The sequence below is a fragment of the Mustela lutreola genome, chromosome 1 (genome assembly GCF_030435805.1).
Source record: "Mustela lutreola isolate mMusLut2 chromosome 1, mMusLut2.pri, whole genome shotgun sequence".
Taxonomy (NCBI): domain Eukaryota; kingdom Metazoa; phylum Chordata; class Mammalia; order Carnivora; family Mustelidae; genus Mustela; species Mustela lutreola.
Window position 1 is genome coordinate 228,954,430 of NC_081290.1, and position 69,878 is coordinate 229,024,307.

The window sequence follows — 69,878 nt, forward strand, 5'->3', positions numbered from 1 at the left end:
AATGCTGAGTGAGTGAGCGAGTGTGGGGGGAGGGGCAGAAGGGGAGGGAGGGAGACAAGCAGACCCTTTAGGCTGAGCTCAGAACCCCACTCAGCACTCCAGATCAGAACCCTGAGACCACAACCTGAGCCAAAACCAAGAGTCAAACACGCAAAGAACTGAGACACCCAGGTGCCCTCTACTTTACTACTTCTTATGGCAGTAAAGGAGTTGCTCAAATTAGAAACCTGGGTGTCACTGTGCCCCCCCCACATCCCTACATCTAGCCGGATCGTGCCCTGTCCTACCTTTTAGTGGGATCAGCGGGCTCTTGGCATCCTCACAGCTCCCCTCTGCATCAGGCTCCATCACGCTTCCTGGCACTGCTGTATGAACCTCCTTCTTGGCTGTCTTAGTTCGGGTTCCCCCAAAAGCAGGCCCTGAGACAAGGTGGGTGCACATAGGTTATTTGGGGGAGGGGTCTCCATTCTGCCTCCAGAGGGGTCATCCAGAAACACGTGCCCCAGGCCGAACTATACGAGTGAGGGGTGGTGAGATAGATTGGCTGCCCCCGTGGGGCTCACTGAGGGGCTGACCTTTGTTCAGTCCCAGCTGAGCTAAGCTGAGCCATTCTGGACGGGACAGGTCACAGGTGTGGGTGAGCAAGCCTCAGGACTAAAAATTTATTTGGTTCAGAGGAAACTGGAAAGGTCGAGTCTTCTGCATCGGGTGAGATGAAGAGGTGACCCAGGAGGCCCAGGAGAGCCAGCTGGGAGTACACACGGGCCACAGACAAGTCACGTGCAGATAACGGAATGTTTGCCCTGGGCCGTTGGACCATGGCACGAAAGGTATGAAGATGTATTTAAAGCAGCACTAATGACAATTAATATCCTTATATACATATATATTTCTCTGTAGATCTTAACCAGGAAACAAAAAAGTGTGCCACCCTTGGAGTATTGCCACTATTGGAAAATAAATGAATAAATGAGTAAATGAGACACTCATGTGTGTCATGGGATCAGCTGAGAAAGCAGCTGTCTGGAAGCCGGCGACCTTCCCCAGCAGCCCCGTGACTGGCCTCACTGACGGGAATCTCAAAGCAGCCGGGACTTGGTTCCCCATCTGACTGTTCTGTGGCCTGCCGCCAGAGCAGACCCTTCTGGGTTCCTCTTAAATCAACAGCTTTCTTTATGTGCTAATTAAGTAATTAGTTCAGCAGCCTTTCCTGCCCTGGATCTTGAGCCACAGAGGTGGTTCAGATCTGATTTCTGCTCTCAGAGGGCTCTCCGTGAGGAGCGGCTGAGACAGGAGACAGAGTTTAGTCCCGTGATGGAGGGAAGCACAGAGACCCCCAGGTGGCTGGATGAGTCAAGGGAGACTTACCACAGGTGAGGCATGAGATGGCTCTCGGCAAATGGGCAGAAGTTTCCTGGGTAGGAACAATGTGGGGACAGTGTAAGAGAGCATTCCTTCAACTCCATGTACAGAACACCTGTTCCACGTATCAGACCCCCGTGCTAGGTATTAAATGTATGACAATGATGAACATAGGAACCCTGGTGTTAAGGAAGCTGAGACCTGGAGAGGCAAAGGGACATGCCCAGAGTCACACAGCATATGAGGGGCAGAGCAAGGACTGGGAACTCTCCAAGCCCCATCCTCTTCCCACCCTCACTGGGCATGACTCTGGTGGACAGCCCTTCCTGGACAGCGGGTGGGAACATGGCTCCTCATTCTCAGTGTACCCAGGCATACTTTCTCCAGGCCAGCCCTCTCTTCCCACCGCCTCAGCACTGATGGATGTTGGATATGCCTTTGATTTCTGTGCCTCTCTCCACCGCTTGGGTTGGAGACTGTGAAAATATATGTCCCAGGTAAGGCCAAGGCAGGTTTCCAGACCAGGGTGGTCCTGGGGGAGGATCTTGTGGAGACAGCTGGAGGAGCCAAGCCCAAGCCAGCATTAGCATATCAGATGTGGTGGAGACAGAGTTGGAGCGGAAAGCAGCTCTGTGTCCCCTGCAAAGTACAGATGGGGAGAGCGGGAGAAGGCCAGAAGCAGGGGAAAAGAAGTTCACGTGGATGGCAGTTTTGTGACCTAGCCCCCGAAGTCAATGGCATCACTTTGGCTCTCCCTGTTTAGGCAGTTACAAGTGCCTGCCAGGTCCGAGGGGAGAGGGTATACACGCTACTCTTGATGGGGACTGGCAAGGTTCTAAAAGAGCATGCGGCATGGGAGAGACTATTGCAGGCTTCTGGGGAAAATAAAATCGGCCACACCCACTTTGAGGCTTGTGTTTTGACTTTATAGTATCTTTTGATGAACAGAAGTTCTAAAGTCTGCAACAGTTAGCCTTGCTGCACTTTTCCCTTTATGTTTGCATTTTTTAAAAAAATTTTTGTTCCATAAAGGAAGTTAATAAAGGAACTTACCTCTGTTTTCTCCGAAAATCCACAGCAAAAAAGTTGGTTCTCGTATTTGAACTCTTAACCCATCTGGAACTGATCGCTGCGTACGGTGTAAGGTGCAGATCGCATTTCATTTTTTGCAGAAGGATCGCCAGAAGTGTCAGTGCTATTCAGTGAACAGTCCTTTGTTCATCTGCCATGCAGCTGTCAGATATCAAGTTTCCCCAGAGCGGGGGCCTACTTCTGGTGTCCCTATTCTGTCCCATCGCTTTAGTTGTTTATCACCAGGGCCAACGCCAACTTTCTTAATTTTTTCTATGGGTTTTTGATAAGTCTCAGTAGCTGGTAGGGCAGGACTTTCACCTTTTTTTTTCTTTTTGGGGAGTATCTTGGCCTTTTTGCTTGTCAGTTAAAATTGGGGCACCTGGGTGGCTCAGTTGTTAAGTGTCTGCCTTTGGCTCAGGCCATGATTCCAGAGTCCTGGGATCGAGCCCCACATTGGGCTTCCTGCTCATTGGGAAATCTGCTTCTCCCTCTCCCACTCCCCCTGCTTGTGTTCCCTCTCTCGCTGTCTCTCTCTCTCTCTGTAAATTAATACATAAAATCTTTTTTTTTTTAAATGTTAAAATCAACTTGCAAAATTCCCCAAAGGATTGCTGAAATTTTTAGTGGGATGATATGGAGTCTACAAATTGATTTGGAGATAGTTGACACTGATAATTGATCATTTTTTTATCCATGAATCTTACATATGTCCCCATTTTTTAAAGGTCTTCTTTAATGTTTTCAGTAGAGTTTAAAAACTTCCTCCATAAAAGGGCTTGTATGTCTTTGTTAAATTGATTTTAAGGTACATTTTAATTTTTTTTGCTATTAAAGACACACTTTTAAAAAAAATGACATTTTTGAACTTTAGGTTGCCAGGATAAAAAAATGCTGCCTTTTTAAATGTATTTAATCTTATCTTCACCCATCTTGCTAAACTCTGTGATTTTAATTATTTGAGGGTTGTTTGTAGATTATACATAGATAATATCTGCAAACAATGAAAGTCTTATTTTTCCCTTTGCATCTTTGTACTCCTCATTTCTTTTCTTTATTTTATTGTGATGACTAGGGACTCCAGAACCCAATTCCACAGAAGCTGTGACAGCAGGGACCCTTATCTTGTTCCTGATTTTAAAGAGGATTAAAAACAACAACAACAACAACTCACTATTGAATATGGTTTGCCAGTGGAGGTTTTGTAGGTATTTGTGAGACTTAGGAAGTTTTTCCGCCCTCCAAGTCTAAGAGCTGTTGTGTTTGTGTAGTCATGAGTGAACATTGAATAGTACTGAATCCTTTGTTTTTCATCTGCAGGATGAAAATACAGCTTTTCTCCTTTAATCTGCTATTGCTGAGTTTTAGGTAAGATAAGATTTGTCACTGAATGACAGAAAAGCCAAAATAATAGCAGCTTTAACATGAGAGGAGTTGATGTCTCCCAACATACAAGTCTGGAGTGGTTGTTTGGGTGTAGCTGGGCAACTGTACTCCAGGAAGGCCTCAATGCCCCACGCTCTCCCATTTTGCCCCCTGTCACCTGTCAACGAGGCTGACCCCTGTGACCCAAGATGGCGCCCCTGCTGCACAGGCTCCTGCTCAGCAGCCAGGGACGAGCCAACTGACTCCCAGGAAAGGCTTCTGGAGTATGGTGCCCTAGACTTTGCTTGTGTCTTGTTTGGGATTTTTTTAAAAGATTTATTTATTTATTTGAGAGAAAGAGAGAGAATGCAGGGCAAGGGCAGAGGGAGAGGAAGAATCTTAAGCAGGTTCCACACCCAGTGTGGAACCTGATGTGGGGCTCAATCTTAATGACCCTGAGATCATGACCTAAGCCTAAATCAGGAGTCTGACACTTAACTGACTCAGTTGCTGAGGCGCCCCCTATTGGGGATTTTTTACAAACGCGTTCATAGGTCTCATAGGCCTACAATTTTCCTTTACCACACTGACTTGGATTTGGGTACAGAAATGTTGTATGGGGGTGCCTGGGTGGCTCAGTGGGTTAAGTCTCTGCCTTCAGCTCAGGTCATGATCTCAGGGTCCTGGGATTGAGCCCGGCATCGGGCTCTCTGCTCAGCAGGGAACCTGTTCCCCCTGCCCCCCACCTCCCGCCTCTCTGCCTTCTTGTGATCTCTCTCTCTGTCAAATAAATAAAATCTTAAAAAAAAAAAAAAAAAAAAAAAAAAACAAGTGTTGTATGAATTCGGGCTATTAATTCCTTGAAGGTTTGGCATTGCCCATATGAAAAATTCTTTATCTTGAGTCTTATTAAAATTTTTTATTAAAAAATTTAAAAAGATTTATTTGAGAGAGAAAGAGAGAGAATGAGCAGGGAAGCGGGGGAGAGAGAATTCCAAGCAGATTCCCTGATAAATGCAGAGCCTGAAGCAGGGCTGGATCTCAGGACCCTTAACTGAGCCACCCAGGGGCCCCTTTATTAAAAATCTTTAAAACAGGTTTTGCATTTACACATCACGTATTTTTTTACATAATATATTTTTTTCCCCGAGTGAATATTGTAGTCCATGTAAAGCATTTTTTTCCTGAGTGAATATTTTAGTGTTTCCTACAAACAAGGTCATCTTCTTACATAACCACACCAGAACCATCAAAGTCAGGAAATGAACGTGTGTACATTACCATAATCTACCCCTTCGGCCCCATTCGAGTTTCTCCAGTTGTCCCAGTCCTGTCCTTTATAGCTGAAGGATCCTGTTATGTTTGTCTTTTAGTCTCCTTCAGACTGAAATAGTTTCCCAGTCCTTCCTTGACTTTCATGATCTTGATACTTTGGAAGATTATAAGCCAGTGATTCTTGCCTTGCGCTGGTAGAATGCCCTTCAATTTTGGTTTGTCTGATCTTCTCTCATGATTAGATTCAGGTTTCGAGTCTTTAGCAGGAATATCACAGAAGCGACGCTGTGTTCTCTGTGCACGCTATCAGGCGGCCCATGATTTCAATTTGTCTCATTACTGGTGCTGTCTGATCACCTTGATTATGTTCACCAAGCTTCTGCGCAGGAACGTTACTCAGGAAATTATTCCTTTTCCATCTGCAGTAATAGAGTATTTTTGTGGGGAGGTATTTTGAAATGATATAAATATCCGGTTCCCCATCAATTTCTCCCTTCCTCCTCCTTCTTTCCCTTCCTCCCTGTTTGGACTCATGATTTCTCCTTTTCTTCCATACACCATAATCTGTTACTATCCTTATTTATTTTGATGCTCAGAGTGTTCCAGGTCAGACACAGTGACTTCTGTGTCTCTTGGATATATCTCCATTTTTAAGTACTTCCTCACTTTCCAGAACAACAGGCTCATCTTATTCTTTCTGGGCCTCAGAAATAAGTTATTTCTACAATGAGCCCTGGATTCTTTTAGAAGCCAAGATCGAGGTATTTGAGGTGCTCATTGTTATTGGGGTGTTATATCTTCCAGGTCTTCTCAGTGGAGAGAGCTAAAAGATATCTATCTGCAAAATTATTGAAATCACCCCACTCCCTCCAATGCCACTCCAACACCAAACAGCTCATTCTATATTTCTTTCCATATTTGTGACTTTCTTGTCCAACGATGAGCAACTTGGCTCCCATTATCCTGAATATATTTACGTATTTGATACATATATCTCCAATATCCTGTCATGGCTCCTGTCCCCTCCTGTGTGTGGATGCCTTTTTCACCCTTTCTGTGCTCTCTTACCCCATGCTGGGCCAGTCCCCCACATGGTCAACATTTGTTGAATTAATCCCCTTAAAGCTCAGTCTTTCTTGAGTAACCTCACCAAGAAATTCAAGCTTTGTTCTACAAAAATCTCTTTTGTCAGTAAAAAGAGACCACTGGTTTTCATAACTGGGGAGATCATTTTTGTTTGTTTTTGTTTTTTCCTTTTTCTTTTCATTCCAGTCGAGTCAATATGCAGTTGTATTAGTTTCAGGTATACAATACAGTGATTCAACAATTCTATACATTATTCATTGCTCATCATGGTAAGTGTACTTTTGATCAACAGGGAGGAGAATTTTTAAAATAATACAAAATAAGGAAAATGCACAGTTAAAAATCTCATTAGAACTCTTATATCCTCAGGGTGGGGGGCGTGGGGGGCACAGTCTGTTAAGCATTCAACTCTTGCTTTCGGCTCGGGTCATGATCTCAGGGTTATGGAATTGAGCCCCACATTGGGCTCTAAGCTCAGCATGGAGTCTACTTCGGATTCTCTCTCTAAAAATAAATAAATAAAATCTTAAAAATAATAGATATTGTATCCTCAGAATACATTGCTGGACTCCTGGTTTGAGACCCTCTTCCTCACATGGGTACAATACTTCCACATCGCTGTTTGCTGAGGGGGGTTACCCATTCCTGATAACCATGAATCACTGGGAATCACACTCCCTGTTATAGTTCTGATGCTCCTGCTCTGCATGGTCCCACCTCGAAAAACGTGGTAACTTCTGGCATCTGTTGCTTGGGATTATACCATCTCCTACTTGCCGTCAGCTGACATTACTTAGACCTGCCAGGGGCCCACCGACACGTGCTCCCTTCCAATAAGTGTGTGAAAGTGGGTATCCTCATACTGGTGTTTCTTCAACACAAACCACACCCCCAGTTTCTCTGCATGTACCTGGGACCCAGATCAGGCAGGAGGTCCTTGGCTCTGTGGGACCACTGCCAGAATGTCAACTGAGAGAGAGGTGGGTGTTCACTGTTGTGGGCACCCTGGGGGACCCTAACCCTGCCTCCCCATCTTTTCTTGTACTCTCGCCTTCAGGGCTTTCTTTCAGGCTCTCATCTTTCCTTCAGGTTTTCTCTTTTCACTGTCTTTGTCTCCTGTGTGCTAAGCTTGATTCTGCCACTGGTTTGTTGGGCCTCAGTTTTCTCATCCAGAAAATGGGGGGAGGGTTGAATGTAGACCGCTCCTGGCTCTGCCCTCTCCTCCCTCCCTTCTCTGCCACCTCTCTTCTTGCTTCCTGTCTACTTATCATATACTCGTTCCTCTCTGCCTCTGATTCTCTGGAAGTCTCTCTCTTTCCTGTTTCTGTGACTTCATTCTCTTCTGTAACTCTAAAATAGACTTTCTATCTTAATTTTTCTTTCTTGAATCCATTCTTTCTCCCTCTCCCGTTCTGTGTTTCTATTGTTTCTGACTCTCTAGTCTCTGTGTCTCTCCGCCCTGCTGTCTGGCATTCTACCACGTCCCTGTCCACGACAACTTTGTTCTGAATTCTGTTTCTCCTTCTGATCACTGCCCTCCCTGTGCCCCCCAGCTCCTTGCCCCACATTGCTTTCTCAGCCTATTCCTGAACCAATGTTTCTGGGTCCCCACCTCTTCCTGGTCCCTGCCCAGAGTCCTCTTTCCCATGCATGCCCTGGTCCAGGGCTAGGAGCTGGGGGCCGCTGCCATGTGGCCCCTGCCAGAGCCAGGCTTCTCCCTGGAATGGAAGCAACAGCTGTAAGGCAGTCTCTGGTAGGCATGTTGGACCCTGTTGGCTGCTTCTGTCTCAGAGAAGCCTCAGGAAGTCACATGCAGCACTCAGAGAGGATGTCCAATCCTATCACAGCCCAAACCCAGAGAGCTGACCTTGGCTGCACAGCAATCCCAAACTGTGTGTGTGTGTGTGTGTGTGTGTCTGCATGCACACACACACACAGGGCTGGGCCTTAGCTCTGGCAGTCATTTCTCATCAGGAACTGCCACTGGCACTCAGGTTCACAGAAACAGTTTTCTTCTCTTTGAAGTCTATTCTGGCCTTAACTGTAAGCTTCCAGCCTTTGGAATGTTCGCCCCATAGACATGGATCAAAACTGAGTCAGGAGAGAGAACTGACCCATCCAAGGATAAGGATTGGGCTTCATTCCCATCAAACCCACACGTTTTGCACCTTGCAGTCTGGACCCAGGCTTTCCAGAACCCAGGACTCACAGACATCTAATGGACGTTTCCCGACTAGCATCAGGCATGCCTGTCACCCTCTGGAAGCCTCACAGCAGCCTTGGGAGGCCCGTGCAAATGTCTTCCATTTCACAGGTGAAGACGCTTAGGCTCCCCCGGTCACAGGCCCATCGGACAGAATTCTCAGCCCCACAAAGTCTGACCTGGCTCTGTCCTACTCTACCCCTCTGCCAACTGGGAAAGGCCAAGGAGGTGAATGTGGCAGTGGGGTGAGAAGCCAAGAGATCATGCCCCCAGCCCTGGGCAGTCCTACAGACACTGTGCCAGGCCTGCCCAGTCTGGGTACTGCAAACTCCCCACCCCATGCCTTCCAGGACACCAGCAGGGGCCCATGGGACAAGGGGGACTCACCTGCCCATCACGCTCTTGCTCTCAGTCTTCTCCCTTCTCTCATCTACTCCTCACCATATGCTGTTCTTGCCCTCCGTTGCTTCTGTCCAGCTCAGTGTGCTGGAGATTGGGGCAAAGGAGCCGTGGACAGGCTCCTTGACCTGCACACTCATGAGGTGGGTGGGGCGGGCGAGATTCACCAGACCGCAGGATTCCTTCCACAGCCTCCTTTCCACCTCCTTCTGGGCTCTGCCCTCCACGGGTGCGACCTTCTGCATCCCTTGTGAGGTGAGATTTTCACAGGGGACTCTCTTGATACCAAAGACAGAGCTGGCCCAGAGTAGGACATCGGAAAATGTTGGCGTCCCAGACAAATGAAGATGTGAAGCCCGACAGGCTGGATTCATGAATGGGATGCACCCAGAGGAACTTTATCAAGAATGAACACAAAGGGGGCGCCTGGGTGGCTGGGTGGGTTGGGGCCTCTGCCTTCGGCTCAGGTCGTGGTCCCGGGGTCCTGGGATTGAGCCCCACATCGGGCTCTCTGCTTAGCAGGGAGCCTGCTTCCTCCTCTCTCTCTCTCTGCCTGCCTCTCTGCCTACTTGTGATCTGACAAATAAATAAATAAATAAATAAAAATCTTAAAAAAAAAAAAAAAAGAATGAACACAAAGATCCTGCTTGAGCTGGGGACAGGGAGTCCTGGGGCCAGGGAACAGACAAATGTTCCAGGTGGTGGAGGCTGTGGGCTCAGCCCTGCTGAGCAGAAGTGGGGGCTGCTGAAACCTGTGCTGCTCTGGTGGGGGTGGGGGGAGGCAGCAGGTTTAGACCAGGCTGGCCTAGATCCCACCCAACTCTACATTGTCCGCAGCACCTGGCATGTTGTGGAGGAAAAAGGGCAAAACAAAGCATCATGGCTCCACTTTTGGGTCCTCTCCCAAAAGGGGGGAACGATCCTGTACAAGCCACTTTCAGAAATAGGAGCATGGCAATATGGATGATATTCTTGCTCAGGGTCAGGGCCAAGGTCCCGGCCGGGGGACCAGCTAAGCTCTGGGAGCCCGCTGGCTGTCTTGTTCTGGCCTGGACACTTTCTCAGCCTGGCAAGGCTGCTTGCTCCTCCAGGGAAACATGGCCGCAGGTTTCTGTTTATGCTTTTGAAGCCATCTAGAACAGGGCCTGGCCTTCTGCAGGGGGCCGCTTGTCGTCAGTCTCACTCTGAGGCAGCTCAAGCCAGGACTGGTCCCTGCGGTAAATCCCTGGCAGGGCTCAGGAGTGACAGCAACACGGAAAAATAAATGCCAACGGAAAAACTCCTGAAACACCCGCTAAGATGGCAAATTCACACCCGCTGCCAGAGGACGTGTGAGTCAAGTTCCACGTTAAAATCGTAATTTCCTACACTAGCGAGATGCATCTGGAGCTCCTAGGCCGTGTGTGCCTGGCAGGGGGCGGGGGTGGGTGTTGTTTGGTATCCAGTGCGGAGGGGGCGGGTAGGGGGTAGGGGGGGGTTGGGGACAGGATGGGAACTTTCTTAACTCATGGTCTCCAAGAAACTTCTCCAGCCTCTGAGCAGCTTTCCTCCCCCAAAACTGCCTCACTCACCTAGAGCTCACTTCATTCCCCAGAACCCCTTTTACCCCAATAAAACTCTATTCTCGTAGACGTCGTTTTATAATCCTCGTGCTTGCTGGGTGGCCTCGGGTAGGTCGACACACCTCTCGCAGCGGAGAATGCGCACTCCCTGTATCTCATCTAATCCTCCTGATACTGAAAGGACACTTATTTTCTCCTTTTACAAAAGGGAACGGCGCTGGGTGTGAAGTACTCCCCAAAGTCCCCATTAGTGGAGGTGGACCCCCAGGGCTGTCTCTAGCCCTTTACCCCGTGGACTCTGGTGTGGTCCCCTACGTGTTCATTCCTTTTGCCTCCCAGAGCCCAGCACGCTACGGAGCAGGCCTCCTGAGGATTACAACGCCCTCCTGCCCCCGCCAAGCAAAGCTCCTCTAGGCCAGTAATTGGAGTCTTGCTGCCCTCTGCTGGAGAAAGACTAAAATACTAGGCCGAGTCCACACTGCCAACATTAATGTCTTCTTTAGAAGGACACTTATTTCTTCATCCATCCGTGTGTCCAGACTTCCATTCCCCCACCCACGTGCTCACCCATCCATCCATCCATCCCAGATTTGCAAACGCCCTGTAGCATCACTCTCACTCTCTGGGGGCCCCCTGAAACCCCCAGGTCCTGCTCTACACCAGGGCTGCAGTGAGGAAGAGAAAGAAACCAGGAAGCCCCACGGGTGTACCCCTTTCTTGTTTGCAGAACACCTTCACACCCATTGTATCTTTTGTCCCCACCCCAACCCCGAGGAGGCTTAGAATCCCATTCCCATTCAACTGATGAGGAAACCGAGCCTCAGAGAGGCAGGGCAGCATGGTGCTGGAGAAAACAGTTTTTAGGGACAGAGACTGTTTCAAGACAGTGCTCGGTCACTTACTAATTCTGCCATCTCAGGCAAGCTTTTTTTTTTTTTTTTTTTTTTTTTTTTAAAGATATTTATTTATAAGAGAAAGTGAGTGAGCAGTGACTGATGGAGAGGGGGAGAGAGAGAAAATCTCTCTTTCTCTCTCTCTCTTTTTAAAGATTTTATTTATCTGTCTGACAGGCAGAGATCACAAGTAGGCAGAGAGGCAGCCAGAGAGAGAGAGGGGGAAGCAGGCTCCCCACTGAGCAGAGAGCCCGATGCGGGACTCAATCCCAGGACCCTGGGATCATGACCTGAGCCAAAGGCAGAGGCTTTAACCCACTGAGCCACCCAGGCACCCCGGGAGAGAGAGACTCTCAAGCAACCTTCCTGCAGAGCACAGAGCCTGACTCGGAGCTCAATCTCACAACCCTGAGATCATGACCTGAGCTGGAACCAGGAGTTGGATGCTCAACCGACTGCCCCACCCAGGTGCCCCTGACCACCTCAGGCAAGGTTCTTAAGCTGTACGAACCTCAGTCCCTCATCTGTAAAATTATCTCATGCAACTTCTATTTTTTTAGGCATATGCTATGTGCCAGGCATTGCTTTGGGGGAGATAGCCCTGAGCCCTTGTTCCTCTGAACCTCACTACACGAGGCTATAAAAAGGCTTCTAGGAGACGAGAACACATCACATGTCATCTAAGTGCCATTCATGTCACGTCATTGTCATTACCTCTATGAGGAAAGGATTTGGGGATGATTTGCTGGGAAGAGAAAAGGTGAGGGAATAGTTGACATGATTCACAAAAAAAAAAAAAAAAAAAAAAAAAAGACGGCACTCATGGGAATTGAGGGCACCCATGAAGTCTGGAGCTGGACTGCTAAATTGAAATCCCAGAATTGCCCTTAAAAGCTGTGTGACCTGCTGTGAGTAATAACTTCTCTGGGCTTTGGTTTTCTCATCACCGAATGCGGGTAATAATTCAACATACACTTATGATCTAGCTAGTAAGGGATGGACAGGGTCTTGGGGACCCAGAAATGAACAAGACAGAGGAGGTCTGTCCTCTCTCATAGGAGTATGACAATTAAATGAATATTGCATATGCCAAGCACGTAGAATAGCCTGAAATGTAACGGGCACTGTGTGTTTGCTATCGTGATTATCCTGACTGGTGACTGTTTGGTGATGCTTCTTGACTACCTGGGGTTGACGAAAGTGATGGGGGGCAGGCTTGTTCTATTGGCAAAGTGTAGAACAGCACCTGAGTATTGAGGCCAGAGGGAGGCAGGACAGAAGCCCTAACAGCCCAGCAGCCCACAGCGGGGCAGCTGGCCAAGGGGGAGTGAGGGGTTCACAGTGGAGGTGTGCAAGCATGGGTAGAGATACTGCCTGAGAGGTGGCACAGGGGACATGTAAAACTCCTTCCTCAGCTACAGGTTTCCATTTCTCCACACGCCAGATGGCGTGGACTCTTAATACCTGTGTGGAGAGCCCCCCAAGATGGAGCAGAACAGCCACCTCCTAGTCTCAACCTTGATGCCAGGTAACCACCCTCTGCTTGTGACTCCGTCTCTGTCAGGACTTGGGACACCAGTGGACACCTGACTGGCCCTCCCAGAACCCTCCTCCTGCTCCCAGACAGGCCTCCACCCTGGGACTTGCTTCGGGCAAGCCGCCCAGCTGATGCTGTGTGACACAGAGACAAACTTCCCGTGCCAGCCTCTGCTTTAGTTTGCAGATCCATGGGCGTAAGAAATGGCTGTTTAATTTTGAGGCTGTTTCCTGGTATTAGACCACACTCTGCTGGTCTCCCCCAGAATTCAGAGACAATATGCTCATAGAACATATGGATGTGTCTTGCACAAGCCAAGTGACTTTGCACAGGTTACATATCTTCCCTGAGTGTCAGTTTCCTCATCTGTAAAATGGGGACAACAATAGAAACATCTTGAAAGTGCAAATGTATTTTCTTTAGGAAGGGCTTGAAAATGCAGTCTATGTGCCTCCCCCTCTACCTGCCTTTGTCTTCGGGATAAAATCTAAACTCCTGAGCCTGTACTTGAGGCCTTTTTTCATTTGGTTCCTCCAGGCTTGTTCCTTGCCTTGTCCCCAGCCACAGGAAGCCTACTGTTCTCCTTGCTCCCTTACTTCCAGACACGTGTCGCTGCTGGTCCCAACGCCTCACCTGCTTTCCTCTCCTTCCACGTGGAGAACTGCTTGCTACAGACACCTGGGGTCTGGTCGGGGGACACCCCCTCCCGGGGACTTCCCTGCCTCTGCCCAGGTAGGTTGCCCCCCTCCCCTGGGCTCTGTGTGCACCTTGCACTTCCTTCTGTCAGGGCCGTGTTTGCCACAGGACTTGCTCTCGGGAGGCAGACGCCAGGCTATGGCCCCATCAGGCAAGGAGGCCGTGTCTGATTGCAGCACCCGGTGTTTGGGGCAAATGGTTAAAAACTCAGTTGGTCAGATGAGCCCAGGTGAGATCAGGGCCGAAAGGCTGTGGATCTTGGGTGAGCAGAAGAGTCTCAGCCAGAGCCATCAGCTCTCGGCAGTCTCTGGATACTTAGTGCAGGAAGATGGACAGACTCCAGAATAGGGAGTCTTCCAAATGGTTGGAGACTAGGGTCCAGGTTTGAGTCCAGGCCTGCCCGTGAGTTGTGTGTCTTGCCTCCGACCCTCTTTCTAGATACACAGCCAACATCTGGATGTACCTGGCACTCTCTGGTCTCTGCATGTTGCTGGTGTTACCCCTTTCTTCCTAGGCGCCTTTGTGCAAGGTCTGGAAAGACCTCCCCTTCTACAATGCCTGGATGGCCGGCCAGCTCCTGACTACCTCAGGGGGAAAAGTGGCTATACCGGGGCCTCTTATTTGCCTACCCAGATCAACACTCTACCCTTCTCCATCCCTTCGAGTTGCCGGGGGCTGGCCTGTACGGACGACATCACAGGGCCTCTCACTCCGTGGATTCCTCCCTGCAGGGAGGCTGCAATCTAGCTGTGCCCTTCAGCCTTTCCCGGCAGCCCGCTGTCTTCTGGGCTCCAGAAAACTCTTTCCTCTCATTTCTTTGGGCCTGAGAAAGCAGCCGTTCTGCTACCACTAGCCTCAAGTTTTTGCAATATTTTTTATGGTACCCTCATCTCCTCCTTGATAAGAGACCCTTATGAAGGAGCCCTCCTAGAATTATCCGAATTTGAGTGTGCCTTTGGTTTCCTGCTGGGACCCTGACTGAGTACCGGGAGCTGCTTTAGGAGACAGACCCTTCCAACAGGACTTTGGAATTGGGTCGGTCTTGTTTTCAAGCAATGCGGGGATAATTTCCTCTCCGAGGCAAAGAGGGTGCAACTCACGGCGTCTGGTGGGATCGCCACGACTTCGGTGATCATTAGTGGTTGCATGGGAGGTCGTGCAACTGGAATGCCAGTCAGCTGGAACGGTGTATCAGGGGGCTGGGGCACGTGGCCCTGTGGCAACAATACTCATTATAAAGAGTGGAGGCACCTGGCTTCTTCCTATAGCCCAAGAGAAAATGAAGAAATCAATGGGAAATTATGTCATCATTGAGAAGATGCATGAACTGTAGAAGGTTCCCCCCAAAGCTTGAAGGGTTCCCTTATGTCCTGGGCCTGAGGGCAAAGGGGTATCAGGACCAAACCCAGGTTCTAATGGCAAAGTCTGCAGAGTCATGGCATCCCCAGCCCAGGTGCCTTACATTAAATGAGGGGTAGTAACAAGGAAGGAGGGGGCGTTGGGGAGACATAGTTTGGGGCTGAGAGCTGCCGCCTGCAAATTTCCCTGAACTTCCTTGGCCAGCAGAGGCAGCCCCTCCCTACCTGTCAGAATGTACCTCCTTTCTCTGCATAAAAGCTTTTCAGTGGTCTCACCAGCAGCAGTCCTTCCAGAAGCGGATCCTTACACTCGTCAGAACATACTCTCATCATTCTTCGCGGCCTCCAAGCCCACTACTGGAGCACGGAGGAGAAATATACAACCTCCACCACAACAAGATTGTCTACATGGTAAAATTCTTAGAAGACTTTGTCGGTCTATATTGGAAGGAGCCTGTGGGAGTAGATTTCAAGGATGTCAGAAAAAAGGGAAGAATTGTAAGACTTGATGGGACCAGATTCACTGGCAAATGCCCTAGCCTGGGATTTGGGGTTTAAATTTTTCGTTTGACCACTTAAGAGTGGTTTTATTTATTTATGAAATTATTTATTTATTTATTTATTTATTTATTTATTTATCAGAGAGCAAGAGAGCGCATGAGCGCCCAACAGGAGAGGGGGCAGAAGCAGAGGGAGAAGCAGGCTGTCTGCTGAGCAGGAAGCCAGATGCTGGGCTCCATCCCAGGATCATTACACTGGCCCCAGCCAGGAGTGGATGGCAGCTGTGTTACAACCCCCAGTGAAAGCTGGTTCTGAAACACAAAGGATGAAGGGAAATAGTCCCAGGGAGCAGAACTTCAGGGGGTTCCCAATCATTGTCCACTTTGTGCAGAAGGAGAGATGTCCTGAGGGCCTTATTCGCTTTGACTCATGGGTGGTTGAAAATGGGTCATTGGGATGACCAAGGCCTTAGTATAAATGATAGGAAAATGGGAGCCGATGAGCTCTGTGCGTGGATCTCTCAGAACAGTCACAAGGTGTGCAGATCTCTATCGCACGTGAAGGCCCCACCAGAGAGCGTCTGCCGCAGAGGAAGCCTTCAACACTTCTGAGGACGAGATGAGCTGGGCTGTCCGTCATCTTCTTCTGTTATTCCTGGCTTTACCACAGTGTCTTCCACAGCAGTGATCCGACTAGGGATGCATCTGACCGCGAAGGAGCGGCAGCGTTGGGCTCCCTGGTTTAGCTTCATCTTGCATCATCCCAAAGCATCTGGCCTGATGGAACCGTGGACCGATCTGCTGGAGCTCAGTTATAGAATGAGCTGGAGACTCTAGTTCGTACTCACAAGATGCAATTTATGCTTGATACTAGTGCCCAAGTGTGCAGACAGAATGCACAGGCTGGAAACCAAAAAATGAAGAGCAGTGGCATCTCTCACTCCTAACCCACAAACTCACTGGAAGAATGTTTGCTACCACCTGTGCCTGATCTTGGACTTGGCAGTTTGGAGCACCTAATTTCTAGGAGAGGAATAGTTTCACCAGAGGACACAGTAATTCATCTTAGGAACTGGAAGCTGAAACTGTCCCTTGACCATTTTGGGATCCTCATGACTTTGAATCAACAGGCAAAGAAGGGAAGCATGATTATATAAGCCAAAGGATGGGTCCTAATTGCTATGGGAGGTGTCATTGTTGCCTCACAATGGGGCAGGGAGGACTGTCACCCAGGACATTAACTGGGGAGCCTGCTGTTAACCTTCCTTTGTCACTGGGTCCTGGTTAATAGTTAATGGGGACCCCAGGAAAGAGCAGGCCACTGAGGACTCAGTTTGTTCAGGAATGAGGGTTTGGATCGCTATACCAGGTAGAGACTGTGCCATATACTTTCCCTTTGCCTGCCAGAAGAGCTATCCCTCTCCCTCACTCTGACATGGGAGGCTGGCTTGTGTGGGAAACAACATCAAATCTCCATGTCTGGGGACTTCTGCTTGAGTTTAACCAAGGCGAGACCTGGGAGATCAAAAGAAGCAAAGTCAAGAGATTTGTTTCCACTGCTGTTGCCTGCAGGGTTGTCTCCAGCTGGCCGTATCCCTCAACCAGAGGTCATTGCCTCCATCAAGGCGCCTTCTCTCATGACTTCATCCTCGCAGGGTCTAGTAACTGTGCCCCCTGCCTTTTTGGGGCCAGGAATGGTAGCAGCTCCGCTACTGCTAACCACAGGTGATAGCACAAGCTTCTTATTATTTTGTTAACAATTCCTTGGTAATTAATCCGCCTTGAATTATCCTTTCATGTGCCTCTGCTTCTAGCTGGGACCCTGACCTGTATAAACTTTTCCTTCTTTAAACATCCCCTTTTCCTATATGACTCAAGGGCATGGAGCACGTTCTTTTCCAAACCATGTAATCTGTATCTGCAACTAGTAAGTGCTTGATAATGGTGAGGGTGGTGATTATTGTCATTATTATTTCCCATCACTTATGGAATGCTTTAACACAGCCACCCTGTGAGATAAATACAGTAGTATCACTGTGTTTGTAGATAAGGAAACTAAAGTTCAGAGAGGCTAAGTGACTAGCTTAGGGTCACGCAGAGAATGGATGATGGGTTCAGGATTTTAACCGAGGTCTGTAGACCTCAGAGTTCCCTCCTGGTTACTGTGCCAGGATGGGTTTACCCACTCTGAGATAGTAACTGATTATTCCTTCCATCCAAAAACTGTCCCCAGTGATTGTTCATGGCCCAAGTGTCTCAGAGTCAACCCTCATCCTCTTGGAGCAAATCCTCTTGTTGCCTTATTGTCTTGTGTCAGCCCAGCAGATAGCCAGGTTTGGAAATCCTAGTAAGTTTATATCTACCATCAGTCCTTTAGTGCAAGAATTACCTTTAAGTGACCGTCTTATGAGGCACTTTTAGAAGAGAGAACAGGATCCTGCCTGGAGGTGAGAGGGAGATGATAGAAGTTAGGGGAGGAGAATGAAGGGAAGGAAAGAAGATGGTTCTGGCTCTCCCTTTAGCAAAGTCATAAAGCAGGTGGTGATGATTTTCACAGGGAAGCTTGAGTTCAGGTTCTAGTCTTGACTCAGATTGCTGTGGAATGAACTCCTCCAGGCTGTCAGTTTCTTCCACTATTATATGCCTGTGGTGGACAGATTCTAAGGTGGTCTTCACAACTCCTGCCTCTTTGTGGTATTTGTGGTATTTGTGGCCTTGTAGCCTTCCCTTTGAGTGTGGGTGGAACCTGTGACTTGCTTGGAACCAATAGAACCGGGTAAAGGATGTGGTAGGATTCTACGCTGATGATTTTGTTGCATTGGATTACGTTATGTTTTCTAAGACTATCTTGCTAGCAGATTCTCTCTGTTTCTGGCTTTGAAGAAGCAAGTTCCCATGAATCCTCTAGACGACAACGCTAGGGAGTCTAGAAGCGGATCCTTTCCTAGCTGAGCCTCTGGATGAGAACTCAGCCATGACCAGTGTCCTGATTGTGGCCTTAAGACCCTAAGCTGAAGTCTGGCTAAGCTGCACCCATACCTATGATCCACAGAAACTGACAAAACACATGTGTTGTTTTAAGTCACTAAGTTTGTGGTTATTTGTCAGACAACATGAGAAATTAGTACAAGGCATGATTTTTAAAAATGCTGGTTAAATTAAAAAAAAAAATAGGGGTGCCTGGGTGGTTCTGTCAGTTAGGTGTCTGACTTTTGGTTCCAGCTCAGGTCATGATCTCAGGGTTGTAGGATCAAACCCCGAGTTGGGCTCTCTACTCAAAGGGGAGTCTGCTTGGGATTCTCTCTCTCACTCTTCCTCTGCACCTCCCTCCTTCCCACACTAGCTCTTGTGCATGCTTTTTCTCTTAAATAAAATAAATAAATCTTTAAAAAATATACTGAATGCTGAAGAGGATTTGGTGAAATTTGTATACCTACATTGTTATTTGGTATGAACACTATTTTCTCTGATTATGCAACTTCTCAAATACAAGCAAAGTAGGAAAAATAGTTATAATTAACTCAAGTACAACCACAACCTATTCAAAAATTAAGATATTTTCATACTTCATTTATCTCTCTCCCTTTTGTATGATAATCCAAATCCAATCCCAGAAATGACATCATGTCATTTCCCTCTATATAATTAGAATATGCAGAGTTGAAAACAAATGGCAAATTTCTTTACATAACCACCTTGCCATTATTACACCTAAAAAATCTTGAGAATAACCATGTATCAGCTATTGCTCAGTCCATATTCAAAAATGTCCCCAATTATCTAAAGAATATCTTGACATTAATCCATTACAATGTGAAGCAGTATGTAATGAGTACCTTAAAAATGTTCCTATTCTTTGATCTAATATGACTATTCCTGAAGGTTTATCATAAAGAAAAATGCAAAAGATGATAAAGGCATGATACCTATTAAAGAATTATTCATAATGGTGAGAAATTGCAAACAACTCAGATATAGTATAGTATAGTATAGTATAGTATATGAGTCATGGTACATTCTGGAAAACACAGTTCTCATCAGTACATCAATAGTAGGAAATTAGAGTAAGAGAATGATTACAAAGATGCTGGGATATGAAGCAGTTTAGATATTGGCAACAGCAGGAAATCTCTACCACTCCTACTGGGGGAAGGAAAAGGGGGGAAGGAGGTGGTGGAACCTGAGCCCAGAAATTGGAGTCACATCAGGAGCAGTGTTTGAAGAGGCCAGGACCAGAGAGACATAGCCATTGCTGGGATACTTTCCACATGTAGGGGTGGGAGTGGGTGATCTCCGGTTTCTCTCTTTCTCCTTGCCTCCAGTTCCCTGTGAGTATCTCCTATTGGCTAGATCCAGCCAGAAACCAGAGACAAGGGATGCTGGGAATTAAGTTTTCAGGGTCAGACCTCTGTGGGACAGAAATCCCTGTCTAATCTCCATATTGGGAGCCCAGTCAGGTTTGGGAAAGTCAATGAATGGATCTGAGAGCAAACAGGCATAAGTCTGGCACAGCAACGAGGGCCCTAAAATCCTTCCAGAAAAAGATTAGGGCTAAAAATATCCAACAAAAAGTTAATTACTAACTTTTGACACACCCACCCAGTATGTTCCTTGACCATTGAGCTTACAAATATGAAGATTGTGTAGCAATATAGAAAATCCTTATACTGAATTATAATACAACCTTATTACCCTTCTTTACTTTTTCTTTTTTTATACCACCTATGACTTTGTAAAATAAAAAATAAACCTAACTATTTATCATGTGTATTGTTCGTTGATGCCCTACTCCTGCTAGAAAGTTAGCTCAGTAAGGGGGAAATTTTTTTTACTTTGTTTGTTTGTTTGTGGATATATCTTAAGTGAACAGTTCCTGAAACACAGTAGTTGCTCAGGAAATATTGTTAGTATGAATTGAGGGATGTGAAGAAAGCAAAATACAACACCCAACTTTATAAGGTTGTTGTAAGAGTTAAATGAGTTGGGATCACTAGCACATGGTAAACACTTCGTGTACTTAGTAAAGGTCAATTTCGCCTAAGTAGGAGAGAACAGGTGGAGAAGGAAGAGTTGAAAATCCACTGGACTGTGGGATCTAGTTCCATAAAAGTGTCCACCCCCAAAAAAGAAGAAAGAAAAATCACCATTATGATCCCAAAGAATCAATGTGGTATGATGAGCAGAAGCTTGGATATGTAGCTGGCCCTGCCACTTACTAGCTCTGTGCCCTTGGTCAAATTACCTAACTTGGTACTATTTTCCTTATCTATTAAATGGGAATAACAATAAATCTGTCTCACTGAGTTGTATAAATACTGCCCAGTACAGGGCTTGGCACATTACTGGATGCTCAGTAATGCTCATTACTTTAACCTCAGCCCATCCTTCCTTCCTCCGGGGAGTTCAGGCCGGGTCTGGAGCTGTCCGGAGTGCTGAAGACCTCCTCCCTCTCTCCCTCTGTTCCTTTGTCCTTCATTCCCTCCTTCCTTTCTCTGCTTGGCTCCCCAGAGCCCTAGGGTTTGAATAGATCGAATTTTCCAAGTGGCTTCTTCAGGCCCCTGAGGGGGATAAGGAGGAAATGAGCCATATATGAGGCACTCATTGGGCAAGAGCCCTGGGAAGCTGACAGGCAGCTGGAGATAGAGTATTAACCATGGAAGCTGTGGTGGGAATGGGGGTTCCCCCGATCAGAGCCTACTTGGAGAGCTTAACATCTGAGACCCTGATGCAGCAACCTTAGGATCCACAAAGATACAAAGATACAGTGAGTCCGCTTCAATGGCACAGCATGGCAGGTGGGTCTTTAGGGAGCTGCCCTCAAGGAAGGCAAGAAGGGTCAGGTTTGGGGCGATGTCAGAAGGGTGACCCTTGGCTACAGGAGCTGAAGGGGCCATTGCTCTAACAGGAGTCCTCCATCCTTCTTCCTTGGGTTCCTATTACCTTTTTTATTTTGCTCATTTGTCTTTTAATGCAGCCAAAGGCATCGTCATCTTTTTGGGTTCTACTATGAGTTGACTAATTCCATGGGCTTGCTCTATAAGCCAAACGATCTGCTCCTAATCACTGGCATCCATCTCCTAGAGTTTAAAAATACAAATGGTTTTCCCCAGGTGAATGTTGAATTAACCCACTGTGCTGGAGGTGGGAGCGCCGGCAACTCACACACTACTGGGGGAAGGGCTGGGACATGGGACAAAACTTCAGAGACAAAAATCAACCATCTCCTGATTTTTACTGACACCTAGAGCATTAGAGCTGAAGGATCTTTGGAGACCTACATCTAAACTAAGCCCTCCCTGTACAGATGGGGAAACTAAGGCACAGAAATGGGCATGGGCTCTGTTCCACAAGTCAGCAGCAGAGCTGGAGCTAAAAGGAGCTCCAGGCCCAAGTCCTCTCTGAGCCCCTGCATGCATTCAGCTGTAAGATTCCTGGGATGCTGAGTGTGGTCTGAAGGACTGTGGGGCTGGGGAGCCTGCTGCTATTTTGTGGGACTGAAAGAAACCCATATGCCTCTGTACCTCAGTTTCTCCATCTATACACAGAAGGGCTGTTTTAGATGTTTAGCTCTTCAAGATGTGATGTTCTAGGTGTTTGATAAAATGGTGATTTTTGTCTTTGGTTGGGAGGTAGGAAGTCAAGCTCCAGTTTCAACTCAACCCTAACTTTTGGTGAGAGTTCAGACACACTCTTGTTCCCCTAGAGTCAGTTTCCTCCTTTGAAGAAGAGGGTAAAAGACCTCTTCTTGGGGCCTCTGAGAGGACAAGGCAAAGTAGTGGATCACAGGTGCTTTGGAAAGTACAAACTAGGGGGCTAGGTGGCTGTCATTAGTATCAGGCTCGTAAGCTTATGTTTCCAACCGGAAACAATTAGCTCTCTCTGAGCCCAGAGCAAGCCCAGCTACTCCAGAGGGGTTCATCCCAAGTGGTGGCATTGCTAGGAGACCACTTGGCACATGATGACAGAGGAGGAGGGAGGGCACAGAGTGCTCCTCAGAGGCTGGGAGGAGAGCAGCCCTCCCCAAGTCCCTGAGCCCCGAGCTGGGAGAACTGTAGTATCACAGGCCTGAGGGGCTCAGGTTTGGCCAGCACTGCCAGCTGGCGACTCTCACAGGTAGGGAGGTTGAGGCCTCAAGGAGAGCAGGGGCAGAAAGTCCCTGTCCAGCTCTTTTCACACCACAGTACCCCTGCCGCTCCTCAAAGATCCCGAGATGGTGATGGTCGTGACAGTGACGGTGCTGGCGATGATGAGAAACTATTCCAAGTAAGTACCCACTTACTTCCACTTAGCAAATGCTACTTACTACTTATTTACCTCCCTACCCCAGTGATATCGCCATCGTAGACACTCGAAAAGCATTTTAGTTTTTGTCACAATATCTGCTGGATAGCTATTTTCATCTCCACTTTACAGATGGGAAGATGGAGGACAGAGAACTTAAGCGACTCACTCAGGGTTAGGGACAAATGAGTGATAAAAATCAGGGTTTATTCAGCTGTGTGATTCCAAGGACCTTCTTATTCCTCTGCACTGAACATTATTTCTTTTTTTTTTTTTTTAAGATTTAAATATATTTATTTGAGAGAGAGAGAGCATGAATGGAAGGGGCAGAGGGAGAGGGAGAGAGGCTTTCAAGCAGGTTCCGTGCTCACACAGGGCTCGATCTTACCACCCTAAGATCATGACCTGAGCCCCAAAACCAAGAGTCAGACACTTAAGCAACTGTACCACCCAGGAGCCCCTGAACATAATTTCTAGGACCTCTTCTGCAAAGACCATTGCTGTTGGCATTGAGAAGGCATCCCTTACTCTCCTGACCTACACTTCCAAGTGTAGGCTGCTTCCATCTCGTCTCCCCTGGGAAGCCCTCCATGAGCTCACAGCACCTCCCTACAGGTCCTGCCTACTACCAGCACTTGCCGTCAGCTCTTCTCTTCACCGGAACCCACCTCCCTATCGGCCCAGCGGTTTCTTAAGAGTAAGATTGGATTTTATCCATAGGGGGCCCCCAGAGTGGAAGGCTGCTGGCTGCACGAAGCAGGTGGAGGACTTGGCTGAGGGCCGTGACTGGGGAATGGGCCATGACCAGGCTGTAGGCAGAGGGTGGACATCAAAGTCCTGGGACAGTGGGATGGAGTGGGGGGTGTGCTTTAGTACAAATGTCTTCGTCAAGGAGATCCTGTGTGGGCTGGAGGATGAATGGGAGAGACTTGTCCTCATCCTGGCTCTCTGCCAACTCTATCCAGTCTCCCTTAGTTTTCTCATCTGTACTATGGAGACAGAAAGGCCTTTGTCTGAACAGGGTTGAGCAGATTAGAGAGGGGGCTGTGCATACGCATTGTAAGGCACCCCAGAGTCCAGCAGAGTCAAGTGCTGGGGGATGGTGTTGGGCTTGAAGGGATGGGGGCAGGGGAGGCTCAGAGGGGGACCGGGGGACTGGCCTACCTGGGTGGATGAGTGCAGGAAACAAACAAATAATAGGGGGAGAAAAGCAGGATTTATGCAACAACTAAGTACCAGGAACTGTGCTAAGTGCTTCATGTCATGCCACTTAACTGTCACAATCCCTCCATAAAGTAGTCTTTGTTTCCCACATTTTTACAGAAGAGGAAAATGAGGCTTAGAAAACTCAGAGATGGGGGTAGGGCACCAAGAAAGGGGAGAATAGGAGCCAGGGCTGGCCAGCTCTGACTCCCGAGCCCCCACTGAGGGACCAAGCTTCAGCCCAGGACCTTACTCGGGTGTCACCAGGCTGTGAGCCAGTCTTGGGGAGGATGTAGGGCCCTTAAAGGGGGGGGGGCAGTCTTCAGACATCATGGGTCCAAATCCCTCCTTTTACCAATGAGGAGGCCGAGGTTCTGGGGAGAGGTGCTGTCTGCTTCAAAATCATGCAGGCAGTAATGGCAGAAAGTGTCAGAAAGCAAACTTAATTCTTGTCCCCCTTTCCCAGGACTCACAGGGGGGCGTGTACCCTGAAGATTGGTGCTGGGCGTGGCTACGTGGGAAGATGTGCCTGCCCTCCCAGGGCCCGTGGGGGGTCACTGTCCATCATCCAAGGACAGCCTTTCCCCCTCCTCTTCTCTCTGTGGTGCTTTGGAGTGCCCTCCTGTGGGCTGGCTCCCTCCCCAATCTGGCCCTGGGGGCAGGGACCTTCACCTTAGGAGTGCTGGGCCCCTGGGACTGTGACCCCATCTTTGCCAAGGCCCTCCCCAGTGTGGCTGCCCAGCTGGCTGTGGACCAAGCCAGCCAGGACTCCTCACTGGTGCTGGGCTCGAGGCTGGTTTCTGTGGTCCTTCCCACAGGCTGTGACACCCCTCATGCCCTGGCCACGTTCCTGGCCCATAAGAACACCATAGCTGCTTTTGTGGGTCCCGTCAATCCTGGTTACTGCCAAGCAGCTGCTCTGCTGGCCCAAGGCTGGGGCAAGACCCTCTTCTCTTGGGTGTGCGGAGCTCCCGAAGGAGGAGGGGAGCTAGTGGCCACCTTGCCTTCAGCGGCCCACGTGCTGTTGTCCATCATGAGACACTTCGGCTGGGCACACGTGGCCATCGTGTCCTCCCACCAGGACATCTGGGTGGCCACAGCCCGGCAGGTGGCCATGACTCTCAGGACACATGGGCTGCCTGTGGGGCTGGTGACTTCTCTAGGACCCGGGGAGCAGGGGGCCACGGAGGTCCTGGAGCAGCTCTGCAGCATGGACAGCCTGAAAAGTAAGTGTACCTGGGTGCCTTTCTCCTGTGGGCAGCCGGACTTCCTGTAGCTGTGAAGAGACTGGCCTGAGACCTGGATGGCAGCCCTGCATTTAATCTCTCAGCAGCCCTGTGAGTGAGACCTGTTGAGCTCTGCACTTTGCAGCTCAGAGAAGGTGTGTAACTTGCCCGAGTCACACAGTTGGCAAGCCGTGCCATTGGATTTTGAGCTCTGATTCAAGCGTTAGTTGTGGAATGAGAGCCCAAAGTTTCCTTGCTTCTTGCCTAGTACCCTGAAGGAAATGAGAGGGTAGCAGTACTTGAGCCAGGGAGGCAGCTAGAGTCAGAATCACTTTTTTTTTTTTTTAAGATTTTATTTTTAAGTGACCTCTACACCCAAAGTGGGGCTTGAACTTATAGCCCTGAGATCAAGAGGCACATGCTTCCCCGACTGAGACAGTCACTTCTTGCCTTTCTCAAGCCCCTGTTGTGCTGAGTGCTAGGTCACGTAGGGGAACAGGACAGACAGGGAGCTCCGGACATGACTATGTGATGGAGAGACAGGTATATAAGCCTGGGATTATGACAGAGAGTTCAAGACCATCTGAGGGAACAGAAGCTTGGAAAATCAGAGGAGAGTTGGGGCTGGGCCCTGTGGGTCTGAGGCTTCTTGGGGGAGGTGGCAGAAAGGAAGTAGTCAGGTAAGGAGAGGTATGGTGCGTAGACTGTGGGGCAGAGGCGGCACCTGGAAAATTGAAGGGACTTCAAAGTTAATCCAGATTGGGGTTATTTCAAACTGTGGCATGTGGCCCATCGTAGGGGTGGGGTGTCAAGAAACTAGCGAATCAAGACGAACAGTACAAAAAAAGAAAGAAAGAAGGGAACAGAAAGAGAGAAGAGCGGAACTGAGTACAAGAGAGAAATGAGAATGGCACAAAGGTGGCAAGTATGAGAATGTTTTGCAGGCAGCAGGGGAGAGTGTTGTTTTCTCAGAGACTCGTGACTGCCGCCACCCCCCCCCCCCACCTGAGGGAACTGCAGCCCACGCCTGAGGGGGGAGGGTGGGCAGCCCACCAGCTCATGTGGCCGCTCTGAGAGTTCACGCCAGGTGGACAGCAAGATCTGGCCCCAGGGTGCCCACTGCCCATTAGGAGCAGGACCTCACTTCTCTGAGACTCAGTTTTCCAGTGGGTGAAATGGGGATCATTACAGCCTCATGACATCATGAGCAGCAGCTGCTTGGGGCTGAGCGCTCTGAAAATACGTCATTCAGCCAAGAGTCACCAAGCGCTGCCCTGGACCAGAGCCTGGCGGGGCTTGGGGGATGGGGGGCGGGGTGCAGTGGTGGGGAGAGAGCACCCAGGCCCCAGCAGTGAGGAGCTATGGTCTGGTAGGAGGTGCTTTGTTTGGGGCTGGGGAGGGCTTCCCAGAGGAGGTGACAACAGGGCTGGGCCTGAGAGGAAGTTAAGGGAAGGCGGTAATGAGGAGGAAGGTGTTCCAGTGCAAGGGAATGGAGTAACGGGACGATGGGACTAGGAGAATGGACAGCTCCATTGTGCGTGGCCTGAACACAGTGGCAGTGGTGGGGGCCATGTCATTAGACTCCTTCTCCACCCTTGTTGCCAAGTTTTGAGTTCCAACCAAATCGCCGGCTTTCAGGAGCCAGAAGGCAGAGGGGTTCAGGGCACATTCTTTGGGGTCAGATTGCCAGAATCTCTCTGCTGGCCCCACCTCTTACGAGCTGTGTGATCTCAGGCAACTCACTAAACCTCTCTGTGCTACGGTGTCCTCATGAGCCACATGAAGCTACTACACCCTCTCCAACCCAGTGCATGCTTCCTCCCAAGTTGTGGGTATCAGCTTTCCCCTGTGGGCAACTGCAGAACAGCACCCCCAACTTATCACACAAAGGGTTTTTTTGTGTGAAGCCAGAGTAAACACAGGGCCAAAGAGATGGGGCAAAGGAATCCCTGGTTCTATTTCTTCCTGGGCCTACTGAGTGAGTCTCTGAGCGTCCTCCCCACTCTGCTGGGGCAGGGCGCAGGTGGCTTGTGCCCCATGGCCCACACAGCATGGCCGCCCAGGGGCTCAGCAGAGCCCAGGACTCTAGGCTCTGACTTCCACATGACCAGAGGGCCTCAGACGCCAGCAGGGAGACCCCCAGCCTTCCTAATTGGCTCTGTTTTCATGGATTTTCTAGAGAAAAGGGATTGTTGCAGCAACCTGAGTGGGTGGCCCTTTGTTGGCTGAGGTTCTAGCCCTGGTCAGGGACCCAAGTGGAGAAGAGAGGAAATATACAGGGGACCACTTACCTTGGGTAGGTGTGTGAGACACTTGCCTTGGGCAAGGGCTCCCTTCTGTCCTGGAGGCCTGGGGACAAACCTGGATGCCAAGGTCCTATCTCCTTTGTGAAGGCAAAGAGGAATGTGCTCCCAGTAGGGATCAGACCTGATTGCTCAGAGCAGCTCTCTAGGGCCACAGACCCTGGGCTGCGGGGAAGGCCTGCAGAGGCAAGCCTATCACTACTCCCTCCCGCCCCCTGCCTCCAGTTGTGGTGCTGTGTATGCACTCGGCGCTCCTGGGGGGCCTGGAGCAGACCGCCCTGCTGAGCCGAGCGTGGGCCCGGGGCCTGGCAGACGGAAGGCTGATCTTCCTGCCCTACGATACCATGTTGTTCGCCTTGCCCTACCGCAACCACTCCTACCTGGCCCTCAGCGACAGCGGGCCCCTGCGGGAGGTCTATGATGCCGTGCTCACCGTCAGCCTGGAGTCTGGCCTCACAGACAAGTCCTTTGAAGCTGCCGTGGCCAGTGGAGAGGCGGCCACGCACTTGGAACCAGAGCAGGTGGGTCTGTCCAAGCCCTCACAGGGCCCGGAGTGCGGGGCTGTGGGCGGGTATGTGCACTCTTCGTGCACTCTAGGCCTTCCTGGTCTTGGTCCGCCAGCCGCCTGCCGGATTCAGCCCCACATGACCTGTCCCTTACTGGACAAAGTGTCCCTGCCTAGTCCCTAGGTGCACTCGTGCCATCTCCAGTTTTCTCTGTCTCTCTGTTGTCTGTGTGTGCCTGTGCATGTGTGCGCATGTGCTTGCTTGTGTGTGGGTGTCTATTAGACTCTCTTGGCCTGCTTCCTCAATTCTCCCTCTCCTGTGACTTTTTGCTTCTATTTTTCTATCTCCAGCTCAGTGCCTACAATTTTCCTTTCTGGCCCAGCTGCTCTTCCTCTCACAGACATTCTCCCTCTTCTTCCTCTGCATCGCCTAGCACGTTGTGCAGATCAGCAGGCGAGATGCCGGGGTGTGGGAGAATGGGAATGTTTTCTGGAGTCTCTGCTGTGAATCTGAGGGGGGCCAGCAGAGCTGGGAGCATGAATGCTGGCTCGGCTTTGGCATACAAGAACTCTGCTGCTTGAGTCCCCCTTGGGATGTCTGTTTCTTGGTGACAAGAAGACAACAGGGTCTGGAGGTGGTGACAGGAATGTAGAGGCTGATGGAGGGCCTTAACAGGAGCCATTCATCTGACAATTGTGAATGGGGTCCCTCTGCTCTGCCCCTGGGCCAGGCGTCAGGGACACAGCGATGGATAAGGCAGACCTGGTGTTCAGGCAGCTTCCATTAGGGCAAGACAGATAATAGCCAAGCAACCATACAACTGAATTCAAATCGTGATAATGTTGCCAAGAAAAAAAAAAAAACAGAAACAGGATAAAGTGACAGAGAGTGGCCGGGATGGAGAAGAGGGTAACAGGAGTTAGGACAAGCAGGGGAGCACACTGTGAGGAGTTAGCCCTTGATCGGAGTCCTGAATGGGAAGGAGGCAGCCAGGATGCAGATCTGGGCGAGGAGCACCCAGGCGGGGGCAGTGTCAGGTGTAAAGGCCCGGAGGCAGAGTGAGCTTTGGAGGCTAGAGGAACAGGCAGAGGGCGTGGACAGGCTGGACTGTCATGTCACATGGGAACAGGAGTCTGAGATAAGCTTGGGGCATGGCCAGGTGGGGCATTTTATGCCAGTCAAGGAGTCTCAACTTATAAGGGAAATGGGAAGACACCAGCAGGTTTTAAGTAAGAAATAATTTGATTCATAGGTTTTTTTGTTTTTGTTTTTGTTTTTTAAGATTTGTTTGTGAGAGAGAGAAAGAGCAAGCGAGAGAGAGAGAGAGAGAGAGAGAACAAGCAGGAGGGGCAGAGGGAGAGAGAATCTGGGCAGGCTCTGTGCTGAGCCATAGGCTGACCCGGGGCTCGATCCCATGACCCCGAGATCTGAAACCAAGAGTTGGCCGTCCAACGACTGCCCCACCCAGGTGTCCCTTGATTTATGGTTTTTCACAAAAAATTGCTTTGGTTGTAAGAGTGGCCTGAAGAGACCCAGATGAAGCAAGGGGGCCTTTTAGGAGGCTCCCGTGTAGGCCAGGTGAGGGTGAGGGGGCATGGACCCAGATGGCAGGAGCAGAGCAGGTGAGGAGTCAGTTGAGCTGGGAGTAAGTTCTGAAATAGAACCAAAGAGATTCAGTGACGAACTGGAAGAGAGAAAGAGAGGAGTCGGGAATCAGATCTAGACTGGAGACAGCAGGCAGGTGGTCGTTTCATTTCCCAGATTGTGGGAGGAATGTTTGTGTCGCAGAACCAGACAGAAACCTTGAAGAACAGGAGTTCCGTTTTGGACGTACCGGGCAGATTGGAGGTGCCTGTGAGATGTCAGAGTTGGTGGTGGCCATGGAGACTGTCAAACGGCTGAGCGGGGACTAAAATCCCAGTGGGACCACAGAGAGGGCTGTGTGGGGGGCAGGGTGATAATCCACAAGATTGTGGCTGGCAGGGCTTAGAGATGTCTGGGAGTCTGTGTCATGGGGTTATGTGGTTGAGGGACCTTCTCTTCCACAGGTGTCCCCTCTGTTTGGGACCATCTATGATGCGGTTGTCCTGCTGATCCATGCCCTGAACCGCTCTCAGAGCCATGGGGCCGGGCTCTCTGGGGCCCACCTGGGGGACCATACAGGGGATCTGAACGTGGCTGGCTTTAGCCAGAGGATCCGGACGGATGAGAAGGGCAGAAGGCTGGTTCAGTATGTCATTTTGGACACAGATGGTCGGGGAAGCCAGCTGGTCCCCACTCACATTCTGGACACAGGCACATGGCGAGTGCAGCCCCTGGACAGGGCCATACACTTCCCAGGAGGGGCCCCTCCAGCACGTGACTCCAGCTGCTGGTTTGACCCCGATATGCTATGTGTGAGAGGTAATTCATCACCCATCCATCCATCCATCCATCCGTCTGTCCGTCCATCCATCCAACCATCCATCTGTCCATCCATCCATCCATCCAAACATCCATCCATCCATCTATCCATCTATCCATTCTTCCATCCATCCAACCATCCATCCATCCATCCATCCATCTGTCCATCCATCCATCCATCCATCCAACCATCCATCTGTCCATCTGTTCAATGCATTTTTTTTCCTTCCTGGAGTGCTTGCCACCTTGCCAGGTTAAATCTCACCTGTCTTATCTGTCAGGGCTGGGGCCTCTCCTCTGTGATCCCCACAGTATCTTTATGTTCAAAGGGTGTGTGTCCCACGCTGGAGAGGACTGGTGTCATCCATCCCCCAGACTAGCAGGTAGCTCATGAAGCTGCCTTCATCCAATTGCTTCTTTGCCCCTTCTCTTCCACAAATGCTGCTGGAGGACCTCCCACGTGTCAGGCACTATGCCCAGCCCCAGGGATAGAGGAGTGAACTAAATGATGTCCCTGTTCTTGTAGAGCTGATGTGCTTGAAGACCAGCTCCAGGGCCTGCTTTTCAGGGGCTTCAGTCTGGTGGTAGAGATGGAGATAGCTGAAAAGTACACAGCACAGTGTGATCAGAGCTGTGAGCGGGGAAGCCAGGGGCTGATGAAGGGGGATCTCTCTCCTTTGGGCTCCATCAGCCCTGGCTCACAGACCTCACCATCTAACAGGTTTCAATTCATTCATTCAACCAATCAATCAGCCAACATTTATTCAGCACCCGCTGTGTCCTATGCTCAGTGCCGAGAACCGAGGGTGCGACGGCAGAGAAGACTCCTGCCCATGGCCAGCAACCGTGACGAAGCTCTCTGATAAAGGGAGCAGGGGAGGGGCAGGTGCTCTGAGTCAGGGCTCCGAGGGGGTAGTGGTGGGGGCCTGAACAGCAGCACCGGCCAAGGGATGGGTCTTCTCCCAGGAATCCAAAAATGACAGCTCACTCTCTAGCCCAGGATTGTCATGATCATCTCTAATACAACAAATCAGGCATCATGGATGGAGAAACTAGATGCAGGGGCTTTGGGGCAAATGTGTTCAGGGCTGCTGCTGACTAGCTATATGAACTTGGGCAAGTTAAACACCCTCTCTTGTTCTCCATGTCTTGTGTAGAAATAGGAACAAAGACCTAGCACCCTCCACTGCTTGTCCTTGCATGACGGGCAAGGCAGAGCCTAGGAGCAGGGCTTGTGCTTTGAGGAGATGGGAAGGGGCTACGTGGTCGCAGATCCTCAGTGAAAACTACTCCCCCAGGGGGCATCTAGGAACCCTAGGACTGGCTGGACTTGTCCCATCCACTGTTGGCTTCTCCACCGCCTGAGTCTCAGGGGTCTTGTTGGCAAGAGGACGTGCCATGTTCTTTGTTTTCTCTGATTATCTGTCTTGAAATGTTAACCTTAGAGAGCCATTCATTCATTCACCCCTCCTTTCAGGCTCCGCTGCCTTCCTTGACTCTCTTTGGCAATAAGATTCCTTGAAATGGCACCCATGCTAAGTGAACTAAATGTCACTTCCCCTCTTCTCTTGAATTCTCTCCACTGACTCTCTCCACCCCTCTTGTACCCTCTTGTAACAGAAGCAGTCATACTGAGGCTACCAATGGCTTCTGCAGGGCTGAGACCCAGGGCTAGTTGTCAGTCTGTGCCTTGCTGGGCCAGGGCGTGTCAGCCCCTCTCCCTCCTCCCCGCTGCTCCATCACTCTCCAGGTTCCCTGGCTCGTGCTACTTCTTGGTCACCTTTTCTGTTCTTCTGCAGAGCTGGCCTATTACCACCGACACCTGTGGGCTCGGTGCTTTGAGCCTTTCTGTGTTCCCTCTGTTTTCACTCCCTTGGCATCTCACCCATTCTTGTGGCCCCCAGATTGATCTCTACAGACTTGTTGACTCCCAAACTCTGTATCTGTCCCACCTCCTACTGGACATGTCCAGTAAGATGCTACCTGGAGGTCTAGTTGGCATCTCAGACTTGGTGTATTCTGAACCTGAACTCCTGATCTGGCCCCCAACCTGCCTCCCATCATCTTCCCCATTGCAGGTCACAGCCCCCCAACCTCCCAGAGGCGCAGGAACCTCTAACCTCACACCCCACATCTGATCGGTCAGCAAACCCTCGGGTGTCCATCTTTAGAAGTGGCCCAGAAGCAGAGCGGTTCATCCCTCCCTGGCCCTGCCCGGCCCAGGCCCTCATCATCTCTCATTGCGTTGCTACCCTGCTTCCCCCCTTGTCCTCGTACAACCCGGCAGGCTGGAGGATCCTTTGGAAACGTGATCAGATCTGGCATGCCCCCAGCCGAACCTGCAGAACTTGGCCTTAACCGGAGTCACGTCGTTGGAATCCTGGCCTTGGACTTCACAGCACCCTGGCCCCCTCAGCTCCTTGGCCTGCCTTCCTCCTCCTTTGCCCTGCCCTCCCTTGATCACACGCCTCTGCTCCTGCTTCAGAAACTTGGCACTTGCCGCCCCCTAGGCCTGGAACGCTTTTCTGCTGCAGGCTCTATGCCTGCTCCCTCATTGCCTCCAGATTCAGACTCAGAGCTCAGCCCCTGGGAGCCTGGGAGGGAGTCAGGTTGAAGCTGTGGTTGGGAGGCCAGATGCCAGAGCAAAACTGCCTGGCTTTGAACCTGGGCTCTGCTACTCACAGACCATTCTTTCTCTCTGTTTTCTCTCCTACTAAGCTGTGGTCATGACCATCCCTGCTTCCAGAAGTCACTGTGCAGAATAACCGAACTGAGCTACAGAATAGTCTCAGAATAGGTGCTGAATGCAATACAATAGTGTAATTGCCTTGCAAGCTATTTGCTGCTGTTATTATGTCAGACTTAACTCAGACTGGGGACCTCTGCAGGGGGCAGACAGCCGTGCTCATCCTCCAGTGAGTGAAGGAAGGGAGGAGGCAAGGAAGGAGGAAGGGACGGCCCCTTCCTGTGGCAGCAGAGGCCAATGTCCTTTCTCCAGAACGGCGCTGGGCATTTAGCCTCCTTGCCAGTCTAAGCTGATGCCAGGGTTGCCCAAGATAGCCCTTCCAACCTTGCCCAGTGATCCTTAGCAGCCTCTTTATATCTAACTCCTGACATGAGGGCTGAAGATTTGGATTCAGCCTAAGGAGGGCTCTCCTAACAGTCAGAATGAAGGACAATAAGACCGGCAGCCAGAACAGGTAGTGAGTGGCCCATCCCAGAGGGTAATGTAAGAAGTAAGACAGCAATTGAGAGGGGTACAAAATTTGTATGCAGCCCCATCCAGGCCCTGTGTTGAGTGCCAGGGACAGTGAGATGAGTAAGACACAGGTCCTCCTAACCAGCTACTCTGTCTAGTGGGAAGGGACCTAATATGCCAGGAGACAAGAGACCATAGTATGATCAGGACTATAATCGGATCTGAGCAGGGTCCATGGGGACCTGGGTACAGGGAGCCCAAGAACCCGGACAGAAAACACTAGGAATCAGTATTTGTGTGTGATGACCAGCGCACAGATAGGACATTCCCACTTGGAGGCCATTCTGAGCCTCTTCCCCTGGGGAGCGCCTGGGGTGGGGTTTGTGTTTCCATTTCCCAGAAAGGTCAAGGGGGAGGCTCAGGAGCTGGGGGAAAGGGGCCACTCTCCTTTCGCTGTTGTTACTGTTAGGACTCACATGCGCCCTGCTCCCCCAACAGATGCGCAGTCCCCTGGTAGCCTCCTGGCTTTTGCCCTGGCCTGTCTCCTGGTCCTGGCTGGCGGGGCCCTCACGTGTCTCATCAGGTAAGACTCTGTCTACCCTGGAGGCTCACTCCACCCCTTGGTGCCCCCCCCACCCCCTCAAGGTGTCTCTTCCTTAGGCACAGTTCTGGCCATCCGCAGGAAACGTTCCTATCCTCCTAGGACCTCAGGACCACCCAGAACTCCTGTCTGTCCTAGAACCTTGGTCAGCACCCTGTCAAGGCTGGGGTGCCTCCCGAAATGTCCATTTGAAAGCTGGGGAAGAAGCCTGGGACTTCCCCCAGGACTGTCCCTTGCTGAGCTTCAGGCTATGAACATGGACAATGAGGGCTTGACCAGGATGGCTCCCTGGGCCCTTCAGCGTTAAAGACAATTCTTCCTGGGTCTGAAGTTCTCTGTGCTCCCTGAGCCTTAGCCATACCTAGGAGGGCTAGGGCTCCACACCCCAGCCCTCACCCTAGGCTCTGATCACCCCAGAAAGCCTCCAGGCAATTTGGAACTTGTGAACTAGGGACCAGCAGGCATACTAGGCCAGCGGGCGAACCCTGAGCTGGGGCTGAGGGCCTCTTTAGGAGGAAGTGCTCAGCGGTGCCCTCCCAGCCCAGCGGGGGCTGCTGGGGAGAGGGCTCCTTGGCAGTGCAGGTCCAAGGGGGCTGGATCAAATTGGGAGTGACATGTGTATCATTTGTCCACCCTGCGCTTTCTCTGGCCTCCAGATTGGGCATCCAACAGCTGCAGCTTGTGCGGGGCCCCCACCGGATCCTGCTGACAGCCCAGGAGCTCACCTTCATCCATCGGCCCCCGAGCAGACGGGTAGGTGGGGCAGGCCCCGGGCTGGGTGGGCAAGCCACTGATGGAAGTCTGGCCCAGGCCTTTGACCATGCCTGCTCCCTGCAGAGGCTGAACATGGACAGCCTGAGTGAATCAAGGAGTGCGGTGGACGGCGGAAGCCTGAGGTCAGTGGCCCAGGGGTCAGCGAGGAGCCTGCCAGCCCCCCAGGAACCCAGCAGTGTGGCCATTTACCAGGTGAGGGCTTCTGTCACCCCAACGTCCAGGCCTGAGGAGCTGGAGTCTGGGAGAAGGAGAGGGCACCCACAGCCTCTTGGGGCTTGGTATGCCCTAGTCCATTATGGAACGGGAAACTGAGGCTTGAAGAAGACAAGTGACTTTCCTGGGTCCTACAGAAAATCAGTGGCATGGTAGGAGTGAAAAGCAAGTCTCCCAGCTCCCAGTTTACATGGTTTGTGACTGGACCTTGGGAAGTACCCAGATCCTGGCCACGTGGGCCTGAGCACTCCGGACATGGGCCCACCCCAGGGTTTCTCTCATGGGGCCAGCCTGGGTCACCCTCCTGCCTCTTTCAGCAAGGGACTGTGAGATTCCAGGTCCCTGAGGTCCAGAGGTGTGGGCCAGCACCCAGCCCCAGACTCTGCCTCTAGGCAGAGCCTGGCCACCAGCCGATAGGAAGGCTGCGAAGTCAAAGATTAGACCAGCAGGATTCTAAAGTTGCTGAGGACACTGTCGCTTCTCAGCAGCTGGGTTTTCAAGATCGACAATTCACTGGTGCTCCCATCCTCATATTCTGTGACTCAGGGTCGAAGAGCTGGGCTAATGAGTGACATGAGGCTCACGCTCCTTCTTTTCCACCTTCTCTCCAGCAGAATCCCGCCTTTTTTCTTTTATGCTAAAAGGAGGCTTTAATGATGTACACAGCATGTTTTGTCTGCTCCTTTGAGTTAACTGATGGGCCATGTGAGGCTAAGGAGGCAGAAGCCCATCAATGACAGAGGACAAAGGGCCAAGGCTGCAGCCAGCTCTGGGCAAGGCCAAGGCGAGGACAGAGCCCTGGGCCAAAGCTTCCTTCTCTTCCATCCTCCCCTCTCCTACAGACCCTGGGTCAAGCACCTCCCACCCTACTCACTTTGCAAGCTTTGGGGTGTTGTGGGTACCTGAGGTCTGTAGAGTAAAGCTAACCTTGAGATTGGGAACTAACATGCTTTATATACACCAATTGTTAGCCTCTGAGGTGTCCCTCATCTGTCCTCACAGATGGCCTGGCATCTTAGCTGCAGGGTAGGGCAGAGATGGAACTGAACCTGCCATCCTCTCCCACCCCCAGTGGGTAACATGAGGCTCAGAGAACCAAAGTCACACATCCAAGTTCACAGAACTAGACAGTGGCAGGGTTAGGACTGAACTCAGGTCTGTCAGCCAAAGCCTGGCCCCTGGCTTTGCCCACCAAAGTGAAAGTCTAGCCTCGGTTTCCACCAGCCATACTCTGCCTGGCTTGGAGCACACAGAAAAGAATAAATTTATGGGGAAGAAGCAAGGCCAATAGACATGGAGAGATTTACCCAAGGTCACAAAGCTGGGGACCAGCAGCAGTGAACTCTTGTTCTTCCTCAAACAGGGAGAGTGGGTGTGGCTGAAGAGGTTTGAAACGGGCACTGGCCCTGAGCTGCGGCCCAGCTGCCTCAGCCTCCTGAGAAAGGTAAGACTTATTTACCCATGATGTTTCCACTTGGCTTTTCATCTGCTTGTTTACTGAACCATCATCTGTCCATCCATCCACCCATCCATCCATCATCCATCCACCTCTCCATCATCCATCTATCCATCCATCTTCCATCATGCATCCATGCATCCATCCATCCATCCGACCATCCATTCATCCAACCATCCATTTGTCCATCCATCATCCATCCATCATCCATCCATCCATCCATCCATCCATCCACATATCCATCCATCTATCCATCCATCCAACATTTCTGGTGCCTCTCTGTGTTCTGCCCTGTGCTGGGTGCTAAATACTGGAAGCCCAAATGTGGACTGTACCTGGTCCAGCCTTTGACAAGCACTTGGGGGCTGGTACTGTGCCCTTTGCCCCAACAGATGCGGGACCTGCGGCATGAGAATGTGGCTGCTTGTCTGGGCGTCTTTGTGGCCCCTGGGGTCAGCGCTCTAGTGCTAGAGCACTGTGCCCGGGGCAGCTTGGAGGACCTGCTGCGGAATGAGGCTCTGCGGCTGGACTGGACATTTAAGGCCTCTCTGCTGCTGGATTTGATCCGTGTGAGAACCCTCCCTGGGTTTGGAGCTGGGGGGCCATGCAGAGGGCAAGGAAATAAGGGATGCTTAGATTTCCAAGACCTGGTCTCTTTCCACTTTGTCTAAGAAAAACTTGAACAGTGTGGGAAACAGTGAGAAGAGGCAGGAAGGGTTTCTAGGGTCTGTGGGATTCGGAGAGGACCAGGGGCCCCTTCCATTCATCACAGGCCTACCGGACAACCGTTACGTCCAACTAGGGTATGCGCTATCTGCACCATCGGCATTTCCCCCACGGCCGCCTCAAGTCCCGCAACTGTGTGGTGGATGGACGCTTTGTTCTCAAGGTTACTGACCACGGTTATGCGGAGCTCCTGGATGTTCAGCGGGTTCCCCGGCCCCGGCCAGCCCCAGAAGGTCAGCTTGCGGGTAGGCAGGGGCCACCAGTAGGTTCTGGGGTCTCTGTTTCCATCGGATGCTTATGGGGCAGGTGTGGGGGTGGGAAAATGTCCAACCTTCCAGCACTTCCTCTAGTATGACCTTGAGTTGCCCTAGGCTCCTTGCCTGGGAATGGGGAGAACAGAAGCACCCACATCCTCCTGGGCAAGGACACCATATGTGTCAAGTGCCCACCCATCCCTGCCCAGCTTGGAGGTCAGTGGGTGAGGACAGTGTGGCCCTGCCCTGTGACTGCAGAGTTGCTGTGGACAGCTCCGGAGCTGCTGCGGGCGCCAGGGGCGCCTGGGCGGGGCACCCTCAAAGCAGACATCTTCAGCATTGGCATCGTCCTGCAGGAGGTGCTGACTCGAGGCCCACCATACAGCTCCTCGGGCCTCTCTGCAGAAGGTACAGCATCCCTGTTTTCCTTCCATGGCCTTCCCCTGGCTGGGGTCCCCATGGTGTTGGGGAGCCCAGTGGCCATCAGGAAATCCAGCCCTGGGAATAACCACACAGACATGCTTGCCTGGTTTGACAGTGAGAATTGAGTTTCTTTGTCTTAAGGCAGGCAGCCTTTGGCAGCTCTGCCGAAAACGGCAGTGACCAGCTCCAGGGCTGAAGACACTGATTTTGGGGAGAAAACCTCCACCCCTTTCTACCTCTTCCAGGGTCATCGCTGCATCTTTGGGGGCTCATGCTCTAACCAACCCCTTGCTTAGTGGTGACTTTGTGCTTCTACAGACCTCAATTTTCCCTAGCTGCTTCACTTACTTACTACATGACTTGCCACAAATCACCTCCCCTCTCTGAGCCTCAGTTTTCTTATCTTTGAAATGGGGTGAAACAAAAAAAATGGGCCAGACATCTGGCCCATGTCAGATGTGGCTGGGCTGGGCTGCTCAGTATTTGGGCTTGCTTCTCTGCCCACGTGCGGCTCCTTCAAGAGCATCTCATCTCCTTCAAGGTGTGCAGGACCCACACTCACACCTTCCCCATCATCCCCTGGTCTTAGACATTTTCTTCTCTGACCCCAGTGCCAGGGTCCAACTTCAGAATCATTTCTTCCACTTCTGTGTTCCCTGTCAGCGTGAGCCAGATCCTGGGCTATTCTTCTAGCTGTCCCCTTGCTGCCTGTGTCTAGTCCCAGGGACCTGTCCCCACAGATGGCCTGGCATCTCAGCCGCAGGGCAGGACAGAGATGGAACCGACCCTGCCATCCTCTCTCACCCCCAGTGGGTAATCTTTAACTCACGGAAGGCCTGGCTCCCTTCCTTTCTCCACCAAAGCCCTGCTCAGTGAGTAATGAGCATTCCAGGCCCCAAATTTATGAGGTGGAGGAGTGGGAAGGAGAGGAGCCTTTGTCAGGCCATTTGTTCAACACCCCTAGCAGTCCGGCCCTCCACATTCACCCACCAGGAGAGGGGAGACCAGCCAGTTGGAGTGTGTGAGCCTGGCACCCAGGGCATGGCCCCTCGGGCCTGGACTCTGTGAGGTTTTAGGGGAAGGAACCAGGCCTGGAACTCTTGGACGGTCACCACTGGATTGGGCTGCGAGCCCAGGCCCTGCTACTTCCTGGGGCAGTGTGTGTGGGGGCGGGGGGGGGGGTGGGGGGGTGACTTCCCTGGGCTCAGGGAGGAAAAATGCAAAGAGCACAGGCACTGGAGGAAACCGACCTAAGCCCAGCTCTGTGCCAATCTGCTTCATAACTTTGAGTAAATCGCTCTTAGGCTCTAAGCCTCAGTTTTGTCATCTGTAAAATGGGGGGACCATGTTGCCTGCCTCTCAGAGTGGTTGTGAGGGTTCAGTGAAATTCTTTAGACAAAGGGCCTGACACCTTGTAGGCCCTTCATAAATATTTGCCCAAGTGGTTTTAAGGATATGATGATAGGGGGAACCCACATTCTCACCTGACTTCCCAATTTAGATCCTCCTTGCTCTTAGAAATAACATCTTCTCAAGATCCTGTATGTGTGTGTGTGTGTGTGGGGGGGCACTAGCAGCTTCCAGAACTCTGTCATGTGCATTATTCCTCTGGACAAGCTCGTAGTTGGGGAGGGCAAGTGTATTCTTCAGGCAAAACTGAGTGAGGCTCAGAGAAGGGAAGGAACTTCTAAATGGAAAGCAGTGGGTCAGGGCTTTTGCCCTCAAATCTTCTGGAGTCACCCATGGAGCATATTCCAACAGAGCTAGGCATGGCTGGTAAATCCTGGTGAGGCCTTGGGTGTGGACAGCAGGTCTGGAATGGTAAGGGAACATGGGACCCGGCCTGGCCTGGGGGGTAATTTTCAGCACGTTCACGTCCGAGGACTCCATTTTAATGGCAAAAACGTTTGGAGGCTCACATGCTGCTATTTGGTTTTTAATATCCACTGACTGAGACAATACCCGAAGACAGAATCTGCTCTGAAATCAGCAACACTTTGAAAGGCATTTGTATTTTGAAATGTATTCATCACAGCCTCATCCAAAGACTTCTGCAAATGAGTCGTATGGGTGTGTTGTGTATTATTGATTCCGTATGCGCACACTTCTTTGTAAGCATGTACAGCTTTCTAGACCCTGTACCCAGAGGCCCTCAAGAGTCTGAGGACTGCGGGCTGGAAGCCTCTGGGCAAAGAAAATCATGCCGGAAGAGGTCAGGCTCACATCAAGAGTTTGCTTTTTACTAGCCCTGTAGCTGTAGGGGAGCCACTTCACTCCCAGGAGCCTCAGTTTCCCTATCTGTACAATGAGGCAGGGACTCATGCTCTCTCCCCAGCAAGGGGGCCAACAAGGAGTGGGGAGGGGATTGAAGTCCAGAAAGAACCTTCTCCTCATGGGCACCAAGGGCTCCCAGTTCCTGGGCCAAGAGAGGGGAATCCCAGTCCTCCTCAGGGGGACTATACCTCTGAGAGCCCTAAGGAGTCTGGACTGTTTCATGCTCTTTTTATATGTGAGTAAACTGAGGCTCAGGGAGGTGACATAACTTAGAATGTGCCTGGGTGATCTAGAAGTCCTTTCCTGATTTTAGCCCCACTTTTTCCCAGGGCCCTTGTGATCTCTCAGCTCCCCCCAGTGCTCCCAACAGCTTTCTGAGGCAGAGCTATTTCAAGCAGTTGTTATCTGGGGAAACTGAGGCACGGAGTGATGGCAAGTGGCAGAGCCAGAACTAGAACTGATCTGTTGGACCTCGACTTAGACTGGCGGTCTTTATTACAGGGAGTGGGGATAGGAAGATCATGGTAGGGGCTGTCTTGGGAAAATAATAATGATGACGATAATGAAAGCAGACAGTCTCGTTCTTCCACGGGGAACCGGCACCAGAAAGTCTCTAGGTGGCTGGGCTGGTGGAAAGAACCACGGCATCAAGGTTTCAAGCACATGGGTGGTCATCACGGGCAGGGAGCAGCAGTTGGGTTTGGGGGTGAGGGAGAGACTGGTAGGTGCTGGCCGCCTAACATCCATGCTCTCTTCCCTCTACACCCCTTTCAAGAAGGCAGTTTATTAAGCTAATTTCACAGATGGGAAGACTGAGGCTTGGAGCAATCTCTGGTCTTTTCCACCATCTTCTAGAGAGGTCATAGCAGACCCAGAATTCAAAACCCGCCCTTCCAGCTACTAGCGTGAGACCCTTTCCCTGATCACATCCTGGACTCTCCTGGGTCCAGTGGCCAGCATGTCCTGGGGTACAGAGCAGGGGAGCCAAGGAGTACTCTTAGGGCCTGATCCCTGTACCCCCAGAGGCCTCCCCTGCCTTCCATCTCAGAACCCCAGGCCAACCCCTTCCCACAAGCCTTGCTGGGGACCTTGAACCTATCATCCACATGCTGTTTATTGCAGAAATCATCAGGAAGGTGGTGTCACCCCCTCCCTTGTGCCGGCCCCTGGTGTCTCCTGACCATGGGCCACCCGAGTGTATCCAGCTGATGAAGCAGTGCTGGGAGGAGGCTCCGGAGGACAGACCCAGCCTAGACCAGATCTACACCCAGGTCAGTGCTCCCCAGGCCAGTGCTCTGAGAGGTGAGGGGCTTCCCCAAGGTGACTCAGGGAATGAGAGGTGGGGCTGGAATTTGTGAGGGGCCTCGGGAACTACAACAGGATGGGTGAGGCAAGTCCCTATGAGTTTGCAGGGTAGAGGTGGACTGTGTGGGCCTGACTGAGCTGGCTAATGGCTCCCATGGGGCCAACCCACCAAGCCTGAGGTGACAGCTTCATGTCACACCTTTCCACCCCCACTTTCCTGGCCGCAGTGGCATGTCGCCAAGGAGAGGCTCAGCCAGCAAGACGGGCATCCAGACAGGTGATGAGGGAGCGAGAGCCAGGAAGACAGACAGGAGAAATGCACGGGTGTCCTCTGAGAGCCCTTTCCACATCCCCTGACTTCCCATATCCTCTCCCCACCTCAGCTCTGGCATCAGGGGTAATGTCCCCATTCCACAGATGAGAAATCTGAGTCTCAGAGTAAAATGAGCTCTCGGGGACCACAGTGAGGGCGGGTAATAGAACTAGGACCAGCAGCCAATTCCTAACACCAGCCTGGAATTGATCCAGGGATCAGAGATCACCGTCACCAGCAGTGGGTGACTGGGAAGACAAATGCTGCCCAGGGCTCTGGGGCAGAGAAGGCAGGGATGGGCACGTGAGAGAGAGCATGAAGGTGAGGATTACCACGCTGTTTGGGGGCTAAGGGTCAGAATGCCTGCATTCACACCTACACAGCACTTTACCTCCTTGACCTTGGCCAAGTTGATTGCTCTATTGAGCTTCAACCTCCCTAAAAGCTGCCTGGAAAGACTAACTCTGGCCCGACTTGTCATACTTGAGTGACCATCAAGTGAGAGAACAAAGTTAAGAGCGTGGTGGTTCTCTGAGAAAGAAAGCGAGTGAGGTGTTGAGAAAGAACGATAACCTCGAAGTCAAAAGCCCTGGGTTCATGTTCGCTTAACATTGTTCTGGGAGTGCCAGCTAATGCAATTAAACAACAAGATGAATATTAGAAAGGAAGAAGAAAATTATTGCTATTTGCAAATCCTAAGATAGTGTTCCTGGGCAACCAGAGGGAAAACAATGGAAAACACATCCCAAATTTTAAAATAATCCAGTGGGGTGGCTGCTGATAAAATGAACACATGAACGATCTCAGTTCCACAATTATGAGATCCTTGGCAAGTTATTTTACCTCTCAGACCCTTTGTTTTTTCATTTGTATAATGGGGGCCTTCCTTGTGGAGGTGAGCTTCTGGTCAGCCTTGTGTCCTTGGTGTCTCAAGGTCAGCAGCTGCCAAGCCCACCCCGACTGACCTTTAAAGCTTACAGGAGCACCTGGGTGGCTCAGTGGTTAAGCCTCTGCCTTCGGCTCAGGTCATGATCTCAGGGTCCTGGGATCGAGCCCCGCTTGGACTCTCTGCTCAGCAGGGAGCCTGCTTCCCCCCGCCTCTGCATACCTCTCTGCCTACTTGTGATCTCTGGAAAATAAATAAATAAAATCTAAAAAAAAAAATTTTTTTTAAAGCTTACACCTCTGCTTTTAATGGGCAATACAAAATAGGTGTGTGTTAGGGACTGCTGCTACTCTCCACTTTACAGATGTTTGGTTGAGAGAAGTGGTATTAATGGAGTTGGATATGCACACCCCCCCACACGCACACCCCCCCACACGCACACCCACACACATGCACGCACACACAGTAAGCTGCTGGACTTAGACAGCAATGGACTCCTTCACTTTGACCATCATTAATTTGCTTCTTCTCTGACTGCACTTTGGAAAGGTGCAAACTGGATTGGGGAAGGTTCTAGTAAATCTCCTTAGGGAGCACACTGCCATATTTCCTGCAAGATAGTCATTGAAGATATGATTTATGACCATATGTGACTGTCCTCCTATGAAGACCTAAGAGGGATATTTCCCTCTGTTCAGCAACTCGCTGTAGCTGTGTTTCTATTGAGCAACCAATTTAATGCTCCACTGTCTCATGGACTCTGTGGGTTTTGTAATCTCTGTTTCCCTCTTTGTTTTGTTGCTAGGAAGCTAATATTCAAAATTGGGATCAACGTCTAGCATGCATTTTGCTAGACCAAAATAGCATGTATTATTCTCCTTTGGTCCCAGTGTCCTTACCTATTTATCATTTTTTTAAGTTGTTTTTTTTTTTTTTTTGAACAAGGAAAGAAATAGGTACAAATGGTTATATATGTAAATAATCTACATACATCCTTTCTACTTAACCATCTGTCCATCCATCCATCCAACCAACCAACTATCCATCCATCCATTCATCCATCCATCCATCCATCCAACCAACCAACTATCCATCCATCCATCCATCCATCCATCCATCTATCATATCTACCCATCTATCTAACCATCCATCCATCCATCCTTCCATCCATCATATCTACCCACCTGTCTATCCATCCATCCATTTATCTTTGAGAAGAACAAAGAATTTCTCTTCTACAGTATTTTTGTGAGAACCAGAGCACGAGGGTGAGAGGTAGTGCTATGCTGGGCATAGGCTTCTTCCTGACTACCTGCCTCATAGGGAACTAACTTACGCTTCCTCCCAGCTGTCTGTGCTTTTCCTTGCCAGAGCTGCATTCCTTGACTATTCTACATCTGCTCCCCACCAGTGGAGCTCCTCCAGGCAGGGACTGTGTCTACTTCATTCCTGTGGCTGAGGTTTCCAACCTGAGAGCAAGTGCGCTGACCTTCATGGATGAATTGGGATGTTTGTTCCATTTTCAGTTCAAAAGCATCAATCAAGGCAAGAAGACCAGTGTTGCTGACTCTATGCTGTGGATGCTGGAGAAGTATTCCCAGAACCTGGAGGACCTGATCCAGGAGCGGACTGAGGAACTGGAGCTGGAGAGGCAGAAGACAGAGAGGCTTCTCTCTCAGATGCTCCCTCCGTGAGTGGCCGCTTAGGACTTAATTGTATCTCTAACTTTGGTGGCTCTGAGCATGGCACCTGCAACATAGTTGCATAGGCTCACTAAATCTGGGTTCCATGAACTCATTCAATTTGTTCATTGTTTATTTATCTAGCACATTTTCACAGAGCCCTTATATGTGCCAGGCTCTATTTAAGTATTAATCCTGCTACCTCACTCCCTTGAGAACAAGGAGAGGGCAGTGTCCCCCAACTGACTTCAGAGGAAGTAAAGTCCAGAGAGGGACAGGTTTTTGGTGGAGGGCAGCCAGGCCACAAGCAGACCTGACCCAGATGCCCTGATGCTCAACCGAAGAATTTCCCCCCAAAATCCCTCCCTCACTTCTGAACTGTGGGAAGGAGGTTCTCCCACCTTGTGACTCTGGTCCTTCCCATTCCTTTAGGTCTGTGGCAGAAGCTCTGAAAATGGGGGCAGCTGTGGAGCCAGAGTACTTTGACCAGGTCACCATCTACTTCAGTGACATTGTGGGTTTCACCATCATCTCAGCCCTGAGTGAGCCCATTGAGGTTGTGGGCTTGCTCAACGACCTCTACACATTGTTCGATGCTGTTCTGGGCAGCCACGATGTGTATAAGGTGAGGAGACTGGGAGGCTGGTATCACATCCCTCCTTCCTTTACTATTGTGTTTGTGTCATGCGTTTACTTCCTGTCATTTATTTGTGTGTTTTTATCAGTTAGCTATTGCTGCATAACAAATAATACTGAAGCCCAGTGATGTAAAATTATAAGCATTTGTTACTGCTCACAAATCTATAGGTCAGCTAGAAAGTTCTCTGGGCTCAGCTGGACCACTCATACATCTGTGGGCAGTGTGGGTGAGATAGGAAGTTCTGCTGATCTTGGCTGGGCTTTCTCACATTTCTGGAACCTTGAATAGGACAGCTCTGGTCCACATAGTCTGTCGGACTCAAGCAGGCCCGTTGGTATTGTTCCCATAGTGTGGTAGTGTTCTGAGAGAGAAAGCAGAAGCACAGAAGCCTCTGGAGGTCTAAGCCAGGATTGGGCACATGGCTATTTCTGACATATCCTATTGGTCAAAGCAAGTCAAAAAGCCAACCCAGGGGCACCTGGCTGGCTCAATCAGTAGAACATACAATTCTTGATCTCAGAGTCATAAGTTTGAGAGCCATATTGGACATAGAGTTTACTTAACAAAAGAGGCCAACCCAGATTCAAGAAGGGGGAAGATAAACCCCACCTGTGCTGGGCAAGGGCCAAGAGGTGAGTCATCTCCCATGCCTCCCCTCCGGGACCTCTCAGTGCTATAGATGAAAGATGAAGATAACCCACAGTCAAAGTGATGATCAAGGCAGGCAGCGGAGGCTGAGAGGGCCCCCAATCCAGCTAGGGATAGATGTGTAGAGTAAAAAGCAAGAAAGGCTTCCTGGAGGAGGTGCTCTTTTCCTAGTATTGGGCAGTCTGGGTATGGTGGCTCCAGGCAAGCTGTGGGGGAATAATGTGCCAAAGCTGGAGCCTTGAAAGGATGGGCCTAGTGAGTATAAGGAATGCTGAATGGGTTGTAATGGCTGGACATGAAGTGGGCTGGTGGTGGGGTGGGTGGTGCCTGGGGGACACTAGAAAGAGGAGCAGGGACAGAGCTGTCAAGACCTTACATGATCTAGTCCTTGTGCATCTCTCCATCCTGAGTTTGAGTCCCAGGTTGGCCACCAGCATCAGTGTAGCTTAGGCAAATGGCTTCCCCTCTCTGGACTTCCATGTCCTCACCTATAAAACAGGAATGATGACTCCTGTTTTACAGGGGGTTACAGATAATGGGTGGATCCTATCCCCCTTGAGGAAGTGCTGTGTAAACCGAGATTGTGGAATTGATTAGCGTCCTCTCCCTCCCTGCCTGCTGTGGGGACCCCACCCCAAATCTGCCCCTTATTCTGATGCAGTTGCTGGAGGTCTTGAGATGCTTTAGACACAGTGAGGAGGGTGGGGAGGGAGCTCCCCAGAAACCACCACACTCAGACTTCAGTTTTCTTTTGTGACCCACCAGTCCTTTTCCAGCTACAGCCCTCCAGACAGGCAGGGACAGGGGAGGGCCAGGCCCTGGGGAAGAAACCAGGATGGGCAAGAGGCCTGGGCAGGAAGTTTCAGAAGCGGTCTGCTGATAGCACTATGTACTGTATCCCAGGAGCAATAATTGCCAATACTTACTGAGTGCTTACTCTTTACAGGACTCTAGTCTGAGTGCTTTTTATGTACTAATCCATTTAACTATCCTAACAATCTGTGAGGTAGGTAATGGTGCCCTCATGTAGAGAGGAGGAAATGGGTGTTTAAGGGATGTATCTAATTACAAATTTCCAATGGGATGTGGAGCTGAGAGTTGAACTTGGACATTCTGATCCCAAGAACCCCCTCCAGGGGGCTCACCATCCTCATGTCATGGAAAACCTCAGGAAAAAGCCACAGGTTCGTAGTGGCCCACAAAACCCTCCAGGAACTGGCCCTACCTACCTCCCTAATGGTATCCCTGGCCATGCCACACAGACCTCTGCATTCCTCACATGTGCTTTGCTCTCAGGGCCACCAGGCCTTTGCACATGTGGTTGTCTCCTCCTCAGACCCTGCTTTCCCTCCTCCTTACCTGGCTCCCTCCTACTCCTCCATCCCGTTTCAGGTTAGCCTCCTTCCCTTCCCAGACATGGTTAGGAGCTCCTGGGCGGTGCTCTTATGACTACCCCCGGACAGCACAGCCACACTTCATGGTTCTAAATTGCTCTGTCTCCAGTGCTTGGCAATGTCCAGCACACCATAGATCCTTCGGAAATAGATACGGACTGAGTGAGGAGCTCGCTGAAGCGCAGAGAGGAAAGTGACTTGCCCAAGGTCACACAGCCGGCAGGTGGTAGAGCCAGGAATCTGCCATGCCTACCACCACTTCCAGGCTCTGTCCACACTGAGCCTCAGACAACTGAGCCACCAACATTCCAAGGACGCAGTTTCCCTCCAGCTCCCCATTCAAGAGCCCGCACTCCTTCCCCAGCCTCAGGTTCGGAGGTCTTGTCTCTCACGCTGGCCGAGTTTCCCTCTTGCTTCCAGAGCCGCGCTGGCCCCATGGGCCCCAGGAAAAGATTCCTCATCTCTCATCTCATCTTGCTGAGACCCGCAGCTTTGATGTGCCCTGAGTCACCCCTGGCTTGTCTCTTCCTCTCCTGCTAATCTTTTCTCACACATGTGTCCCTCCCAGCTCTGAATCATGCTTTCTGGTCTCCTCTGAACTCTGGCCAAGAGGTCTGCATCTTTCTGGCAGAATGAAATGAAATAAAACAAGGCCCGCGCACCCCTCCAGATGTGGGGAAACAGGCAGCCTGTTCCTGACGATGTGCGAGTGCTTCTCTCATCACTCCCGCCATTCGCCTCGGTTTCCCCTCCGTCCCCAGCAGGATCTGGTTACTGCTCTTTAATCCAGACTGGGTTGGGAGGCAGCCAGGCGATCATTTCCCGGTTCCGTGGGGGTCTGAGACTCCCTGCCAGCGCACACTGAATGAACACTTTGTGGACATGGCTCCAATGTGGAGCCCACGTGGGCTGCCGGAGTGGAGAGGACTTACTCCAGCCGCTCAGCCCCAGCGGGTGAGACTGGCCTTGGCTATGCTGCCAAGAGATCCTGGGCAAATCGCTTGACCTCTCTGAGTCTCGCACTCCCATTTGTAAAACAGAGGTGAAGTGCATGTGGCTTATGATGGTTTTGCCCATCAAGCCATGTGAGAGGAAGTGCTATGGTTCCTCTATTCACCAGCTCGATGCCGATGCCGCTGAGCACCACCACGAGGGGGTGCTGAGGCCTCCCTCTATAAGCACAGAACAGGGCAAGGGTCAGGGGTGGGGCCCAGAGCTAGGTAAACATCTACAGAGGACTGGCCCAACCTGGGGACTACCACAGGGGATTTCATGAGTCCTTGTAATGGCCTGCAGAGGCCATTATCCCTTCAGATGTAACCCAAGTTCAGAGAGGTAAGTAACTAGCCTAAGGTCACACAGCAAGTCAGTGGTGGAGTTGGATTTCACGTCCGTGTTTGCTAGTGTGGAATCCTTTGCCCTCACTTCTCCTCTGGCTCCGTCCTCCCATCTGCAAAAGGACCGCACCTATGTATACCCTTGCTTGCAGCTGAGTGCCGACGATCATAGGAGTCTTTGAGTGATCGTCATCATGGGTTCAAGGTCCTAGAGAGTGGGACCTTTCTGTCCCTGGAGTTGTAGGGGTGATTATTAGTGACACCAAACTCTCCCAGCTCAGGTGGAAGGCAGACAGAAGGCTGGAGGTCAGTGTAACAGCTTAGAGAAACCACCATGCCCCTCTCCGCCAGTCTGGACCTTAGGCAACACAACCGAGGCAGTGCTGGGTCCCCAGAGCAGGCGTACTGTCCCTGAGTTGCAGCTGTACGCTTGGTGGCTAGAAGTGGGGCCTACGAGCTATAGGTCTCTGGGGCTGCCTCTGGGAGGCCGGTCTGACCTACACGCACATGCTGACTGTGTGCAGGGCAGTAGCAGAGGAAAACCCCACACAGCAGGCACACTCCCCGAAATAGAGAGGGAAAGGGCCCGAACCCAGGGTATCAAGAGGCAGCACAGCATATAGGCTCTGGAGCTGGACTGACCAAGTTCAAATCTGTACTATGTGATGTTGGCAAGTGACTTAAATCTCTGACTCACTGTTCCCCTGTAAAATGGTAGAATTCTTGCCATGGACGGTCTAATGCATTGATATTTTTGAAGGGTTTGGAATAGCATCTGGCATGTCATAGCTGCTCTCCAAGGACTCGAGCATTTAGTCCTTCTTCCAACCTTGCCAGGCAGACCAAGGGTCCTCTCTCCTGTGGGAAGAAGTGGGTGGACAGAGGGATAGCCAGGGCTCACTCATAACTTTCCCTCCCAGGGCATGAGGTGGGAGGTCTTTCTCGTCTCTGGAAATGTATGAAGAGGGGAGTAGCCATGCCCTTGACCCCTGCCACATTCACCGCCAGCCCACCAGGGCTGGGTGGACGTCAGCAGGTGATGTGGAGGGGAGGCGGAGCTCCCAGCCCCGAGCAGGGAAACAGGTGACCTGGAAGATCTTACGGACTGGACGAAGTGGCAGCTGGGCTGAGGGTGGGCTTGGATCTCAGCAAACAGGGACTGAGAGAGAACATTTGAGGCAGAAAGGCCAGGCCATCAAGCAAGCACTGAGGGTCTCTGCAGACCGCAGGAAGGTTCCTATTGATGGAAGCATGGGCAACCAGGAGCAACGGTTAGGAATTGTCCGGAAATTCTGCAAATCATGGGAATCCCTAACTGCCAGCCCACTGGGAGCAAATTTAAGTATCTAAATAGAATGTGGCATGATTAGGGCAGACCACTGCCTGGTGTTGGGGTAGAGAGAGCCTGGGTGAGGGAGAAACAAAGGTAGTTGGGCAGGGTCCATAGCAAATGTGGGAGAGAGTTAATGAATTACAGCGCCCCCTAGGGGCAGGGGACGTATTATTATTATTATTGCCCACCAAGGTGCTGAGGGAGAGCAGATGTGGGGGGCCAGAAGGACAGCTCTGCTCCCCAGGTCCCGACATGCCAGCATTTGCTCACTGCAGAAGACGCAGTGCAGGAGCTGGAGAGGGAAAGACTTGGTGGAGGGGCAGCCTAGCTAGGGGCAGAGCAGAAGGCCACAGTACACATCTGTGTCTAAATCAGAGTTACTTGGAGGAGGAAGCAGCCACCTCTAGAAGAGGGACTTTCCTATCAAGAGGTGCAAGTAGGCCAGGCCAGGCATCGAGGAAGAAGGTGGGTGGACTTTAAAGCGCCTCCAAGTTCTGGGATCCTGGGATTCTTTCATCTCCCACACCATCAGCCAAGGAAGTGATGATGGTGGTGGTGGTAGAGACAGAGATGTCCATCCATTGAGCAGCTCTAATAAGCCTTGTTCCTTTAAAACAATTTTTTTGGGGGGCGGGGTGCCTGGGTGGTTCAGTTGATTAAGCGTCTGCCTTTGGTGCGGGTCATGATCTCAGGGTCTGGGATCGAGCCCCACACCTGTCAAGCAGGGAACCTGCTTCTCACTTCTCCTTTGCAGCTCCCCACAGCTTGTGCTCTCTCTCTCAGATAAGTAAAATCTTTTTTAAAAAATTATCTTAGGTCCCATACAGTGTAATATTAGTTTCAGGTGTAGAATTTAGTAATTCAACAGTTATGTTCAACACCTGGTGCTCATCACAGGTGCCCTCCTTGCTCCCCATCCCCTGTCTCATCCATCCCTCCCCCACCTCCCTTCTGCTAACCAGAGCCTAGTTCTTTCAATACTCTATCTTTAACGTGCATTCCACCTTAGAGGAAACTGAGGCTTGCATAAGTGAAGTGGTCCGTCCAAGGTAAATGGCAGAGCAGTATTGGACCCACATCTATATGATTCCCAAACCTACATTTTTTTCTAGTACACCTTGGAAGACAGACCAGGGGTACTTATTTTCCAAAGCCCTCCAGGGTGCATCCAATATGCACATGCTCCTCTCCAATATGCACATGCTCCTCTCCAAATGTCACCTTGCATTGTGCAGACAGGGGTGCCCAGGTCTTGCCGCTAAGGAGGGTGGGTGGGGAGGAACCACAGAGGCACCATCAACTGCAATTCAGACCAAGGTGATTATGAAGTGTGCAGATCTGACTGTTGCTAGGGCACCTGGAATGGAGGTCCTGACAGAGACAACACCGTTGGGCTGGAGACTTGAAGGGTGGGTCAGGGCTCCCCAAGAAGGGTCTTGTGCGGGCTCTGGGACAGTCCAGCAGGGCAGGCTCTTGCACTGGGGTGTGAAGGCTGTGGCTTCTAGGTGGAGACCATCGGGGATGCCTACATGGTGGCCTCAGGCCTGCCGCGGCGCAACGGGAGTCGGCACGCGGCTGAGATTGCCAACATGTCCCTGGATATCCTCAGCTCTGTGAGAGGTTTCCGCATGAAGCATGCACCCGACGTGCCCATTTACATCCGCGCTGGCCTTCACTCCGGTACAAATGGGGGGCCGTGGGGGTGACGGGCTAGGGGGCATGGGCTGGTGTGCTTCTGGGATTCTGCGATTCTAAAGTTCTGGGACAGAAAATTTGGCATTCCTCTTTTTCTTCTGTTATTTGAAGGTTCTGAGATGTTTTAAGTCAAAGAATCTGTGATGCTCAATTTCATTCATATATATAAATACATACACACACACACACATACACACACACACACACACACACACACACATTGTCTCAGCCTCTGTCAGAGTCATCTGAGGCCATCCAGAGGAGCTGAGAGTCTGATGGAAGAGGCAGGACAGACACCTTCTGTGATTATGCAAGCAATAAAATGTTCGCTCGGATGGATCTAGGAGAGACCACAGGGTCTCTAACACCTACTTCTCAGGCCCCCACCCCTTCCTCCCTCTATGGTTTCCCCTGTAGGATAAAGTCCAAATTCCTGACACCCCCCTCCATAGTCTCCCAGGCCCTTTGCTATTCCGTCCAACCTCAACTCCCATTATTTCCCACTTGGCCCTCCAACCACACCCAGCTGCTGCCGCTTCCCATAGACACGTGGACTCTGTCTCTGTGCCTTGGCATCTGCCATTCCCTGCCCACTCATTCTCTTGTCCTCCAAGACACAGCTCACGCACTACCTCCTGTGCTGGATCCTCTGTGCTGGATCAGACCACTCTCTCTGGGCTGGCACAGCTCTGATCCTTCCATCTGACAATACTGATCACAGCTTACACAACCCCCCACCCCGCCCAACCAGGCTGGGAGCTCCCCAGGAACAAAAACTGGCTCTGACTTATCTGTATTCCCCTACCCCCTGGCACAGATACCATCTCCTCTCTGGGTATGGTCGGAGATTCCATAGAGCTTCATCTTCACCCCCAGCTGGAGCCCAGGAAGTGGGGTAGAGACAGTAGGGCTGGGGGTGGTGGGGGGAAGGGCAAGACTGTGATGGGAACCTCTTTTGGGTCTAGGACTTCCAGGAATTCACTGGGTACATTTGAGTTTCAGGACCCTGTGTGGCGGGGGTCGTCGGTCTCACCATGCCCCGGTACTGCCTCTTTGGTGATACTGTTAACACTGCATCCCGGATGGAGTCCACAGGGCTGCGTGAGTGTTGGATATTTCTGTCTTGCCTGAGTGAGGACTCTGAACAACCTTTGCAGCCTGGCTGTTTGAAACAGAGCTTAGTAACCAAACCACCACCTGGTGGCAGCGTACCTTAGTTGTCAGTGAAACAACTCTATGGAGATAATGTATTTCACTGGATCTTTTAACTTTCCATGGGGATTTTGTGATGATCTCATAAGAGAAGACAATGACTTGAGAGGCAGGAAGCCTGGATCCTAGCCCAAATCTGTCACTGCCTTGCTTGATATCCTCGAGGAAAATACTCTTCCTCTAGGTCTTGGTTTCCACGTCTTTACAAGGAGGAGATCCCTCTCAATTTTTAAATGCCATTTTAGGCCCTTGTTGACAGGAGAAGCCACTCTGATGGCTTGGTTAGAGCAGGTGCAAAAGTTGGAGTCCTAGGACCTCAGCCTTTGGCTGTAGAAGTCACGTGTTCCCTAATGTCATTTGGTACACATCCTGAATGACTAGATATGTGGGCCCTAGTGGGGAGTCCTGCTCTTAAAATAAAAATAACTGCTTATCTGCTCTGACTCAGCTTTTACAAACTTCCCTGTAAGTGAAAATTATGTTCCTAGGGGTTCTGACTTCATCTTAAGTTCCTCTAAGCCCTCAGTCTATGGAGTTTGCTTTTCCTCAAGGCCTCTATTTTAGTGACCAACAGGCTACCAGAGGGACATAAAGGTCAGGTGAAGGGTGTCGTCTAAATCATAATTTTACATTACTGGCTAGAACTGGGCCTGTTACTGGTCTTGATGATATTCCCGAACACTAGGGATGCTGCTTCCAGGTGGTGACTTGTGACCTTTCTTGTCAGCATACAGAATTCACGTCAGCAGAAGCACAGTCCAGACACTGCTCAGCCTGGACGAAGGCTACAGAATTGACATCAGAGGCCAGACTGAGCTAAAGGTAAGGGAACTTTCTTTCCTGGAATTGATGGACCCCCCCACCCCCACCACCATTCCAGTTTCTGTGGGCAGCAGGCAAGATTCTTACTCATTTGACTGACATAGAAGGAAATGCCTGTCTGTAGTTGAGGATGGAGCTGATCACCATTGTCCCAGCAATCATGAAAGAAGGATCAATGTTCCCATTTTATAGTTGAGGAAATGAAATTTGGCGAAGTGATGCGTCTGCAGTCAGGTAGGTGGCATCCCACGGCTGATGGCTCTAAGGCCCACGCTTTCTCCATAATATCCTCAGGTTCCTACTCATCCCTCAGGACCCTAGAGCACATCTCACCTCCCATGGAAGCCTGCCCCGACCCGGGGACACCCAGCTTCCCTTTCCCCGGCTGTGGCTAGCCTGCCTTCTCTGTGCACCCACCCTTCCCACGACCGCACTCTGCTGCTGCAGGGGTGATACCAGGGGATCCCTGCCCACGAGCACCTCTGCATTCTTTTTTGAAATGTTAACATTCAATAAATATAATGCTTTAGTTTTCCCACGAGTGAGTGACTTTTCTTTCTACCCTACTTCCTTGGGTACAGTCAGGGGCTGGTGGTAAGACCAGGACGGCCTAGACATTTAAAGGCCCAGAACCATGACAGGAGCCTAGAAATTGTGTGCTCCGTGGAACTGACTTCATCCCACTGTGAAATGTCACAGCAGGAGGGTGCAGCAAATTGTCCATGGTCACACAGCCTGTGAGGGCTGGCATGTGTGCAATCCTTTGCTCTGGAGGTTATGGAAGCATGAGCTAGAATAAGGCTTGTTTGCGGGGTGGGCATGAGATGTCCTGAGGAACAGAGGATTCTGATGCTGGAGGGAAATGCAGAGAGGGGTCGGGGAGGGCGGCCCACCAATCAGACCTTCTTCAAGATGGCCTGGGGGCTCCACAGGGCAATACCCATCCCTGGACCCAGAGCCCCTAATGCCTCCTCTACTCCTAAGTTCCAGGCAGCCGTACCCCTATCCCAGTCAAGGGGTCCTGCAACAGTTGGGGAAAATCACAGATTGTAGCATCTTGGGATCTTAGCATGCCAGATCTGCTGGTCATAGAATTCATGATTTATTATTATTCAGTTACTTCTCTAACAGAACAACAACTCATGAGGTATTGAGGAACAGACAGGTGAAGTAAGTTGGCCCAAATCACACAGCTAGCCGGGGAAGGAGCCAGGATTTGGACCCAGACAGTCTGGCAGAGGCTGTGCCCTTTCCTCTGGCCTTGCCTGAGAAGCTGTGCTCAATCCCCTTTCCTCTCTCCTCCAGGGGAAGGGCGTAGAGGAGACCTACTGGCTGGTGGGGAAGGCAGGCTTCCCCGGGGCCCTCCCCACACCTCTGGACATCAAACCTGGGTGAGTAAGAGGAATTTCCCCCAAAGCTCAGCCTCTTTTGTTTGAAGTTGGGTTTGTTCTTTTTCTGATTATAAGAGTATCACCTGCCCAATGTAGAAAACTGGGAAAATACAGAGTTCTTTAGCGATGAAGGAGTCCCCTGTTCCCACTGCGGAGAGAGGGCCTATTGCTGCCACGTGGGTTGTGGCTGAGGTCTCTGCCTGGCTGGTCTTTCATTCTGCATTGGGTCAGAGCCCGTCACAGAGACACCTCCCTCGCGACGGCGTCGATTCTGCCCTGCGGAGCTGCGGCAACCTCGCTCTTGCGGCCGCGCATGCGCAGTCTTCCCTTCCTGAGCCAGGTCCCCGTGACGCGCTGATAACAAGTGACGGGGCGTTTGTCGCCGTTCAGACTATTTCTGCAGATGAGGAATTTATAGATCAAAGGACACGCACGCTTTAGAGCGCTGGTGCCTGCCTGGTAGTTTGGCTCTTCCCTTTGTCGTCTGTCCTGTGTGACCCTGTGTCCTTCCCCGAGGGATACAGGCCGGTTGCTGGAGGGAGGGAAAGCTGTTCTGCTGCGATGTGTTCTTCTCAAGCAGCAGACAGTCCAGTCCACAGAGGGCCCAGAGCAGAGTGGCCGGGTGTCGCCAGTGGCCAAAAATGACAGTTTCCTAGAGATGAGAAGGTCCTGGGGTCCACAGGCTCATTGCAGTTGTGGAGGCTGAGCTCCACTAGAGTTTTCTGTCATCAGAACTTCTGACTGGTTCTCCTCAACTCTTCCAGGGCACCCCCCCACCACCCACCCAAGGCTGCTCCCTCTTGAAGACAGGAAGTGTGCAGGATACACATGGGCTTCCGGGGAAAAGACTAGCCTGACTGGTGGGGTAGGGACTATGGGCAGGGAGCTGCTCACAGAGGTCATTTCCTCTCCATCTGCCATCTGGGGGCTCCAAGGGCATCTCAAGTGCCTCCCCCTGACACAGAGTGGGGTCCAGCCCAGCAGGGCCAGTGAAGGGCGGCGGGCCCACACCAGTGTACAGGCCAGGTTGTAGGACACACAGGGCTCCCTTTTTATAAGGCCACTCCAGCCTCCTGGGTGCAGAAACAGCTTCTGCTCTCAGAAAGGCCTCCACGCAGCCCAGAGTCCTCCTGCTTCACAGTGTCTGTGGGGACACTTTGCTGGGGCAGCCATGTGGGGTGAGGAACACAGGTGGCCCCGGGGTCTTTCCCGGGGCTGAGAGCCACAGCACCTTGGCTCACCCATCTGCAGGAGAACAGCTATGGCCCTTTGTGTCCCTTCCTTGTCCACCAAGGTCCTCTGCTCCAGCCCGCCTCTGTTGCCCCTCCAAGAGCAGGCCTCGGTCTCCCAGCCTTCCAGGTCCCACCCCCACAGGATGCCGCACTTCTCAGAAGGCCTGTCAGCTCATGGTGACTTCACTTCCTCACCCACCACTCCCTGCCCAGCCCCCGCAGTCTGACTTTCACCCTCACGCACGCAGAAGATTCCATGCAGGTCACTGATGACCTCCATCCGTGTCTCTAGATCTGCGGGCCAGTTTTGGTTCTCAACCCGACCCACAGCTGGAGCAGCATTTCCCCTTTGCCCTCCCTCTTCCCAGAAATATGCCCCAGTCCTCCCAGCTGGGCTCCTTCCTCTCCAACTCACCCTCCTCAGGCTCCACGTCAGCCAGCCCCATGCCTCTCCCCTGAAATGCGGGGATTCCCTTCTCACCCAGACGCTGATGATGTCTATCATGCGCCTCGGCCTGACCTCCCCTCCAGAGCTCCGAGCTATGGAGCGCTCATTGTCCCTCAACAGATCCTTTCGGGAGCTCCACTTGGCAGCCTGGTCCTCCTCCAGGGCTCTCTCCTCGTGGGTGGCCTCACCGTCCTCCGTCTGAAAGGTAGAGGATGCCGTCCAGGAGTCCCCCAGTGGCTCCTCTCCCACCCCCTGAGGGCTCCACCTGGGCACCTGTCTCCTGCCCTCTGCAGGGATGCCTCACCACTCCCCTATCCACTGTGCCTCTCAACCCAGCACCTGGCAGCCCCAGCGAGGTCTGAAGGACAACACGAACACGATCCATAGGAAAGTCCCACAGTTAACACCCTCTGGGTCTCCCTATTACTCTGAGGCTCAAGCCCAAACTCTTCCCTCCTGCCCTGGAGGCCTGCTCCTTGGGGCCTGGGCCAGCCCCTGGACTGGCCACCTTCCACTGCACACCACCAGCTTGGGACCTCCTTGCTGTTACCTTAAAACACCCTGAACGTCTTTCTGACTCAGAGCCTCTGTGCCTGCTATCCAGGTGCCCTGGCCCATTCCCGTCCTGTCCCCAGGGCCTCAGCTCTGACACCGCTCCTTTGGTAGGCCGCTCTGATGCCATGCACTAAAGGAAACCCTGCTGTCACCTCCTTCCCATCTCCCAGCATTGCATCCCCACAGCACTTGCTGCTTCCTGACGCTTCTTTTTGAGTTCTTTATGGAACTTTCCCCTGCTTACATAAGCTCCAGGAGATCTGGCTGGCGGATACACCACAGGTCTTTCAGTGCCAGGAGCCCAGGGAAGGGGGGCTCGCAAGCTCCTGCTGGCTCCCATCAGGCCCTGGCCCACCCCATCGGAGGAGCGGGAATAGCAGGTCTGGCAACCATTTGTCATCCCGAGCTTGTCAGCTGATGACTTTTCCACTCCCGGATGGAAACTTTAGAAAGTGCCAGAAACGTTTTCATCTTCTTGGCTCAGGGAGGAGAGAGAGCTGAGATGAGTCGCAGGGAGTTCTACCTGACTTGGGAGCCTCCCAGGCCTTCAGGCAGGCAGGGGGGAATCAACACCCACCTCACCCACGGGCTCTGTCCTAGCACGTGGACACACGTGGGCCCACAAACGTAAGTGTGCCTACATGTGTGCACACCCACATTACCTCCGTCGTGGGCATCAGATACACGCATGCATGGAAAGGCCACCACGTGCCCCTCTGCTTGTCTGGAGATGAGATCACAGACAGACCAGCAGATACGCACACACCCCCGCACGCACGTGTGTGCACACGCACACCCAAAATCTCTACAGGAAGAGCTTAGGGGGACTTGTCTTGGAGTTGTGGCTATAAGGCAGTTATGAAATTTGAAGTTTTTACTTGCAGTATATGCTATAACATTATTTTCTTTTAAGTCAAGTTTTCTAAAGATGCTTTTATCCTCCCTTTCTGTATTTACCATACCTGCGGAAGTTATTAATCGTTATTTATTTGGGGATGTTTGGGGAAGCTGGTGAAGATCAGAGGAAGGGGACACAACCAAAACAGCAGGGCTCGCAGAAGTGCCTTCCATCTCATGTCACAGAAACACTCCACGGAATGCTCCCTTCTCTTCCTTCTACCTCTGCCAGTTGGGCTCAAAAGTGTCCCCTGCCAGGTTGATGTGAGGCCCTGGCTGTCACTCAGAGCCTTGCTCTCTTCTCCAAGCAAAGGCCATAACCCTAACCCACCCTCCTCCAGGCATATAAGGGAAGCAAATAAGAAAATGAAGGTGTGTGCAGGCGGGGGGCCAGGGTCCCTATCCCAGATATGCCTCGTACTCCAAGAACCCCTCAGCCCACAGCATTCTGACTTCCTGGCAACCATCTGGAGCAGGGGATGGACGTGGAGCCTGCTCCCCACCTCCTGGGAGGCTGCTGGACATGAAGCTGTGCATGCACACGAGTCTATGACATTGCCCCTCTCCGAGCCTGGTCTGGGGATGCCCATGGTGGGGCTGCCACAAGAAGCAGAACAAGCCCAAGAAGCAGAAGGGGCTCCTCGCGAGCACCTGGGGGCTCAAAATGTCCACCCCTATTCTGGGTGGTGGTCTTATTATTCTTGTTTCTCCTTTTCTCCTAGAGATCCCTGGCAGGACCTCATCAACCAAGAAATCAGGGTGGCCTTTGGCAAAGCACGCCAGAGCATGGCCAGACCCGGGAGCTCGGGGAAAGCCTTCGCTGGGCCCTAAGTAGGAGGACAGAGTGGAGCAGGGTCCTGTGCCAGTCCAGAAACTCTTTGTCTAGATACCCCTCAATCCTCTCCCTGCTCTAGTCTCCACAAAGAATTATCTAGAATTCTCTCGCTGAGCAACCGGGCAGCCATCAGGGTCCTCGTTACTAAATGCCCTAGAGCGATATTAATTGATGCATTCCAGTATGAATCCTGTGGGTAAACTTGCCCCTTGACACAAAAACAATAAAAATAGAATTATTCCCTCCCTTTCAGGCAGTGCTTTGTTCCTGACTAATCGTTTTGACTCTGAGAGCTTGTTATCACAGGGCTCATTATTCCTCACATCCAGAACACTGTTCCCACTGGAAGGCTGAAGTGCCTGCGTCCAGAGGCTGGAGGCCATGTACCCCAGGGGCACAGCTTTCACAGGGGAAAGCACGATGGAGTTAGAGCCAGGCAGATGAGAGCCCCCGAATGAGAGGGACTGCCTCCTGACGGCACTTCACGTTTCCAAAACTGTTGGTCCTCTCTAAAATGGCTGTTGATGAGGCCATGTAAGCCCTATTTATGAAACCCTGTAAGTGCGCTGCTTCCTTCCCTGCCTCTCCCATCCTAACCAGCCTCACCCTCTGGGTATCTGTGAGCACTGTGCAGGGAGTCCAGGTCTCAGGCTTTCAGGATGTCGGGGAAGGAAGAGTAGTGGAGTGATAATTCCTTAGTTCTTAGGAAAATGAGACTTCTGTCTTACAGGGGGGAAAAAAAAAGCAAACAAATCCACAACCCACTCATTAAACTGGCTTCTAACATCAAAGCATACTCACCAAAGCCCCTGGGCTGATTTCAGAGTGGGCAGACAGAAGCAAGTGGAATTCATTTCCCTGACTGGGGGCAGAGGGCCAGGGGGCAGGTTCAGCCCTAAACAAACTTGCCCTTCTTCAAAAGAGCCCTTGGGAAACAGAGCTGGCACTACACGGAACTGGGGGTCATTGGAAAAATGTCCCAGTGGGTGGGTGCACTCACAGATGCTAGGTTGCGTGTGTGTGCGTGTGTGCATGTGTGCCTGCACTGGAGCAAGAGAGAGGAAATGTGAGAGGCCCATGGATGTTGTGTGTATGGAGCCAGGAACAGCTGTGTGGTGGAAAGTGCTAGACTTAGCTTTGCGAGACGCCACTGCCGTTCCTGACCTTGCATGACTTTGGGCCTAACCTTTTTACTCCGGACTTTCCGGAAATGCTGAACGGGGCTGCTTACCCTCTGCTCCCTTGAGAGAGAGCACTGTGGACACAGCACATCAGGCCAAGCAAGGCCGTGGAGGTGCTGAGGAGGGAGGACCTGCACATCCCCATCGGTGGGACATATCCATGGCTTTGGGTGGGACCATGTCTGTGCCCGTGGTAGAGCCAAGGGGGTGATGGGGACAAAAGCGTGGCCCTGTTTCCTCCACTGAACTCTATGGCCCACATTCTGCCTGTGGATCTTCTCTCCTCATCTGTGGAAGGGATGTGGGGTCGAGGTGACTACGAGGTCCCTCTGGGCATGAGTCTCTGTGAGACCCCTGTGGGAGGCAGACCCAGGAGACCAGAATTCCAAGCAAGAGCCAGCTTTCCTATGGCATCCCAGACCCCAGTCTCTCCATGCCCCGGGTTCCTCACCATAGGGCAGTAACCAGGCCCCTGCCCTGCCTGCCTTATAGGGCTGCTGTTGGGTCAAAGGTGGCAACAGCTGTGAAGGCATGCTGTCACCTGAGGGAGGCCTCAGGGCGCACATGCGTATGAACAGACCTATATGGCTCTGTGTACATTATGTGTCCATAGGTGTGTGTCTGGGAGCAGTGGCCGATCTCCATATATTCGTGTCTGTGTCCATTTGTGGTATGTGTCCAAGTGCATGCCTTGTACACATATGGGTTGTATGTCAGACTATGCCTGGACCCAGCCATGGGTCTTCCTGCTCTTGGACCCTCCAGTGTAGGGAGAGTAGGACTTGTCCGTCTAGCCACCCCCTGAGCTGCCCATGTTGAGAAGGGCAGAGGCAGCTCTGTTCTCAGAGGTCCCTCTCAGACCCCACACCGGGCCCTTGCCTTTCCTCAACCTTCCCTCATCAGCTGGAGACAAGATCATGGAGGACGAAGGCCCACTTTCTAGATGAGGAAACAGAGGCTCGGAGGGGTGAAGTGATCGTCCATGCCAGCCTTTTTCTGCCTTCTGATTGGATATGGTTACACAGTGTGACAAAAGGCCAGAGAAAGAGCAGTGGTCCCTGGAAAGCTCTAGAGGGGGCATCCGCAGGGGGCACACGGCTTTCCTGTGAATGAGGTGGGTGAGGACATAACCTTCCCTCTGAGGAGGGAAGGCTGAAGAGGCTTTGAGGACTTCATCATCCTCTCATGAGGAGCCGGCCTGGCATTTGCATGGGGCTTCCATGCAACTGCTTCGGTGGAACCCCAGAGATGGGGCCCCAAGTCATGACTTTCATGGTGAGTCACTGCTAGCTGGTCCCCATGAAGTCCCCCACCTTTGCCATTAGCCCGGGGCCACCATCCTATCCCTTGGTCGGTTTCCAGCAACACTCCTGGCACATCTAAGGAGTGGAGTTCTCACCACGGCAGACAGAACCACAGGGTTCCAGAAGGTGGATGCCAGTCCTGGTGGTCTGGAAGTGTCTGGCATATGGTTCTTCAGGAAGGCACAGATCAGGACAGACTCCTTGGGAAAGCCAATGCTTTAGCCTGGCATTCTTCTACTCATGCTGGCTTCACCCCAACTGCCCCCTTCCACTCAATGTTCTGGTCATGACAGACTGTTCTTCCCCAAACCCCAAATGATGCCACATCTTAATCTTGTTCTTTTCTCCACCCACGTGTCTTTATCCCTTTGTCCACATTTGGTGAACTCCCAAATGTCATTCATAACCCATCTAGAAACCACCTCCTCCAGAAACCCTTTCTCAATCTGCCTTCTATATGTGATCAGTAGTGGACTACCTGACCCTCCCTTGATGGCAGGATCTGTATCTAGTTCATTCCTTTAGACCAATGCCCAGGGGGAAGTGTGCAGTGGGAAACTGAATGGATGAACTCACTAAAGAACTAGCTCACCCAAAGGCTCTCAACAAGGAGTCTCCCCTCCACATGGCCAGCTTCTGAGCTCTCCTGCCTAGTTGAATGCTTAGCTAGGACCCTGTACGCCAGATATGGGTAGGGTGTCAGCCCAAGTCTTCCCTTAGCTGCCCTGTCTCTCCTCACCACCAACCTGTCTCCTACTATGGAGGGTGTCACCTCCCTAGCCTGAGTGGCCTTCCCTAGCCCCGTGCTTCCCACCCCTTCTGGCCATCTCCTCCTCACCCTCTATGCCTCTGTTTCCCTGCCGCCGCCTCCAGTAAGTCCTTCCTGAAGCCATCCCTTCACCCCTGCATACTGTCGGAGGGGCACTCCTCTGGGCCCCCAACCCCCTGGCCACCCTGTCATGTCCTGTCCCTGCAGACTGGGGGCTTTCTAATGGCAGGGCAGGGTCTAAGGCCCTTTTCTGTGACCCCAGTGGGGGAAGAACTATAATAGGGCAGGGGAGCTAGAGGAGGCTACTGTGGTGGCAGGAGAACTTCACTTTGAGGAAATCCACCTGCATGAAGATCCAGATTTGCACAAAGACTGTTCGAGCTGAATCTATGCTCTTCCAGGGGGAGGTGAAGGGACATAGAGCAGGAGGAAAGGGCCACACATGACTGAGCATGTAGTGTGTGTGTTGTCAGGGAGCCAGCCTTGTAGCCCTAGGCACGGGGTGCTGTCATCCCCACTGCCCCTGTTTTTCACCCCTGTTTTTCACCTGGGTCCGCAGGATGCCAAAGCCTGGGCTCTTCCCCAAGGGCCAGCCATGTCATCTCCAGCCCTGGCCTCGCAGAAGCCATTCCTGCCGGGGGCTTCAGTCTCCCAATCACGACGGGGAAGGGGTCTACTAAATCTTCAAGGTCGTTTTCCAGTTTCTGGGAGTCCTTGAGACTCTTCAGAAGTCCACTAGGGGGCAGGCAAGCTGTTCCAGAAAAGAGCAGGAGCCCCTCTGGCCACCCCAGGATTCCCGGTCCCTCCCCAGCCAGCAGGCTCAGGGGCTACCAGGCCAGAAAGGGAGGACTGACTGTGCGCATAGAGAGACAGGTGGGGCCCTGCCTCATAGAGGAGTCCTGCTGGGGGACTGTCTCCGATGAGTGAGGGACAGTGAGAGGACAGATCTCAGTTTCCTGTCCCCATCCAAAAAGCCTGGCCCAAGTTGGCCTCTGTCAGACTTTTGTCCAGTCTCCAGACATTTGTGCTACTGAGTAACACCTAGGGGACGTCCACAAGGCCCCCATACCTTGCCCCGGGAGGCAGGTGTAGTGGTCCCCATGCGTGGACAGGAGAATGAAGTTCTTGCTGGCAGCTCTCTTCCATCACTGACTTAGTCCTCCATTTGGGCTCTAGGCCCTGACTGTGCTCTGCCTGGTCACCTGGCCAGAACTGGGAGTGACCACCTTCTCTTCCCTGTCCTTCCCATGACTCTCTCCCCAACCCATATCCCCACAATCAATCCCCAGGTCTGTCCCACCCACTACACTGGCCTCTGCCTTTGTTCAGGCTCCACCATCAGGGTACTCGGTGATGGCATCGACCCCCGGTCCACTCTCTTGTCGCCACTCCCCATTGGCCCATGCCATCTCCAGTCTACCAGCAGCACAGACCTTGCCAGGTCACCTTCCCACTGAGCACGTTCCCCACTGCAGATGGCCAGGGCATTTTTGCCAGGGAGCTCTGTCCAGTGGGTCCTCCCCATTGTCCCCTCTGGTGCCCAGCCCTTTCCCACATCCCCAAGATCTGGACTCTGTCCTGGAGGCTGGGTGACCGTGATGTCCAAGTCCCAAATACTAGCTTAGAAACATCACAATATCCACTTGGCGCATGTCCCAAATGCCATCGGGTACATGGCCTGGGGAAAGATGGGCTGTGGAGGCAGTCTGTGGTCTCCCTGTGCGTCCACCTGAAGCCCACACCCAGCCCTTTGATTTAGCCCTAAAACCAGACCCAACTTCCCAGTGCATCGTGAGAAGTAGAGAGTTTGCTGGACATCTCCTGGGAGCCAGAGCACATCACTGCATCATATAGCTGGGCTTCATGAACCCCTCCCAGCCCCTCGGTTCTTCCCCCAGTCCCCTCTTCGGCAGGGCCAGCTTCCCCTCCTGTTCCCCTTTTTCCCAATCCCCCTGTCATCCCAAGTCAACCAGCACCCAGCATCTGCGTCCTGCTTCATTGGTAGCTACCCAAAGAGCAATTATAAGATTGGTCAAAGGCCTGGGAACCTTTTAAAGGGCTGAATCAGGCTCACTTGCCTATGGGGAGCCCACAGGAGGCTGAAAAGAAGGAACTGATGTGGACAGCATACCTGCGCTTTACACCCCACTATGATCATGCCAAGTACACATTAGTGTCCCCACATTTAACATGGAGTTCTTGAGACTCAGTCCATGGTTACCCAGCAAGCCAGCGGCAGAGCCAGACCTCGCCTCCAAAGCCTTGTTGGCCACAGCTACGCACTACATGGAAAAAGCTGACACAGACATGGTGACGGCCTCGGCCGCCAGCTACAAGGGTGGGACCAGCCAAAGGAAATGGGGTGAGCTCTGGGGTGAGGCCCAGAGGAGCAGGCAGGTGAGGCCGGTCCCCGGGGGAAGCCAAGGCCAACAGCCAGGTGTCCGGATGGCAGATGGAGATGCTGAATGGGCAGACGTCAGAGGGTGTTGCAGTCAGAGGTCAAGGTCTGTGTCTGCAGTGTCAGTGGGGCAGTGGGAGAACAAAATAACAAGGGCGCCAGTGGACTCTGGCCAATCAGAAGCCCTCACGGGGCCTTCCAGGCACTGGGCAGATTGTCTTCAAGGCAGGCAGCGCTAGGAAGGGTGGTCCTCTGGCAACACTAAACACGGAGAGGGACGGAGACAGAAGGGGGCTGTGGGGGTGGGGAAGAGCAGGAGAGAGTGGGGGGAAGGTAGAGCGGGAGTTGTGGCAGAGATCACTGAGCACAGCCGGGACATGGCAGGAAAGGAGACTGTGGAGGATGTATGTGGGTGCGTGATATCTGGTCCCTGGGAGTAGTGAAAGAGACAGGAAAATGGGAAATGTGACATGCGCTTGGACCCCCAGGGCCATCAAAGGGTTTTAAGCAGGGAGCGACCTGGTCAGATCTGTTTAGGAAAGACTCCATCTGGCTGCCACGTGGAGGATGAATGGCTGGATGGATGAATAGGAAAGGGAGACCCTGGGGCAGGAAGGTCTCCTGGAGGGAGGGCACAAAGGCAGAGGGTGACCTAGGAGATTCCACACTTAAAGATCAGATGGAGGAGGAAGAAGGGATGCTGGAGAGGTGGCAAGAGAGCCAGGAGAGGGCGTCACAGCGTGCCAAGGGCAGAGGGTGATTCAGGAAGGAGGTAGGGGACGGCTAAGTGACCAAGGGACAGAGGGAGCTGGGGATGAACTGGTTGAAACATGAGGCTGGAGATGACTGGAGGAAGGAGGGAGGCATACGGGTGGGGGTCGGAGAAGGGTGGGAATGGACACAGCAAGGGTAGGTTTCACCTGGAGAAAAAAGGAGGCAGCAGTAGCTGGAGGGGCCATGGATCAGCTGGGACTGGGATGGGGTTTGGGAAATAGGGGAGTGTCCATGCTGAGGGGAGAGGCTACAGGGAAAGGGGCTGCCCAGTCCTCCTGAGAGGTGGCCTCCGCCAGCCGGAAGCACAGCCCGGCCCCCAGGACACCAGGAAAGCAGCGGTGAGGACGGTTTCAGGGGTCTGGATCGGGCCTCAAACCCAGGCCTGTCCCTAGCATGCAGAGGAGAGGGAGAGCAACTGGGCAGAAGTCACACAGCCCCGAAGAGTCCAGAGAACAGCAGTTTATAAAGCTGAATACTCATTCCCAAGCTTTCAGACCTAGTGAGAGTGGCTGGCTTTGGGGACAGGGCCAGGCATCCTCTGGGTCCTGCAGCCTCAGCCCAGCCTTTAAGCTCCTGGTGTCCCTGGTGTCCCAACAGGATGCTGGGATGGAGCACAGGCTTGCTAGGAGGCCACGCCAGTCTGTCAAGCTGTGTCCTTTCCCTTCTTCCCTTTCATGCCCCAGGAGATCAGCCACTCGACTCGTGTATGATCTACTTTGGAGAAAATCAGAGTCACAAGCACTGTGAGGTCACAGTGTAGTTCCCACACACCCTGGTCCTTGTACATGCCCTGGATCTGGGAGCCTGGGGATTTTAAGTCTTTGCTGTGATTACGGGATAGGAAGTATGTTGGCGGGCAGTGTGTGTGGTGCGTTTGTGACCAGCGTTTGCACGGGATAGATATGTATATATATCTCCAGGGTGCACATCAGGTATGCTCAAGGTGTCCGTTTGTGCCATGTGCTGCCTGTGTGGTGTAACACTGGAGTCAGATTTGGGAGCGTGTGTGTACCTGTGTGTTGTGACTATGTGACTTTCAAGCATGTCTCCGTGGAATGTTTGTGGACAGTGTGTACCTTTCTGTAATGTTTGTGTAAGCCTGGTGCTTGTTGTTTTCATGAATTGTGGCCCTGTGTGTCCTGTGTGGTCTTTGAGGGGATATACAGAGGTGTGGGGGTTGGGGGTGGGGCGTGTGCTTTCGCAGGTGCAGTGTGTCAGGGCATGGGGAGCATGTGCATGTGAGGGGCTATTACAAGGGGAGGGGGACAGCCCAGCACTGCTGGGAGGGGCAGATATCTAGCTTCCCTGCTGCCATGTTCTGGCTGTGTGATGGGAGCTAGTGTATTCTAGGAAGGCCTACTGGTCTTGAGGAAGGCAGTGTGAGTAGGACAGGAAGGGGTCACAGAGGCTTGTGCCAAAGAAGATGGTCCCAGTAAAAGCTGGGTGTGCCCAGCCCTCTGCCCCCCTAGGCCGTGCTCTGGAAGCCCCACACGCTCCCTGCAGAATGGGAACGCCGCCTGCTCTCCCCGCCCCTGGGGGCAACCACAGATACTCGTCAGAGAGGCCCCCACCCCACATCTTCCAAGTAGAGCCAGGGCAAGCTTCACAGACCACTTCACTCCTTCCCTGAATGAAACCAGCATGAAGAAGATAGAACTGCTGCCAAGGGAAAAAAAGCAAACAATAACCCGCCAGAAATCATAATGGTGCTGTCGACTGGATGAATGCCATGGGCAGGCAGGCTCTGACACAAAGGAGCTCACTCCTCAAACAGCCCTAGTTGGCCACTATTGCTCCACTTCACAGAGACAGAATGTGTTCAGAGAGGGGAGGCCACCAGTCCAAAGCAGTGGGCAGCGCAGTGAGGATGGGAAGCCAGGGGGTCTGCCTCTGAAATCTGGGCTGCTTGTCTCCCTCGGCTTTGCCCTCCTCAGGCCACTCCTCCTCCTACCCAAGAGGGGAGAAAAGACATTACACACAAGGGGTATCATGGTGTATTTAAAGAGGCTTAGAATGCTCTTTCAGCTAATTAATGTTCCATCAATTGACAACACATTATAGTGTGAAATGGGTCTGGGATGGAGGCCTGCTGCCTAGATGTTTCTAAGCTGGCTGTGCAAGCTTGAGGTAATCACTTAACCTCTCTGGGTTTCCTCATATGTCATCTTTATAAAATGGAGGTAATAATGACCATAATAATAATAATAATATTTACCTCACTGGGTGTTGTAGGATTGAACGGGTTACAACACAAAAGCTGCATCAGAAAGCTGCCTAGGCCAGCTTGTCCCCTTCCCAACTTGAAAGTATACAGAGGCCTCACACTGGTCTCAGAATTTCACACATGGTGAGAAAGACTCATAATCCTGGTAACCATAGCTTCCCTCTCCGTGCCTTCCTTTTGGCAACTCAGTGAGAAAGGCCTATGGTCAACTCCATCTCACAGAGGATGAAGGCTGCCCCTCACCCTCACAGGTGTGGCGGTTCTCCAAGGGGGCGGCCTGCGAACGGGCAGCACCAGTGCCCCTGGGGGTTGGCACGAGCTGAATCTTCTGGGCCCTACTTCAGACCTACAGAACCAGAGTCTTGGGGGTACAAAGCAGTCAGTTTTATCAAGCCCTCCAGGATTCCGATAGTCTCCACAATTTGAGGACAGGTTCTGGAAGCTTGGGGCTTCCCCCACCCCATGGGAAGACAGGAGCCCAGAGCCTGCTGGGAGCTCAGGATAGTGGGGAACCCGACATTGGGAAGGGACCTCCAAGGAGGCCCTGGATGCAGAGTATGCCCACCATGAGATGTCCTCCCTGGGCCATCCCTCCTGTCATGGGAGCTGGGCTTGCTGCCCACCTCTGCCCTGAGCCTACAGCCCTCAGGCCCCTCCACCTCAGCCCCTCACAGTCATTGTCTCCTATTGCTGGGTGCTTCATCTGGCAGCAGCAGGTCCCTTCAGTCAACCACAGAGTCACAGCATCTCAGGTGAGGAAGACAACATCAATACTGACCCAACAACGCCTACTCCACTCAGCTTTCCATAGTATCATCTCAATGCCCCCTTGAGGTGGCAGAATGACGGTCCCCAGTACACAGATGAGAAACTGAGACTACCAGGAAGAATGACTTGCATGAGGTGGTCCAGCTCGCCTGTGGCGGGCTGTCCCCAAGGCAGCCTGGCCTCTACTTAATGCTGTCCTCAGGGCATTCATGTGCTTGCTGTCTGTCTCCCACCGGGCTTGGCTGGGATACTGCTGTTGGAAACCAGGACACGACATTGTGGACTCTAACCCAAGCCGACACCGATAACTCTAGATCTTCAGGAAAAAGCTACATGGGGTTTAACCTTCAAATGGTTAAAATGGAAGAGAAAGTTATGTGCCTCAAAGGGACAAACCCTGAAGTTCCCAGCAGCCTGGGTGCTGCAGAGAGCTGTGGTTTCATGGTCCACGGCCCAGCCCAGTCAAGCTCTGGAGACGCTTCTGATCCTGCTTGTGTGCTTCACATAGTCTCGAATTTTCTTGTCTACCATCCCCCCTCTCCCCTGGGGCCTCCCGGAGCCTCCAGACTCCTCAGAACCAGTTTTCAATGACCAGACTCAGAGCCCGGAGCCTCTTGTGTGGCAGTGGAGGGGTACACGGGGCCTCACCTTCCCTGGCATTGGTCACCGCCAGTGCTCACTGAGAATAGAAAACCAGCCAAGCTAGTTTCTGGCCATGTGTGAGGGCCGTGGAGTCTGAGGACTCAGATGGAAATGGTAGTAGCTAGGCCCTGTCCTGTTCGCTGTGTGACTGTGGGCAAGTCCCACCATCCCTCTGAGCCTTGGTGTCTCTTCTGTAAAAGGCGGGGCGGCACCAGTAACCCCCACCTCATCAGAAGGCTGTAAGGAGGAGATAATTCAAGTGTGGTACCTAGCACCAGGCCTGGTCTTGCAAGGCCTCCTTACTCCCATTTAATACATCAGCTTCCTCAGAGCAAGGGACACACCTCTTGTCCCTTTATAAATGCTAACTTTCCAGTACCCAACATTGGTTTTTGGCTCATAAACTCCCTACAGCTGACATCCACTAACATTTGTTTTCCTCTCCTACTGTGACTCCAGGAGACAGTCGATAGCTAGCACAGTCTGAACCCAGTTGCCCTCGGGAGCAAAGAGGGGGGGTTGGTGGTAAAAGAACTGGGGAACCCAGGTTTCTGCCCCAGAAGGCAGGGCCCCAGGAGGGGCTGCTTAGGGACTTCCTGACTCCCAGGGGCCCACAGAGGTGCTAGGCAGGGGCAGGGAGTGAGGACAGTCATATCCTTACCATGAGATCTGGCTTGGGAGTACAAAGACTGGGGTTCAATTCCTTACTCCAAAGCTGTGTGACTTGGGCCAGTTACTTAATCTTGCTGAACCTGTTGCCTAGTCAGTAACTGATAATAAAGACACCTCACTGTAAGGCTCTCTGTGGTTGTTTTTATCCTGATTTGCCACATGAGATGAAAAACTGGCCCACACTGGGGCTTTAGCAAAGAGCAGTGGAAACCAAACTGAGGGCCCAAGGTGCCATGATCCTTTCCACTTCAGTTTCACAGTTAGATGGGGGCAGCAGGGTCCAGAGGTTTAAGCGACTTGCCCAAGGTCACACAGGATATGCACATCATCGCCCTCCTGGGCTGTCCTGTGTGGTCTCAGGGGCCACTCGAT

At 51.8% G+C, this 69,878-nt stretch overlaps 1 protein-coding gene across 1 annotated transcript; it reads left to right on the forward strand.

Annotated features, from left to right (window-relative positions):
- Window positions 1–22,517: 22,517 nt before the first annotated feature.
- On the forward strand, window positions 22,518–59,015 carry LOC131832805 (guanylate cyclase D-like). Its single transcript, XM_059176133.1, has 20 exons — window positions 22,518–22,570; window positions 23,309–23,399; window positions 24,258–25,017; window positions 27,546–27,841; window positions 29,875–30,229; window positions 33,927–34,011; window positions 34,686–34,782; window positions 34,867–34,995; window positions 36,380–36,460; window positions 36,865–37,041; window positions 37,275–37,431; window positions 37,711–37,860; window positions 41,272–41,420; window positions 44,180–44,343; window positions 44,768–44,960; window positions 51,193–51,367; window positions 52,385–52,483; window positions 53,322–53,416; window positions 54,722–54,807; window positions 58,662–59,015. The coding sequence occupies exons 1-20, from the start codon at window positions 22,518–22,520 to the stop codon at window positions 58,768–58,770; spliced, it is 3,501 nt and encodes a 1,166-aa protein (XP_059032116.1). The 3' UTR covers window positions 58,771–59,015.
- Window positions 59,016–69,878: the final 10,863 nt, after the last annotated feature.

Coding starts and splice junctions, on each gene's coding strand:
- LOC131832805 (XM_059176133.1), top strand. CDS start 22,518: ATGGTGATGGTCGTGACAGTGACGGTGCTGGCGATGATGAGAAACTAT. Junction 34,996..36,379: donor GCAGTGTGGCCATTTACCAG/GTGAGGGCTTCT, acceptor TTCCTCAAACAG/GGAGAGTGGGTGTGGCTGAA. Junction 54,808..58,661: donor CCTCTGGACATCAAACCTGG/GTGAGTAAGAGG, acceptor CTTTTCTCCTAG/AGATCCCTGGCAGGACCTCA.